We start from the raw sequence: 52,926 nt of genomic DNA, 5'->3' as shown, positions 1-52,926 counted from the left end.
TGGTGTAAAAAATCCATGGATCACACAAAGTATTTTCGGTCTACATACGTTATATTTTATGTGACAAGTCTTTTCCGTATTCGGATCTGTACTTTTGAGAAAACTACATTTTAACATAAAATCAACCAAATCACACCAAATCAAGAACGATAACTCGTCCTTATTTTATGTACAATCTATATAATATTTATCTCAACCCCGAAATGAAAAATTAAGACTGGTTACATGATCTATAACGTTTCCTGAAGAAGAAATAAAACTGAATTTGGTGGGTTTTTGACATACATGAACCATCCCCTGTCTGATTTTCATAAAAAACTGCTACTTAAATATGCATATTTCGAAAAACAAAAATATAAAAAAAAAAACACGTTGTTTACAGAAGACGAAATAAAATCAAAATGAAAAGTTTGTTTTACCTACCAGTTCGTCAGTTTCCCGCACTGTCCGATACTGCAAAAGGATTTTAATTTATAACTTCATTGATTAGTTTTTTAAATAAATTATTCATTGACATTATAGGGAATTAACGTTTAGAATGTATATCAGCCGATCTAAGAATCAGGCTTCATAAAAACATATGAACAAATTTAGATGCAAACGTTTTTAGTTCTTTGAATTCTTTTCCACAACAGCTGTAATTGTACCGGGAGTTGAAAATACTACCTGCGTTTTTATTTGGTGCTTTTCGATAACAAAAAGTCTTAATTCGACAAGGTTCTTTTGTTATTTGTTTGGGTTTGTTTGTTTGTTTGTGAGTTTGTTATTTTTGTTTTTTGTTTTGTTTTTTGTTTTGTTTTGTTTTTGTTTGTTTTGTTTTTGTTTGTTTTTTGTTTTGTTTTGCTTTTTGTTTTTGTTTTGTTTCTTTCTTTACTTATGTTTTGTTGTTTTCTTTTGCTTCATCAGTTCCCTTTATAAAACATGGGGCAATGAAAATGTAACTACTCTGATATATATTTTGTTTATCTTTAACATCCTACGTACATCGTATTTGGTTCTAATACTAATGATTGTAATTTTGAATTAAATAGCGATGCGGATAAAAATTCAATTTTTTCTATTTCCCATTGTTCGAATTCCAATAAACTATACCCCATACATCATTTCCCATTACAGAAGTTTTCATCACGTTCCACGTGCAAGTAGGACTTGTTAATGAAATACCATAAAAATATTGCAAATTTTGGTATGCTGTACACATATTCCCAGGAGTAACCTATCATCATCTGCATTAGAAACAAACATAAAAAAAGGTCGTGATTCAAAATGATGTCTTCAAAATCAAATATATCGAAACAGAGAGCCTAATCCTGAATTGATTCCTTTCTACAAAAGTATGTCAAGAGAGATACAAAAGGGTAGTCCGTTCTTGACACAAAGAATAATTTAACATTGTTTCAGGGGTTTCCAATTTGTGCTACGGAAAATTTTGGTAAATAATTAGTGATAAATGTACATAGTTCTGGTAAAACAAGTCAACAATAATTGATAATCGTAACAAAATTAATTAACTATAATTCTATTTAGTTTGATATCTTACATTATTCCATAAGCAAATGATTGTTTACAATTTGTGCTTTTTTTTACTTCGGACACAAATATCCCAAGCAAAATGCATGTTTACATTATTGTTTGTACGCCCATAAAATCGGATTCCCCCCATTTATGCTCTGTATGTATTTTACATATTTACAAAAATAAACAATAATATTTCAAGCAACGACTTCTTATATTTTTACTTTCTTAGACATTTTATTTTCTTTTTCGACCAATTGAACTATATGGACCAGTTGGAATTTAATCGATCTCAGCTATGAATCGATACATATAATTGTGTGGATGACCATCTGATCCATATATGTGTATTGAACTATTTCACACAAAGACATCTTAAACTTCAACTTTTTAGACACACATTGTGTGTATTACGGATCACATTACGTTATATAAACAGCTAGAAGAAACTATATGGACCATTCTGCTTTCAAATAAAAAACGTGAAGTCGTGCTCTTTAGTTTCTTATAAATGAATACTTCTGTGAAAAATATTCTAAAAAACATAAAGCATCAAATAGATAATATTTTTTCAACCAATTGAACTATATGGGCCAATTGGAATGCAATTGATCTCGTTTCGGCTACAAATCGATACATAAAATTGTATGGATTACCAACTGATCCCTTTACATATATTGAAACACCGAGGATCATTAACTGTAGTTAAAGCGCTAGGATTAGGTAAATACTTATTCACTCAATGTAAATCCTGCCGTATTCTTAGTAAGCTTAATGGTACTATGAATTGGCATTATTTCTTGATCTTTTCTCAAGATATCTGATTAGATCCGAGGGTATTTGTTATTACAGAAAATAAAACAACGAATCAAAAAAGAATATTGAAAATTCAGGAAGCAACACTGCCCTGATGTATTGTAATTTATTTAAAAAATGAAAAACAATGTATACTAGTTTTCTTAGGAAGTCTGAATATTTAATTGATATTTAGATGAAAAGGTTTCTTAATAATAGAATTGACTTCTAAGAACAAGCTTATATTACATAGTTACTGAATAAAATAACTTGTTTCTTAATCTTATGATTGTATTAAAGGGCTTCAAACCTTTTTTGAATATATCAGAAAGTCATTGTTCCAGTAACTCAAAGTGCTTGCAGATATTAATCTTAGATTATTAACATTAACACAGGATAAAACATATTTTCAAGGATTATATATTGCATTGAAATATGCGTTGTATTAAATTATTGAATAATATGATAAATAAGAATGAAAAAAATGTGGGTTTACAAGTCAAATGTCATAATGGTTAAGTTTCGAAATAATCAAAATCACTTTTGGCCATGGTGTTTTCTTTATTCTTCTTTCTCCTCTCTCTCTCTCTCTCTCTCTCTCTCTCTCTCTCTCTCTCTCTCTCTCTCTCTCTCTCTCTCTCTCTCTCTCTCTGTGTGTGTATGTGTGTGTGTGCGCTGCCTCTATATATTCATCTAATATTCTTAGAGTTCAATTGAGTTATGTCGTTTACCATGTATAAACAACAATACACTCCCATCAGAAATATTATGATATACTTTACACTCTTTTTGCTATCTTAAGTTTCGTCCGGATTTGAACCTCTGTGTCGTTAAAAAATCGAAAAAAAAAATTAAAAACTAATCACGAATCCATTTGTTACAAGAGCTTTGTTTAGGTAATTACATAATTTGAAGTGCTGGAAAATATGATACATTACGAACATTTGAGGTAGTACGATACCGTAGCAGATAGCTTTAATGTACCTTGTCGAATACAGCTTGCTGAATTTTGTCTTTAGTAACAGCCAATACAAAATATCAATGTATGTATCTAATAACAAAATAGAAGAAAAAAACACCTAAGTACAGTTCATGAATCGAATAAACTTTCCATTTCCCGCAATATTAATCCCACAATATAATGTCCATTGCATTTTTCTTTATCAAATATTTACATTATCAGATTTAATTTTATATTTTTAAATTCTTATTTAAAAAACTCTTATTTTAACATGTTGATAACTAGCGGAATCAAATCCCGTTAGTGCGCCACTACTAAACAGGACCTATTCGTACACCATCTGTTGAAATATAAACTACACTTCCTGAACGGACCAGCGCAACTCTTTGACGGATCGATGGCCGCGGAATGATTATTCGATGACGGATCGATAAACGATGCCCGGTGACCGATTTTACCACAGTTATGTTAAATGACTGATGAAAAGTTCATGTAAATTTAAGAAATTTATGAACGAATCCAATATATTTCCATATTGAGTTTATCCTAATTTTAAGGTATCAAATGTTTATATTTTTTGTCAAAAAAAAAGAAATGTAAAAAAATTAATTAATTGATGTTTATATCTATTGTATTTTGTAAATAAGTGTACAAGTGACAAACGAAACAACGGAATCCGTACATTACATAGACCGCTCAGTGGTCACATGATGCAATCAGCGGATTAATCATCGGTTTGACGAATCGATGACTGATCGGAAACCGATCGTTGATCGGTGACCGCTCGTAATTGTAGTTGCACGGATCGCGTCAGGTACTGAAGTTCATAGAAAGAATAACATGCCAATATTTTAATATTTACCAATCAATTTAATGCACGTGCTTTTGCTTACGTAATGTCGGACACTTTTTTTTAGCATTATCGCTAAAGGATTTCCACACTGCTTATTGACTGGTCCTTGACTAGCCATATTTGCTTGAGACGTAGCCGAAATTCAATATGGCTGACCGAAGACCAATAACTCAGCCAATATGGAACACTTACTGAATTATTAATCAAATACATAGGTATGTTATATTAGCCTGGGTCAGTAAGGATATTTACCAAGTCAATATGGATTTAAACCAGGCCAATATGGATAAAAGACGTGTTGAAAGGCTAAATTCCGTATTGGCACTTTAGTATTTTGTATTGTATTAATACAGTTTTAATCATATTTATGTTAATATTCGAATATAAGTCAACAATTGTGTTTATGAAATGATAAACAACTTTGCTTATTTCTGATTGATCTCGACGGTAGAATATTAAAATGTACTTCAGAGTAAGAAGACCACGCGTGAGCATAACATGGACTACGCGTGCAGTTTCTGCTGTTATCCTAACAGCGCTACAATGCTAATCGACGATCAGCCAATCTGGTTATGTATATCAACAGACTTTTGGAATCATAATATCTCTTGGTAATGTAAACACATAATGCAGGGAGAAGGTTTGCAAATGTTAATGAAGAGGAGTTAAACAAGATTCTTGTCGAAAAAGGGTAGTAGTGTTGCTTAAAACCTATTTAGCCAATAATTCGGCAATCGATACTTTTGAAATATGGACGTAACAACAATGAATTTGCAATGAATGAAAATTCTGAATTGTTAGAAAAAGTATTTGTGGACCTAATGTTTACTTCGTTTGACTAAGTACGCCTTAAGAATCTACCGTAGAGACCAATGAGAAATAAGCAAAGTTTTCTTTTTTTATCATTCAATAACAAGTATTATAATATTGTAAAAAGTACTCATTACACTGAATCTGATTTCAGGCAACATACCCTCTTCAAAGACATGAACATTTTGTGTGTGGTCAGACCAAAAAGAAGTTTGTTTTGTATTGTTTAATAATAAGTATTATAATATTGTCAAAAGTACTGAAAGACACACACCCCCCCCCCCCCAAAAAAAAAAAAAAAAAAAAAAAAAAATTATAATAATAAAATAAATAAAATAAATAAATAATAAAAAAAACTGGTTTTGACATGTTTATACTCACTACACCGAATCTGATTTCAGACAAATTACCCTTTTCAATAACATGACCATTCTGTGTGTGGTCAGACCATATGTAGTAAAATTTTAATTTCTTTATATTTGTTGCAGACGATCATGTGTACCAATGAAGACTTTCCTCGGGCATAAGAAACACAGAAATCCTCATTGTTCGGCATTTTCTGACGTTCAAGGAAAGTTTTATTTGTATGATGATTCTGGAGTGTGGTACGACAAAATGGTCCTTGGACACAATACATAAAGCTCCGTAATGGATACAATAACCATTTTTTTAGAGCCATAGCAATAAACATTCTTGATAAGGAACAGTTTGCTAGCAGGCACAAAATGTCCGTCACTGGTTATAAAGCAGAATCCAGTCTCAAGAGTTATTCAGATAATTTGAAAATATTTCCGAATCATCATAATAAAAACCAGGGGTGGGATTTCGAAGCTATTTTAGGGATAAGACGTGTCCTAAGACTATCTTAGGATTCGTCGCTGTCCTAAGTCATGTTCTCGAAGCCATCATAAGTTAAGACGAGTCGCAATTTTCATCCTAACTTTTGGACGACTAAATATGTGTCGTAGGATCATCTTATCGAAAGAAAATTACCACAGAATGACAGGCACGCGTCGGTTCATATTTTAAAGGAATGTGCATGATTTTAAACTTTTACCTGAATGTTTAACAAATCGGTGACACTTCCTGTAACAATCGTAAAATAATCACTTCATTCGGTTTTTTAATTTCATTTACATTCATATAATTAGGAAGCAATCATTTGATTTTATTTTGTTCACCAAATATGTGAAACAAAACTTTTCTTGGGAAAAAATCCATAGGATGATCCTAACTCCATGCTAAAGTTGGTCTTAGGACGTGACATACGACTTATCTTAGGATAGTTTCGAGAACCCCACCCCTGTCAACCGAAAACAACAATACCGTACATGAACCAACATGAACATTTGTCATTTTGTGCACATACACATTTAAATATTAATACCTTTATATACCTTTATATTACATCTGCACCACAAAATACTGACCCCTTATACATTTAATATATTATTGCATCAAAGAGTAAACAAGGGAACCAAGGTTATAGCGGTAATCAAAAGAATGTAATCCAGGGTCAAAGACCAGACATGGAAAACAGACATACACAACAAAGAACATAAAGTAACTAAAATCATACATACAAAGTAACAAAAGCATATGAGCAACACGGACTCCACTAAAAACTTGGAGCATGGACCAGGTTGCACGTCAAGTCCGGGGTAGACAAACGAGGGAAGGAAAACTATGATCCGTTAAAATGACTTCAACAAAAAGAATTAATCAAGTACTGAATGCACAGATAAAGGAATAAAATTTTAAATTGATGACATAAATGAATATAAATTAGCAGGTTTTACTTAGAATTAAAAATGTGGAGTTAAATGGAAATGAAATTTATATTAACCTTGTTTTGCAGTATCATTTTATATGTTTTAATTTTATCAATATCTTATAGGTGCAACTGATCCGAATACCAAAACAACTGATGTCGGATGTCGTAAGTACAATTATTTAATCGGAAAGCCAGCCCCACTTGGGAGGCTCCTGAAGTACTGTCTGTTGATGTGTTACCTGAAAACATAGACTTCCTTTCAGATGAAGGTTTTGTTGACAATTATCATTAATTTATAATTTTCTTTCTGATAAACTACATTTTCGGTAAAGAAAATCGTGATCAAATATTATATCAACCAAAATGAACAATGTTCAACTTCAAAATATAACATCCAAATAAGTAACTGCCAAATATTACACACTATGGAAATATCACGATTAATATAATCTAATATGATGAATTTTATTGGGAAAATTGTATAACTGATATAATATGATTAGACTGAAATCAAAGTATAAAATTGTATAATATATCTTACCTGTAAAATCATAAACTGACCGATGCCGTGATTTATTGACATTTTTTATCTGGCACGTGAGCACGAAATAATAATAATGATAAAAATATTAATAAAGTTTGATTAAAAAAATTGCGAGGTTCTTTAAAATAAGGCATATATAAGACGAAAACACATTTTATCATTTAATGATGTAAAATACCCCTATCCTATTCCCCGTGTTGTTTCTACTTAAAAATACATTCAGTTGATAAGATTGTATTTTGGGATATAATCCATAATAAATGTCGAAAATTATCATAAAATAATAATAATAGTAAATACAAAACACTTTATAAACAATGCAAGATTATTGAAGAAACACACACATTAAAATATGGAAGCAGACAATACATCTTGTCATTTGATTGTGTATAAAATGCCAGTGCGGTTATTTTACCTTCCTTTTAAACTTGCTATGAAAAAAAAAGGTTTTAAGAACACGAGCACTGCGTTAATTGTACAAAATCGATTCAGCACTTCGTAAACTATTTTAAAACATCACAAAAGTATTGTCTCTGTCACGTTTTCAAGATATTTTTTTATTTTAATTTTAACGTCGGCTTCCTCAATCAATAATTTCATATATATTTTTTTTAATTTTGCTCACACTGTATAAATAAGAACCGGATACAAAATCATCATTTCGCTAGTCAATCTTGTCTTTTTTTTTTATTCTGTTAAATTGTACACCTCATTTCAAATCACTTGCATTGATTGTTTCAGGTTAAAAGTATGGATAGCTCAGTGAAATAGAAAAACGGCTTCCCTGCATTTGTAAGCACACAAAGAATATCATATACGTTTTACTACACAATGAGGTTTCAAACCTGTGAATTTGGCGAACGTTTTGGCGCTGAATTTGGCTTCCTATGTCATATATATGATTTTAAGCAGTACTCCAGATAAGAATCATGCAAGATAAAATCATGGATCGAAAGCCTATACATATTTGTATTTTTGATTTTTTTTTTTAAATTGTTATTGTAAAAAGAAAGTAACATCTGGTTTTTCACATAACACATGCTCTTAGGCGATAAAATTTATATAGAATGTGCTGTAGAATTCAAATAGAGGAAGATAACTCTGTAAATGACACTAAGATACAACAGAATGTATTGGATTGTCAATGTAAATTATCTCTTAAGAGCAGACAGAATGAATGAATAATAATATATTTCATAATATAGACCTATAATGTGTAGAACTTTTGGGATGTATCACATATTACAGAATTTGCATGATACTTACAAAGTACAATCCTTTTTTTTTAAGGATTTTGGTAGACTTCTTACAATTTGGCTTCTAGTACAGGGTTATGCTGCTACAAAATTTAAGTTCTATGGTCGTCATTATTAACTCATGAATCGTTACTATGTGATGTGTTCAACGTGACATAGTTTTCCTTTCCTCTTTCATATACCCTGGACGACTTTTTATGAGCAACTTGGTTGTGTTTCTTTCTAGAAAAGCAGAGGCCTACCAGTACACCTGGTCCATGCTCCCAGTTTTTAGTGGAGTGTGAGTTGCTCATTTACTTTGCTACATTTTACGTATCTTATATTGGTTCTATCCTCATTATCATGTTCTTTGCTGTGTCTGTGTGTCTGTTTTCTATGTTTGTTCTTAGTCCCTGGATTACGTTCTTTTGATTTCCGCTAGAATCTTGGTTTCCTTGAAAACTCTTAGATCTTTCCATATTTTTTGGTATTGTGATAGTGTCGTTTATGACTACTCACACTTGATTGCATTTACTTGGATATTTAGATAATATTTGCATTTAGACCTCGAATTTCATGAATTTGTCTGGAAATGAATCCCCTTAAAATTTGATTTAAATAGAATTTTTGATTTGTTGGTTATCTTCGAAAAAAAAACGCAGTTATTTTGTATAAATTGATCATGTACTGTGACGATTGGTCTGCAAAACCGGGTTATTTTATATAACCTGTTTAAAGTAGAATAATTCTTTAAATAATCCTAAGTAATATATAGATATGATCATATTTATTAGAAATTTTTTTAACAAAAAAGTTGGTATTACGAAGATGCACAATGCTATATTAAACAAAGCTCATTATTAAACCATACATTTGCCAATTAGTAGATTTTCATTCGCGACATTCAGATTTTGATTTGATGACATGAATTACATAAAACATTTAACAGCCGTAACAATTCGATTGACGATAGATTCGGTTATTATTTACATGATTAAAAGACAAAATTCAAAACTTTATAGCATATTACCACTTTATTGGTTCTTCTGCATTTTAGTTCCTGTGTTTTTTTATGTTTGTGCATTAAACCCTAATGTTGAGCGAATTGAGATACTACGTATTCGACGTAAATTTATTCGACCGTTGCAATAATTTCAAATGATGTTAATGTAGAAAATGCTTGGATTACATTCTTTTGATTACCGCTATAACCTTGGTTCCCTTGATTACTCTTAAAAACCTTATATTACATTCAACACACCAATCATTCAGATATGTCAAAATTCTAGTGTTGCAAAGGCAAGATGAATTTTTTTATGGAACATTTTACCGTTACAATAATTTCATATTTATAAACGATGTGGTGTGTTATCTTTTTGTGTTTTTTTTTATTTGTGTGTGTGTGACTTTCGACTGAACCCTTCTAGACTTTCGAATTTGTGCTCAGTTCAGATCAAGTACTGTAAACGTAATATATATTTTTTTAATTTTCGTGGTTTCTATCCGATGATCATATTCTCTGTTAAATTTCGCGGTTTCAAAAAAATTATTAGCTTGATCTAGTCTTAAAAATTAATTTCGTGGATACTATTTTTCGCGCTTATACCGCAAAAAAGTGTCGAAAATTAGTACATCGCAAAATCTAATACGTTTACAATTTTCGGTTTATCCTGGTTCAAAATACGTTCCATACTTATCAAATAGACCGATTTCATATTCCCGACGTTGTCTGCGTTTCTTTTTAATTTTGAGCGAAAGGAAGTAACCTTCCGACCCGACAGACTGGTTTACTGTCTCATTGGAGCTATGGACTGCAGCAGACTTCAAATTCAAATATTTGACTTACTGTAGTCTATTGTATGGATAAGATGGATTTCTGCTTTATTCAGCGTGTTTGTGAAAATGTTTCACTGTTATACGAATAAGATAGAAAAAAAACGAATAATACAAAGGTATGAAGCATAAGGGTAGTTTACCTTACCGGTGCACCTGGTCCATGCTACCAGTTTTTAGAGGACTCCGAGTGGCTCATTTACTTTTATTACTTTATATGTATTATTTTAGCTATTTTATGTTATTTGTTGTGTTTGTTTTCTATGTCTAGTCCTTGTCCCTGGAATGCATTCTTTTGATTTCCGCTAGAATCTTTAATTCTTTATCATTTTATATTGAAAAGAATACCATGCCTCATTTTTTTTACAATTTATAATTAATGCTTTCCTTTCTCTTTCCTCAATCAATGTAGACCATAAATTTATATTTATTTCTGTAAGCGTCTAAAGCACAACAAAATAATGAGCTTTGTAAGCAGTATTGAATCACAATTACGATATATTTATTGTGTTTCCTGAAAGCGATCGTTGCATTTCCGGGTGCAGCCGTATGTAACAATAAGACATTTTCTAAATACAATACTATGAGCTGTTTGGAAAGAAAATCATTCAAAAACAAATGCTTTTTTTTTTCATTTTCATTTTTTTTTTAATATGAGGAAGGCCCAAAGTTAACAAAATAAATATAACTGAATTTTAGGTACATAAATGTATGTAGTGCATTGAATACGCGTGTATTGTATAGAAACATGAAAATGGGTTTCATACGAACATGTCGACGAAAATATAAATTTAACTTGACGTAGACTAGTCCGACCTCCAAACCACATAAACTTTTGTTTTCGGAACATTGATGTCGTATGTTTCGTGTAAATTTCGTTTTCTCTCTTGTAATTAAAATGAAGATTCGGAGTTCGCCGAATTCAGCCTATGGAAGAGTAATCAAGGGAACCAAGATTATAGTGGTAATCAAACGAATGTAATCCAGGGACAAAGACCAGAAATGGAAAACATACACAACAAAGAACCTAGAGTAACTAAAATCATACATACAAAGTAACAAAAGCTAATGAGCAACTCTCACTCCACTAAAAACTATGAAGACATACATAGATTCAAGTGTGCACATTGTTCGATCAGCCAAATCAATAGCCTGTACCTCACAAACACATCGACTTTTACGTGTAGTTATTTGTAGTTAAAATTGTAGTTATTCGAGATAACCACAAAATCTTCTCTACAACTTTATAGCAGTTCGATAAAGGTGGATGATCAATCCCAAATGCATTTTAATAAATTTCTTTTTTTCAAAATGATGGAAAAATTATTTTCTAGGTAGTAGAGAAATATTACTAAATATGGTGTACGTTTTATGATATTCTAATCAATTACAGGTCTCTATAAGATTTAAGCAGCGGGTGATTTATGACCCCCCTTAAATTTCAATAATATGATACAAGTGGATAAGAGTGGTGTTGTCTCAATGGAAAACAAGCACCTCCTGTTTATTATTGAATGTGGTTGCAATAGAAACGAGTACAGCAATACTCTAATAGTAAAAGTCTATTTTTCTATTTAAATAAACTAGTTTTACTTTAAACACATACAATCCAAAAACATGACATCAAGTACAAGCTCAAACCAAATTAATCGATATGCTGTCATAAAAAAACAATATCGCGAATTCAGTTGAAGTTGGGCAGAAAGTATGCGACGAATTGCACAAAAAAGCCTGAATTTAAAATATACCAGTTGGAATCTTTTACACAATACGCATTACTTCTGCAATTTAAAAAATGTCAAAATGATCATTGTACTCAATACAAAACGTCGATGCGTGCTTATCATCTTGTCATATTTCCTGTTGCCTACATACATTATCAATAGCATGCTCTGAAAAGCATATAGATGACTTTTGAGAAAATTCATGTTAAAAATATAGATAAATTATAAAGAAAATCTACATATTAAATAGGATTATTAAATGCTTATCGTAAATAACTAAAATATGATCTCTCGGTGCAAGTTCAGTACAGTCGTTAAATCTAATCGTTCTTCAGCATTCGTGATCAAATTTGGATGATCACTTTTTCCAATTAGTTATCCCATTGGCATTTAGATTTATTTGAACCATTAAAACTCTATCTTTAACCATATTTAGAGGTACGAGAGACTATTGCTATTTATTATACAATAGAAAAGAATTAGGATTTAAAAGTATAAACACGAAATCTTGCAACATATCTTATCTTGCGTTTTGGAAAAAAGGTATATTGGCCTTCTAATTGTCTGGCAACTTAATTAGAGAACAAACAAGTGAGTAAAACAGAGGCTAGACAGGGAGCCGTGAGTATATAAGGTACAACAGGAAGTGTTAAATCTAAAAAGTGTTGAAAAGAAGGATTTGAACATTATTTCCAAATTAAGGTGTAGGAGAAAATGAGAAGTTAGTATATGTACAATTCTGGGATAGACGCAAACAATTATCCGGGGAATAATAAATGAGCAATTATACAAATATCTAAAGAAAAAGTTCGCTTTTTTAAGTTCTTGAAACTTATTTTAGTCTTTTTTAATTTATTTTGTAAAAAAATATTTTACATGTAAGTCTTTATTCATCAATTTTCTTCAACTTATCTTAATATCAAATGTAAATGTTACATTGTCAATTATTTGGCCATTGTATCCACTTCTTTGACGGGTTATGTAGAAAAATGTTTTCTAATAATCTTGTGGCCTACTTGCAGACCCTGGTCTCCATGACAATGCTGCACTCATTTTATTATATATATATATATATATATATAATATATATATATATATATATATATAATGTCTCAGAATGTGACGACTCCATTTGCTACACTGCTCCATCGGATGAAATTGATAAAGGGAAGATATATAAACGTATAGAAAGGTCTGAAAAATTCCCAACGATGTTAGAACTGTCAAATTTGCAATGCAAATTTTTGGTCGTTCCCTCCGCGGGACTTGAACTCGTACTGCTGTGACATCTATGGCAACACCGCCTGCACAAAGTCCAGCTCCCTAGACCACTCGGCCAGCTAGGCTATATATAAATATAGCTTTCGCTGGCCGGGTCATTCCTCCTCATAGAATTAATCTAGGGCTGTAACTTAGTACACGATGTATGGTGGTACGGGACAGTTCATTTAGATGTTAATATGTAGGATAGAGGATCAAATTAATGATGCATGTCACAACAAATCAATATTATACAACGTCTCAGAATGTGACGACTCTATTTGCTACACAGCTCCATCGAATCAAATTGATACAGGGAAGATATATAAACGTATAGAAAGGTCTGAAAAATTCCCAATGATGTTAGAACTGTCAAATTTGCGATGCAAATTTTTGGTCGTTCCCTCCGCGGGACTCGAACTCGTACTGCTGTAACATCTATATGTATATATGTATATATATATATATATATATATATATTTGGCAAACAGCGGAATTTATGTTTCTGATATACAAATCTATCATTATAGGTCTGCAAAAATCCCTCGGGGTGTCGTTGTCTGGCTCATGTATTAAGATATTTACTAAGAAATCTTGGTCGTTGAAATTGGTTGATGTGTAATTATTTTGTATCAATTTCTATATAATCTGATTGGTCATGGTGAAGTTTTTAACGTTCTCCCAACACCATTTATGACGTCATAGAAAGTCAATGTCGTATGTCGTATGTCAAGCGGAAAATATTCAAAAGCAATCAGAGAAAAAAAAAGTTTTTTAGACTCGTAAAGGTTGGATATCCTAAAACAATAATGTCTGAAATTGTGTTCGTTGTGATTGGTTGTTGTATGATTGTGTATCACTTTCTATATAATCTGATTTTTCGTTGTGAAGTTTATAACGTTCTCTCAACACTATTGATGACGTCATAGAAAGTCAATGTCGTATGTCAAGCGGAAAATATTTCAAAGCAATCAAAGAGAAAAAAAGTATTTTTAACTCGTAAAGGTTGAATATCGTAAAACAATCTATAAGTTATGTAGCAGTCTTAGTAAGAATCATGTAAGTTATGTAATACACCCTAAAAAGGCTACATATTTTTATTTTTGTCATCAAGTTGCTTTATAGGTCTATATGATGAACTTTTTAATTATTCATTTCAATCTGCCTGCACTTAAGTGACAATACACATTGAACATACAATAATTTCTTTTATATTTTAGCGTCATTTACAGATTAATCTGCCTTAGTTTTGAAATCTACAGTACATTTTACATAAATTTTATCTCCTCATAGCACGGATTAGAGGAAACGCCACATGTTGATATCTGTTAACTATAACATTTTAAACAAAATATAAATAATAAAAATATGTACGCTTTCCAGTCATGAATCACATTTTGCATGATTCTTACTTAATTTTTATGATATTCAACTTTTACTCATAATGAAACATATAAATATACAAGTAAATATTTGGTTACACAATGTTCGAATATTTGCGGAACTGTTATACATTTGATTTGCAACAGAATTTATTACTAAAATTGTACAAAAATAAAATTCGAATGACTTATTGACAATGATTGAGTCTATCTAATTATCAGAGATTAGTTTATCATTACTGATTGCAAGATAAACCTTTAATGCCTTTTTTCGCGTGATTACGTTTAGACCATGTTTTGGGACTTTGACGTATTGGAATCCACATGTACTGCTGACGCTTTGGCATTTATTGTAGATAAGTCAAGGCAACTTTCCCTATACCTACGTATAATGTTTTTTTGGGTCTAGGAGCAGCCTGTCTTGTGGTGTGAAGATGTCATCATAGTTTATTGAAGACCAATAATGCCAATAATGGCCCTGATGTGATATCTTTCATCTCGGTGGATTTTTTGTCTCTTTAAAATTATCGCTATTTCCATTCTTGTACTGTATTTGCTTTCCCTCATTGAGGAGCAGATATTATCAGAAATATATTTGTACGAATCAAAGTAGTAAATCCAATTAAGTAAAAATGACGGTTTAAAGTACTACGCTGTAAGCTGTAAAGATTGATGAAATAAACCACATATTGGTTTTCTACTTTGTAATTCAGTCTTTGAAAGCATAATTATACAAAACTAAAGTACCTACGCATATTCCTTTCATATTCATTATAAATGTGATTTCATTAATGAGTTTAAGACTTTTGGCACTACATGTATACAACCATATTGCAAGGGAATGAATAAAATGAGATAAGATTTGAACGATAATGTCAAGTACGTTAAGGAATAAGGGCCAGACAATGAAAATAGATACATAAAATCAATTATAACTATGATAACACGAACATTGAAAGAAAAGTGAATGCAAGGACCATACTCCACTAACTAACTGGACACGTGGACAATATATATTTAAGTGTCACTCTGTAAAATTAAGGAAACAAAATTTGCTCAAAATATCCCAGTTATCGGTGGAACAATCACGAATTTTAATGGAACAGTAAAAGTAGTACAAATGTGAATCAGCGCAAACTCAACAAAAATATGTACTATAGGCAAATCTCAAATTTGATCACAGCGTAGAAGCATCATCCTATTTGAACAGTACGTGCAGTTTTTAACTTCAAAGGAAAATTTTGTGATACCCCTGTGTTATTTGGACTGTCTTTTATTTTCAGTGCTTTTATTTCAAACACCGGATAGTAATAAAATTTGGTCATTTTACATTTCCGAAGTTTTCTAAAAAAAAAATCATTAAAGAAACCTATTCAATTTCAATACATCGCATCTACCCCAAAGAACTTGAGATAAAGGATACTACAGACACTGATAAGTCAGCCTTATATCTTGACCTACATTTAGAAATCGATGGTAAAGGAAAACTATTGACCACACTATGCGACAAACGTGATGACTTTTCATTCAGGATTGTGAACGTTCCTTTCATCTGTTGCAATATCCCTGCAGCACTTGTGTATGGCGTGTTCATATCACAGATCATACATAATGCCAGAGCTTGTCGAAACAACGCAGACATTTGTATCGCGCTAGAATTCTAACAAATAGGCTTCTGGAACAGGGTTATGTTGTTGCAAAATTGAAATCATCACTACAGAAGTTTTATGGTCGTCATCATGAACTCGTGAATCATTACGGTGTATTCATCTGCGCCATGAAAACTGATTTGGTCAACGTGTCATAGTTTGCCTTTTCTCTTTATCTACCCCGGACTTGACTTTGTATGAGCAACTCAGTGGGTGTTTCTAGAAAAGCAGAGGACGCCTCCCCTACCAGTGCACCTGGTGCATGCTCCCAGTTTTAGTGGAGTCCGAGTTGCTCATTTGCTTTTGTTACTTAATTTGTGTATTATTTTAGTTACTTTTTGTTCTTTGTTTTGTATATCTGTTTTCCATGTCTGGTCTTTGGTCCTGAATTATATTCTTTAGGTTACTGCCATAATCTAGGTTCCCTTGATTATTCTTAAACAAAGTCTTGATATTAACTGTTTTTCTTCTCTCTATGATAAATGCTCATGCATTTGTTGAAAATTGTATTTTCACCATCTCAAGTGGAAGAATAATTTGACCCTTTCATTAATGAATGAAAAACTTTCAATATTTCAATTATCATACCTAAAAATTTACTAAGCTATCTAGCAAGACATTTCACACCATAAAATAGCAAAATGTATCAGGCAAGTTCACTTGGATTTTCGGGTTTTACCAAACACACATGCACATTATAAAAACAAACGTGCATTATCAAAAGAAACACGATCTTAGAAATTACATGCAGATTGATAGTAATTTGAAATCAATATCTTTGTAATACGAGAACATATTTTCCAAGAAAAGATGATAGCAATGTGACTTTTAAAGTATTTCCCTTCATTCTTCTAATTATAATAATGTTCACCGATTCATTAAAATGATTGCCGATCTTCAATTACAGAATTATACTGCTGCCTTTGTTTAAATGAAAAACAACGATAAAAAATCTATCAAATCCCTCACAAAAATACAACAAATTGGTGTAGTATCTTGTTTGATTCCAAATGTTACAAACCTGCTTTAAAAGTCTATACTACTTTGATAAATACAAGTTGAATTTTAATGACGCAAAAATGATTGATTGATATCTAAAGATTAAGGCACTAATAATTACTTTAATTGCAATTCATTTCTTTGAATTTTCTGACTATAGAGAGATTCAAGATGTTTTAACAATATTATCAATATGCAATTGTTTTCTTTTTGACTTTCAATTTAAAATTGAAGGATTACTAATACAAAACATAATATGACTTGTTTTTTTCCATAATTATTTCTTCGACTCGATTTTGAAAAAAAATACATTGCTAAGTTACAATAGCAAAGATGAATCGTAATGGGTTGTAAGAGGTGACAATAGAATTTTCACGTGTATTTTACCCATTTGTACTGTGCTTGTACCTCGGATCGAATTTATGAACATACAATGCGTGCAAGATGGAGGTTTTCTGGTAAATGGCTTTGAATACGTTTATATATCGTCATTTTGGCACATATTAAAGCTTTGATACTATAAAAAATGTTTTTAAATGAAAAAAGCTCGCTTTAAGTACAGTATTTTAAAAACAAATGCCAACTACAGGTAAAATGGAAGAAAAATTAAATTTCAAAATTCCCCTTTTCAAAATAGGTTCCTTATTGTCACTTTAAACCGGGATATAATGTGCCTGATATTTCGATTCTAGAAAATCAATAGTGCTGAACTTTTTTTAGTACATCGTTTCTGTTGTATATATTAGCAGTTTGGTTGATCATTTATAAGTCATCACCTGAAATGACTTGAAACAGTTCAAATATTCATTACATGGCTTCATAAATGTACTGCATCAAATAAAAGCTTGTTTGAACTACGGTATTTTAACAAAAATAAAAAGACAAGGTGTAATGAAAGAAAATCCAAAATTATGAATTGTTTTCTTGTTATAACGATAAATGTCTACATTTAGAAGATATTTCAATAATTTGTTCTATTTTTATTTTAAAGGCTGAGACACTGGACTGTCTGATGAAACTATAAATGGGAATTTATTTCTTACCTCAGAACATACATTGTACAAGGTTTAAAACAGAGCAAACACTTAGAATGTTTGACTCTACGTAGTATAAAAAGTAGCCAAAATACAAAGAAATGCATCAGCCCACGTACTATCTTTCCAAAAAGCTACTTGTACTTAAATGGACAAGCAACGCTCTGAATGTCTTGTAAATTTACATAATATGGTGGTTTGTTTCCTCTGATCAAAATTGATTAGCATGATATGAGAAATGCAGAAAAAAATTTACTCATTTGAAATATTACGAGTGCCGCTAGTATAGCAGCACAGGCCTGCTCTTCTGGATGTATCACATGATGTCACTCGTTTTTACATTGAATTGCTTTGTTCTGCTGTCTTGATTTTCCTATCTTTAGTTTTGCAACTGAATTAATGCTGTTGTCTCCCTTGTGTGTGAAGATCGTCTTTTTGGTCCTGTTCTTGGATTTCGATTTTGATCTCTTTGAATTTCTTATTTTAAATACCTCAATATTTTTACACGAAGGACGCAATGGATTGATAATTCAAGTTTCTCACAAGGTATTTTAATCCACTGAAAATATATTGGTAAGATAAATAAGACAAATAATAATACGCTCATGAAGGGATCGTAAATGGTTGTATTATCAACTGAGTCCTGTATACTAATGGGTAGAATCCTCAATATCCGGTTTGTACATGTAAAATCGGAAGCTTAAAAAAGAATAATGGCAGTTTCATTTTCGTATACTTGGTAAATGCGATTGAGGACCACACAGTCAAGGAAACATAATCTTCGATGATTAAATAAACTCCTTGAGACGTTTAGATTTCCCGCACGCATGATACCTAAACGCTCAACAAACGCACGATAAACGAACGCTTCTGCTGTCCATTTAAACGAATGCTCCCAGAGTGCGTTTAATCGCACGATAGACGATGAAAAATTATAATATTAACAAATAATGACGAAAGAAAAAAATAGAAAATAGAATTAGTGAAAATATTTAGATTAATAAAAAATATATATAAATAAACCAAGTACAAAAATAAACGAACGCTCCTATCGTGTGTTTAAGCGAAAGCTCCTATCGTGTGTTTAACCGAAAGCTCCCAGTGTACGTTTAAAAAAAACGCTCCTAATGTGCGTTAAAAAAAAAACGCTTCTATCGTGCGTTTATCGTGCGTTTAAACAAACACAAAACGATGTGTAAACGCACGATAAACGATAAAGGAACGCTAAAATGGGAAACCTGAACGTTTCAAGTAGTGTCTAAATCGAACCTGAGTTTTTCTAATTGTTTTCTAATTGTTCACGAAAATCACGTTATCAATACCGGATAATTCGACCCAAACACATTTCGGACCATGGTAACCCAAAGTTTCTTACCTATGCTGCACATTTTAGCCCATACATATTTCAGACCATAACAAAAGATGAAGTCATAAGGACAATAAAAACTGTATATCATGACACATTACTCTAATTTTGAAGTTAATAATAACATGGCTCAAAAAATTATGTACGGATTTAGGCGTTTGAATTCATATGTTTCAACGGGAGCGTTTAAGGTTTTACTGTCTTCATATAAAAAAAAATAATAAAAAGTACATATCATTTGTTATATATCGTTATAACTAACAACAACATATCAGCAAATGCAGGCACATTGATACATGTAGACGCAAAATAGAAGAGTTTAAACAAAGGACGTTTATCCGTCCGATACACCTGGTCTATGCCCCCAATTTTTATTGGAGTCCGGATTGCTTATTTTCATTTGTCACTTAGGGTGTGTGCGTGTTTTTTGTTTTTTTTTTTGTGTGTGTGTGGTTTGTTTTGTATTTTGTCATTGTTTCCGCTAGCATCTCAGTTCTCTTGAATACTTTTTTAAAAGTGATTAAGGACGTCTTTAATATCACTTTATCGACATTAAAAAATTAAGGTGTTTGAACAAGTTTGTTATAAAACGTTCCTGTTTGTTTTACCTGTAACACAATAAAACACGCGAATGTCAATTAATCTATTGCCATAATGACTTCTTACACTTCAGTCACCTGAAATTTGTAGTATACATAGCGTAGATTTGAACGTATGAAGCTGGTCTGTAAAGTATCACAAAATTAATTAATGCAACATTTATATAGTATTTAAATTGGTAAATATTGACTTATCGGAAGTAAATTACCGGACTTCATAATTTCCTTTTCATAAAATTTAAGACAAAAGGTTAAATTGACATATAATGTGTTTCTATTCTTGCTTCCGTACGTTAATTTTTCATTTTAGAAAATAAAGTGACGACGACATAATTTTAGTCCATCTTTATCATGCGTACTCGGTATGACATCCGCTTCGTAAAAGTAATGATCGCAACATCAATATGGAAACCCAAAAAAAAAGTACGTCTTGACGAGAATAAAAAAAAAACACTTTCACTTCAATAAACTCGAGAATCGGTTTTTGACTTTACTTAGCATTGCCTCATTTTGAAACCATATATCTGAGGAAGCCCTTAATTTCGCAATACAGTGACCGTTTCATTTTAAGTTGTTAAATTCCATACCTTGGCGTCTGTCGTCGTCGTCTGTAAACTTTTTTTTTCAAACATCATCTTCTTTGGAACTAGACAATTTTGTTTAATGCTCCGTAGGATCCTGCAAAAAAAAAATGGCGTTTGGATTTTCGATCCGTTAAAAATGTCGCAGTGGCTACTTATATAACATTTGAGTAGGACCACATATTTCAAGTATTATTCCTTGAAACTATGAAAAAGATAAAGAAACAACGCGACTCTTTTTCTTTGATATGAAAAAGCCCTAAACAGTCTTCATTGTTTCAAATATTTTGGATGACTTAGTGTTAGAGGTATTGTCCTTGAAAGGCAAAATATAATAAGCATTATCATTATTATCAGTTTTCAGCCAATGTCTCGACTGGATTTTTACGATATGGCCTCTTTTAGGTTAAGATTGTAAAAATAGTCCTTGTTAATCTAATGGTCCTTGAAAGGCAAACCAATGACGATTTTTGCAGTTTTAAGCTGATAAAAGATAGAAAAAACTTTCAATTGATGCAATGATCATGATAATAGGACTTTTAACGTTTTTTCGGGTCGAAGTTGTGGACGACTTCTTGTTTATATTAATTGCTCTTGAAATACGAAAAATGAAACAGGTGAGCAATGTAGGCTCAAATTAGAAAAAAAAATAATCTAGATGTCTGCAATTGGTGAATTTTTCCATGTATTTTCAATAGTGTTTGATATTTTGTTACGTTTGTTTACCATGTGCTGAACGCTAAATATGCTTCTTTTCGCGATTAATATTATATATTGCATTGTTTTGAAAATAAGTACACCGCCACAAAAAAAATTACTATACAACAGTTCCTGGAAACGTACACATTTTCCATTAAATACTCGGATATCGTGCAGTACAGTACATTCGTAAGATTCTCAATGCAACTTGCTGCGTTGAAAATCGTTTTCATCGATTTATGAAATGACGTATTAGTTTTGTTATAAAATGAAAATTGATTGATCGAACAATAGATATATATATAGCAAGACATCAGATGATAAACAAGTCATTGTTTTCTCCATTAGAGATTAATAATAATTAATGGTAAGTCTCCTCTATCATTTTTATCAATGGCTGCTCGTCACATTTAACTTTTAATTCCATGTTAATAAAATTAAGTGATAAACAAAAAGGAAAATGACACTTTCAAATAAACGTTAATTATAGTTTTGTTATGAAAATGAATTGTTTTGTTTAAATACATAAGAATTTCAAAACTGTCTTTGATCCGATTTCTTATAAACTGCTTAAATATTTTAATTAATGATTACATAATTCGTTTGCTCTATAATGTATTAATATATGTTTTTACTTGGAGTTGTAAGTATATTGGTGCATGAAATACATCATGGCAATTGTTAGTGCATGTGAATAATTAACATTTTTAGACTGGTATACGTACTAGTTAATGAGTCGGATAATTTGAAAAGATGGTATTATCTTACGTGATTACCTAAACATAATTTTTATTGATACGTGTAAAATGTATTTTTGTATCCGGATGCTTTTCGTTCTGAAAAATATTTGGAGGTAATGCATCATAAAGGATAATTGTTCTGGAACTACTGATATGTTGAAATTTAAACTGATGTGTTCCTATACACAGGAAATCTATAACATCAGTTTTTCATTTGTTTTTAAAGTTCTAAAGTTTAAGGATCAGGCTTGTTATATGTGTGTCATATTACGGGTCAACATAAAAAAACAAAAAAAACGCATGTTGGAAAGTTTTAAGTAACATTATAAAAACAAAAAATAAAATCCATCATATTGTAATGATGTATTTGCTATTTAAAGAGTAGCGGTCTAATATAAATAATAAAAATAAATGTGTTTTTAAATGCAGAAAATCTAAATAAATCCTTTCAAATCGTTTCTCAAGTAATGTCTTACATACATGTATGAAAACATATGTTGCGATTGTTTTGTTATTGTTTTATATTAATACATTTGTAATGCAATAATCATTTAGGGATCTTTACCTTACAAAAAAAAACATCTAAATGTTTCCCTGGATATTCGTTAAACGAAATTCAATTTCTTTTACCGCATTGCCAGGTGATCATGCCCTACGACTCAAAAAGTGTATGAATATAGTAAACTAGCAATGGAATGGGTTTGGGCAATTGAGTATGGATTTTGGTCAATGACGAATGGCACAATTTGATCGTGATAGGGCACACAATGGCAAAAAAAAACCGGATTAATTGAAACAATTTCAATAGCATATTAAATAGATACAAAAAAAAGTATATTTTTTTAAATCAGTAATAGGTCTTCTACATGTGTAAACACGCACTCTGGATAAACTCTAAATATTTTCGACAACGGCATAGATGACATTTCTTCAAAATGTAAAAAAGTAAAATAATGACACAAACATAGTGTAATGACCAACATCTCGGACTCTAGTCATGTTTTTTTTTTTTTTTGGTCTGCAATGGGGGTTGAATTACATTTATTTTTATTAGACTTTACCAATATTTAACAAAAATGTAAATTTGAAAAGAACTAAAACAAACAAACACATTTTTAAATCCGTTCATTAATATATCCATGATTTTTTTTTATTTATTTTTTATTTTAATTATTTAATTATTTATCGAAATATATCTGTTTTATTTATTTATTTATTTATTTATTTATTTATTTATTTATTTATTTATTCATTTATTCATAAACTTACGTTTATAACTGTTAAATCTTAGACAAAATTGATATGAAAATAAAGGAATAACTACGAAACATGCAACAGCTGTTTTTTTTTTTATCACGTATGTGGCTATTTGAATATGATTACAGCAGTAGATAAGGGAGATTACTCTATGGGGAAAGAGAAAGGATATATTTAGAAATTTACCTATGATTCAAAGATATCAACAAATGTACCGTTCAACCTTCTATTCTTTGGAACCAAAATGACAGAAAAAAAACGTTCATCACCTATCTTTGTTTTAGAAGAAGCCACGATCCAACCGTCTTGAAATTGTTCCCAGACTTTCGCTAGAATATGCCTATCCAGGTCCAAATCAGAGTGGGATTTCTTTTTTATTTTTAGTCATTGATATCTACATTTCTCTTGTTATGTATTTAAATTCGTTTATAATTGTGCAGTTTATATACAAAACTTTTAATGTTATACATTGACAGGGGTTTTTGAAAATTGTAAGATGTGAAAACGAAAGATAACGAATTAGAAACGCTACCAGGAATTGGATGTTCATCAAATATGATACTACTCCAAATTATATCGTATCGTTGTAAATGTCTACAATGCAATACCCTAGTGTTTGCAAATGAAGACTTCATTTATACATATTTATAGATAGCTTTTTCATGCCTTATTCGATTTACCTCTAATAAAATCCTCCTGATAACACACAAGCAGATTATTTCATTACTTCAAATGAACAAGCGCGATTAGAAAGAATTTGTAGATGGGGATGTAGGAATAAAGGAAAAAGACCTAATTAGTATAATATTAATTGCTACAGAATGTTTTCTATTTGAAAAAAAAATCGTTGTAAGTAGTTTCTAAGCACTATAGAAAACTAGGCTTATTTACAAGAGACAACTTTGTTTACGTATGACATCACTTTTTTCACTTACTTAACTTATCCCAAACAATACTCAGAAAAAGACCTAGAGGTATGCATTTATTTGTGAAAGAGTAATCAAGGGAACCAATGTTATAGCGGTAGTCAAAAGAATGTAATCAAGGGACAAAGACCAGACATGGAAAACAGACATACAGAACAAAGAACATAAAGTAACTAAAATCATACATTTAAAGTCACAAAAGCAAATGAGCAACTCGGACTCCACTAAAAACTGGGAGCATGGACCAAGTGCACCGGTAAGGTAAGCGTCCTCTTCTTTTCTGGAATAAAAGTAATCAGGATATAAACAATATATCATATATCTCAGACAGACCGTTAAGGTATCATTTTGCACGATATCAGATATTTGTTTTAAAATGCATGTTGAAAATAAAAACGTTCATTCAAATGAAAATTCACCAATTTTATCTCAACTAGAAATGATTGATTCGAATAAAATATGTAGAAACTAAATACGGGATGCTGTTGATTTTTCTGTGCTCGTTTCTTTGTGAAGCATATCAAATTATATTTAAATAATAGCAAACTTTATGGGGTTTTTTTTAAAAAAGATCCACATTTTCGATTGGTTCCAGAAACAGTTTACATCTTTATCACACATTTGGAAGAAATGTGAACATCCCGTTTTAATAACAACGGAACCTGTTAGGTGATATCAGCTCCGGGTTGATAAATGTTTGTCAATGTCAACATCATAAATATCAACCGGTCATACATGATAACGTTCGATTCATAATTCCAATAATTTGTTTATATATAAAGGCATTACGCTCAAATATGACTTAAAATATATTTTTTGTAAAAATTTCAATGTGTGATAAAATAAATGATTGCATTGCAGTGTTACAAATAATCCCTAGCATCAACCCTCGTTCCATATAACATAGCAGTCTCGTGTTAATAATGTAATTTAAATGTAATTATCTTTTACCTATAATTATCGTCAGCATCACTAAAAACGTCATATCTTATGTGATCGTCTTGAATAAACATTCAATTGTGCATAATAACATACTAATTGTATTCAGGCGCTGAAAAGCAGATCGTGTATATCATGAATATTGTCCCTTTGTCACGTAAATACAAGTTTAAGCCATTGTTCGCGTTTGTATTTTCAAACTCAAAGCAGCAACGACATTCGTTTCCATTCTAATGATGAAAAATACTTACTGTCAAATAACAGCTATAGACAGTCCGTTTGATTAAAATCGCGGTATTCTTCTAATTAATTGAAATACTTCTTGCTAAAAAAGTGTGTTTCTAACAGTAGAAGATGGAGTTTGTAGAGTATAAATTTTATATGTTTGATTATTATAAAGAACTTGTGCGACATTGCGTAAGTCTTGGTCGACCCCCATCCCCATTCCAGATATCGCAAAGGGGACAGTTGATTTATGGTATAGAAAACAAAACTCATAACAATGTTTTATCAGTCAATATATACTATATTCTTTGTAAAGATAGCCCTTTCTATATGCAGATCAATCATCTATTTCCAACTAAAATCGACTAACCCAAATAAAATCAAAAACGATAACTCTTGCAATGTGCCAATCTTTTACACAATCTATATACATGCATTTTTTATTTCAAAAGGGCAACAACCTAATGACAAACTGAGACCAGTTATGTGGTTTGCTACTGTTTTTGAATTGGAATTAAAAGTGAAATTGATGTGTTTTTGTCATGCATGAATCATTTCCTGTCAGATATCAAAAGACTTGTGCTTAAATGCATAAATATGACTCTTGTAAGCATCATGTTTTAGATTCGTGTTTCGTCAATTCCTACGTGCATATTTGTCGTGAATAGAAACAGATTTACAATAACACTCAAATTATTTCATTAATTCTGGTCCAAATCATAATAGTGTATTAATCCAACGATATCATACAAAGTCGGTTTGACATTCAGTTTTGTTCGTTTTTTTACCTTTCCTATAAAAAAATAATTTGAAAAAAGTAGTAATACTAATTATTTGTCTAATTTAAAATTTATCACATAGTTCTTCTGTTCTTTTAGCTCATCAGTGCGGCAATGGTTACTTTGCAAACAATTGTTGTGATGATTCTCATAATGTCAAGACCACAGCTAGCAGAATATCATAACAACACATTTACAATAGGAAGTGGAATCGTACAGACAACATATAAAGCAAATCTTGAAGGCAAAGATTTTGCAAACAATACGACTGTACCTTATATTGGACGTTCAAGCATAGAAACAACAACGGAAGCAAGCGATCAATCAAAACAAGATTACCTGAAGCATATTTATGAAACAGTGGAATATGTGCAAGACATATACGTTCTTCCGTTTGTTTGTACTATCGGCATAATCGGGAATGGTATTGTTGCCTACTTCCTATTCGCACGTCGACGATCAAGTTCATCATTTATTTACATGCTAGCAATATTCGTGACTGATATTTTAAGTCTCGTATCAGACCTGTTTCTGCCCTTTTCAACTTTGCTCAAAGAAAGCGATTCATTAGCAGTACGCGAGGTAGCTGTGTATTTATACAACTGGAACAAAGTTTTCATAACCTACGTATTGAGAATTACTTCTTTCAATATTTTCTGCGTCCTCTCTGCAGAACGATTGATGGCAATCCAGTTTCCGCTGAAACTGAAGTCTTCACTGACTGTCAAACGACCCCAAATATTCTTATTGCTTTCACTCATTTCTGGTACTGGATTGACTATCCCGCGCATGATATACACAAAAATTACAGAAAACGTTAATCCATCGACAAACGAGACAATATTCAAACGAGTTTATTCTGACCTCTATCTTTCAAACGAAGAACTAAATAACAGGATTTTGATAATATTACATTTTTTCGCAGGTCCAGTACAAATCGTTTTCTTCTGTGTTATGAATGTCCTTATTGTTCACGGTATATTCAAAAGTAAGAAAATGCTTCTTAATATGAATGCAAATAATAATGTTCGGATTAAAACTATCAAGAATCTTCAAGTCAAATTATGTAAAATTTTTATGGTTTTGTGTTTCACTAATGTTTTGGCATTTCTACCGAATTCTGTCGCCACAATCACTATCAAATTGTCTCCAGGGCTTGGGTTAAGCTTACGGGATTATTTAACTCAACTTATTTTACACGGTGGTAATTTTCTACGGATCCTGAATAGCGCAAGCGACTTTATCGTTATGCTGGTTATGTCAAAGGAAATACGCAGGGATCTGAAGCACAAAATGTTTCATTTAGGTACCTCTGAAGATAAATACCAATCATCAAGAACATTGAATAGTGACTTACAAAGTATCAGTGGGAACATTTGACATGGCCAAATGGAGAGGAAAGGAAGCTGTTAAAAGGAAAATATTAACCGAAAAACATATCAATGCAGATATCAATTATACTATGTAAGATATAATCAATGATACGTACATGCACCTTTGAATAAATTATCATATAGGCATATAAAATATATGTTGTGACTTTGAGTGCAAACAAATTTTGTGAGAATAAATTTCCGTCGACAACAAAGGGGTATGTTCAGTTTAAATCAAATTTGACCAGGAAATAATTATCGTCATATTACATAAATATAAGTAATATGTGCGCTTACTTGATTTTGCTAACAAACAAACATTAAAATGTGCAAACTGAAGCCAAAAACTGTAAATTCTGCAAAAAGGAAGAGAAGCACTTGATTTCATTTTTATTTGCATGAACATTTGGCTACGTGTTTCAATAACTTAAATATTCTAAACATGAAGGCCATTTTTATCACGACAACTTTTGATTAAATTTATATTTATGCAATGGTTCACATGTATGTAACATCAAAACACACCCTAACCTCTTACTTTCGTAAGAAGCAAACGAAAGATGCATAGAATCGATGTTCATTGACATCTTTCTGATACTGAAATATTGAAACGGCTCGTACTTTTTTGTTTTTGGAGCGAGGGTCATCATTTGGACACTATTATATGTCAAAGGTCTTTTAATGATTTCCTAATAGTTTCTGAAAATAACAGCAACTGGTATAAACAAATATACTCCTTTAAAGGTAAATAATATCATTCTAATACTTACAATGCCTTAAAAATTTGCAAGTTTAAATTGCAGAAAAAAGGCTACTATTCCCAAGTAAAATTGGAACCATCATACTGAAATGTGATCTAGAAATGGTCTGTGCCAAATTTTGATTCGTACAGGATAAGTTCAGGGAAACATTAAAACCATGTTCATAACTTTTTTCGTAGCAAGTTGGTTACTAGTGGGCCAATATTGCAATATTGGACAACTCTCGACATATGGTGGCGGGTCATCAATATTTGATCAAGGACACGGCAACATTATATAATATAGCTTATGCTGTTCAAAAATACACTTTTCGGATAAACAATACATAATAATTTTCACAATCTCAATCATGCATGGGCTAAAAGATATCAGTATTGTAAAAGTGGAATCAAGAGAACCAAGGTCATAGCGGTAATCAAAAGAATGCAATCCAGGGACAAAGACTAGACAGGAAAACAGACATACACAGCAAATAACATAAACTAAAATCGTACATACAAAGTAACAAAAGCAAATGAGCAACTCGGACTCCACTAAAAACTGACAATAATGAATTCTCGAAAATTCAGAAATTATACCCCAGTTTCTCTTCAAACTTGAAATTTGATATACATTCTACAGAGTAGTTTGCCTTAGAGTAAATAACAAACGCGTAATTGAACATTTTACTCTAAAAACATAGCATTTACTGGGATCGATCACAATTGCAATTGAAAATATTATATTTTTGAAGTATTAGTTGTAGGTAAGAATTTCCATCATAATTAATGAAATTTTAATACAATTTTACACGTTTCTGTTATTTAGACGGATTGTGTGCCATTTGTGATTATGGTATCTAACTTTGTGATGTGTTATAAACGATTTCAAAGCATAATATTGTGCAAGTTCAAATATATTCAAGTTCAAATCTTTATCTCATATAAGACAAATTTAATATTACATTGTTTCAATACAAGCTACAAAGTGTGTCTAAAACAATTATAACTTCATGATATTGGGTTATATTGGTGAATATTATCTTATGCAAGCTATTTTATTGGAGTCACAGGCTCATGCTACTGAAAAATGTCTGCTAAGGACAGTTTTTCATTAATGTAAATCAATTAAGACTATTTTTCACCTCAAATGGGTATTTCCCTATTCCATTTCTAATAATTAAGATTTTAATGAAATAACCATTTAGAATGATTTTGAAACCTTTATTCACAATTTGCATTATTGTTTCAATAAATCGAAAGATTGGTTTCTGAGAGGAAAATTTGACGGCACGGTATCACATTTGAAACAACGTCTCACAATATAATGAGGCGTTTTGTGGATAAGGCAATTACAATATGTACTACAGACAAGGATCGACGGCCGTCAAGACCCACTGCAGCTTAACATTAATGAATAAAAACAAAGCGAATAAAGAAAGCCAATATCTGTTTCAAACGACCAATGGGTATTGAATGTATTTTTTTGTAAAAGCGAAACAACGTAAATTTTTGGATTAAGGTTCTCTTGTGTTTCACTATGTCCGTTCTGTTTTTCCGATGCAGAATCTCTATAGGGGTCATCCAAAAAAACAGGATTTTTTATTGTTTGAGTCTTCATATCGTGGTCGACCACATGACTAGAAAACTAATATACAGAGGAAGGTCGAATAAAATCTACAGCAATTTGTTTCCAGAACAATTTTGGTTTTCGTGTGCTATTCTGGTGTTTCTCTTTTTTTAAAAGTACCTGTCTACATGAATTCAGACACTGCCGATACTAAAGTGATTCATGGTGTAGAGAAAGCCACCGAACAAGCTATGATTTTTTTCAATCTACATATGCTATATATTTACATAACAATTTTTTGTTTCTGTATTCAGATCTGCACTTTTGAGACAATCTTACAATTATCTCCAACTACAATCAACCAAATTAATTAAAACCAAGGACGATAACTGTTGTAATGATCCAATATCACGTACAATCTATATAAATTCTTATCTCAAAAGAAAACAACCAAATGAAGAACTAAGACTTGTTATGTGGTCAGTAACTAAGTCTGAACAGGAAATAAAAACTGAATTTGGTGGTTTTTTGACATTCACCAATCACCCTCTGTCTGATTTTTTGAAAGACTGCTACTTAAGTGCAGGCCAGCTTGTCTGTTACGAATTCAGTTCCAAATTTAACTATCTTCTGTTTGCATATAGTTTCGTAATAATTATATCTTCTCAATTTGCTGATATCAAGTTTTCTTCCACTGATTTGAATATATGTAACTCATCATTCGAAATCACATTCTAGAAAATGAACTTAGTTTAACAATTTGACATTTAATAAATATGATTTAGTTACATGACAAAATCCGAGGCAAACAGCAGCTTTAAGGGCAAAAAAAGCAAAATGAATGAGTTATTCGTTTCAATTAAAGAAAATTTAGTTTATGTTTATGTCGAATACCTTAGTGTAGAGTCGGCATTACGATGGTCAGAACACATGTAATTAAAGTGCAAGTTTTGGTAAGAAGCAGGCAAAATGAGAAAAATCAGACACATGCATTTTAAAGCACTAATTATTGCACAAAGCATGCTAAAGGATTCTTTCTCCATTTCGAACGATTATTATTTGATCCCTGCATTACTCGATTTGCTCAGCTATTTTCAATAGAATGAAAGAAAAAAAAAAGATTTTTGACAGATTTACTTGCACTTGGCCTGCTTATTTTCATTGAAATTAAAACTTCATTTTACCAAAGTGATATATGAATGAATTCTAGTTTTTGTCCTTGATTTTGATCGTTAGAATAGTCAAATTGAACTTTCAAAATGGTGTATTTTTTGTACCATGTTCCATCCACTGTCTAGATTATACAGAGACTTACACTTAATTCGTTAGGTGCTTTGATATCCTCAATGACTCTGTCTCTATGTCTGTAAACATATGCTTTTACAAACGTTTTTGAATTGACCAATTTCGTCGCATACACCTATACAAAATTTGCGATCCCCTGTGCATAGTAACATTCCCATGTTTTTATCCCCTCTGCCACATTCATTACCTAATCTCGCCTCTTTATGTAAAATTAGTAAACCGGAAACTGATTTCTTAATTATTATGATGTAGTTTTCATCTGCCTTGTCATGTCTTCACATATTGTGTAAGTCTCCTGCGTAGAAGGTATATTCGCTATTTTAAACTTTTACACACTCTTTACTTAACATTAACACATTAATGCAAATAGATACAATAATACAAAAACAGATCTGCAGATCTATAATATTTAACAGGTATTTTACATGGTACTAAGTACATGTAGCGCAAAAAGTAAGAGACGCCAACTCAATGACTCAAAAATTGGATCGTTGTCAAAAAAAAAAATGCATGGCTGTGCTTCCATGAACTACCACAACAAAAATCCGGCTCAGTGTGTAAAGAGCAGGGTTTCCTAGATCGGTCAACCGTTCTCGTCCTAAAATGCATGAAACATGTGCCGCAGTATCGATAAACAAAAAGCAGACAACAAATCCACATAACATACAAAGACAAACCAAATTTCTTTTACATTGAAATAAACGTCTTTACTTGTATATAAAACAAAAGTGAGATCATTCTTGTACATGTAATACTGAATTCATTGAGTAAACAGCAAACGTCATTTTTTATACATGTGCATATGAAAGGATGTATTCAAGCCTAGTGATAAGATTAATTCGAATGCTAGACACTCGTAAAAGGAGAGCTTCGAGAACTTACGAACTTGCGAACCACAAAGCCCAACGTAATTTTAGCAATAGAGAGATATAATTATTGAAGGTGATTGTGTACTTTTTTATTCTATACGAAAGGATGGGTTGCAATAACCTATGTATACGAAGATCGATGGTAAAGAAAATTATTGACCAAACTATACGACAAACGCGATGACTTTTCATTCCGTATTTTTAACTTAACTTTCATCTGTTGCAACATCCCTTCAGCACCTGCGTATGGAGTTTCCATGTCATAACTCATACGTTATGCCAGAACTTAACGTAACTACAGACTTTTTTGTATAGCCCAAGACTTCTTACAAATAGCCTTCTGGAACAGGTTTTTTTTGCTACAAGAATGAAGTCATCACTACAGGAATGGTCGTCACAACATTTGTCTGCGAGGTCTTACATGCTTTGGATTTCATGTGACCACATCAAAAAGGATCCACTAGCTGGATGGTCATGTCAGCTTTTAAAGCTCTGTCAGTGCAAAGCTGGAGCTCACACACTTGATTGTTGTTCTCATATAGCTCCAGTTATTTGTTTTACCAAAGTCATTGCGCTCACAAACTCTCTTTGCCTTTGAGTTCATCGGGGGGGTGGGGGGGAATATTTTTAGTGAAGCAGATGATGACTGGAATTCAGATTTTAAGATCACTTTTGATGACGAATTGTAGCGACGCATGTAATGCCTAAGTAGAGAATAATGGCATTGTTTTCCATAACTATTTGTTTATGAATTGATATGTTTTTACAAGTTTTATATCACTTTATATATTTATAACAATGTCAGATTCTTCTATCAATGATTAAGAAATGTATGATGAGATTTTAAATATGTTTTGTTTCTATTTATTGCTCACAATTAAAGCCTGATACTTTTTTTCTAATTTCATATACCTTATATAATGCATTTCTTATTTTTAAAATATCTATTTCTGTCATCAATGGCATTTGTTTCCCCGATTTTTAATGTAAAAGATATTTTTAAAGTTGCACATTTATCTTACAATCATATTATGTTATGAAACCAAATTTTTGAGCTAAAATTTAGTAATTTGTTATATTGCTCTCGATTTTAACCTAAAATTACCCCTCACGTGACCAGAAGTGACCAGAAGGTTAAATTGAACATTCTTATCATGAGCAAACATTATCTTTCAATTTTGAGTATTCATATCAATGTATTGTAAAGGGCCAAAAAGTGTCTTTACCACAATTCGTCCTTCTGGATCGTATTTCTTTAATAAAAATAAATAAACACAACTATATGAAAACAGACACTCAGACTTAGCTAACTTCTACGTATCATGTTCGTTTCCCTATTATCACTGTTTCATTACTCTAGCTTCTATTTTTGTTTTTTTTTCTGAGTTCTGAATTCTTTATTTTAGTTCCGAATTCTATTTCCAAAACTATAATTTAGAAAGTATAACTTCAATCTTTTAAATGTATAAAAGAATTCAAGATGAAGAAATCACAAGAACAAATTATACTTTACTTAAAATAAAATAGTGGAGCGTTTATGAACGACTTCTGAACTACTCTCTGTCATGGTACTTTCTGATTTCTTGCATTAACAACAATAAATACGATTATATCAGACTGTTTCTTTTTCTCAAGTTTGAAAGATATAATTCCTTGTTTTAGTCCTACAATGTACTGTTTCAAAAGTTTCAAAAGAAGAACAAGACCTAGCATTATCATATCATGTGGAATCAGTGATTTTATAACAAAGCGCCTTAACTCAAATTGCTAAGTTGGACAGTCGATGAACATGAGACTGGGTGACACTTTCAGTCGTGAAGAAGGAATTTGGTTAGTACAGAATATTTTTTTTCTCGCTCCAGTGCACAAATGTTTAATGATCATGTTCATCGACTCTCCTGCAGTTAACACAAAGAACTATTGATCAATAATGTCCATTTGCTATTATCTAACTAGATATGTTAGCCATGTCTCTTAATATATAACTACTTTGTAGTAATAATTGGAAAAACCGATATTTAGGAAAACTTGGGCAAAACTTGCAAACGGTAATTAAGCATTCTAAAATTCCATGTATATTATACAAACTTGGGAAAAGTCTGGTTATAATAACCTTAGTTTAGTTCTTTATGTTAGAAAATCTAAAACTAATGTGGTTCTCTAAATACTCGGGAAACAGAAACTTTTTTTAAATAATGAATGGCTAAAATGTGCTATCAAACAGAAACTAATTGATCAATTTGTTCAAAAATGGCAATCTTTGAAGAATTATTCGCAAAAGGTATTAAACTATTTGAATTATCACAACGATATTGAATAAATTCGACAAAATAGGCCATTTGAAAGTAACTCTAAATCGTTTTTATGGTGAAATTTCGAAAATTTGTGTTTTTGTATTTTCGTATTGTAGCATAAAAAAGGAGTTGAAATGTTACATATAAGTTACCTATAAAGAGAATATCTGGGTCTGTATCGCGGAGTTTCTCAGGTGAGTCTTACGACAACTGAAGAAATCCTTAAAGAGCCCTACTGGATTTTGAAAAAAAAATCATTGTATTGTACTACATTTACATGTACTTTCAGTTGGCGGTTGTTTCATGAACACTTTTCCTGTATGATTAACTCTAAATCTCAAAATACTCCTCATTTCTTCAACAAAACATATCTCTTTGGGGTCGTCTCTTTGATATATTTACCATATCTGTTCGTCTTATGTTATTTTGTTTCATTTATTGATTTATGTTTTAGTGTTTTAATTATGTTTTTTTCTAATATATATTCTATCATTATTTTGTCCTTTATCTATTTATTTTTTTATAATTTGTTTTGTTTTTGTTTTGTATCAGTCGGATTTCATTTGCCAACTTTTCATTGAAAAGAAAGACTCTCATTTAAAAATAATCAAGCCAATAAAACATCATACACATTGTAACTTTTCCGAAGGTATTGTTTAATAAGAATATTCGCCCAGTAAACTTGCCTGAAAAAAAAGTGATAATTACTTGGATAAATTATATAGAATAAAAGTTACTTTAGTTTTGGACACTGGTTTTATAATGTGAATAACTTACATGAGCCGAAAGGATGAATTCAAGATATTTATATGATTTAAAAAGTATCCAAAATGAAAGTAAATGTAAAATGATTATAATTAATATGTTTTTCGTATTCATATCTTGTCTATAAACTTTTCTAATACGCACTTTTTTTCTGGCGCAAGTATTTTGTAGTGCAGTTCAGAGCCTTTCCATGTTGAGTCATTTGCCATAGAATATTAGAAGTAGATGGAAGACGACTTTAATGCATTCTGAATAGACCACGCCTCACAGTAAACTTCGTTTGAAATAAAAGGACAATCGATTGAATATGAATTATTGTCGCTTACATCATATTGTTTGTGATACAATCCCTACGAAATATAAAAAAAATTGACAAATTGCCGATAAATTGTTTGATGTTGTACTTCCTTCGTTAGCCAAGACAATGTTAAGGGCAAATTACACTGATAACAAGAGCAACCCTACTACTTAAATATTGTAAAAACAACGAGCAATATTATGTCGAGGTAGGAAATCCCTCACTATTTGAACGGAAGTGTACAACAATTGATAATAATTGCGACGGTGTTTTATAAAAGTTTTTTTTATTTCTTCGTCTATCCCGTGACATTTTATAAGCAACTGGGATTGTGTTTCTTCAAAAGCAGAGGACGCTTACAATATCCTACCGGTAGATCTTCTCTATGTTCTAAGTTTTTTAATGGAGTCCTGGTTGTTCATTTACTTTTGTTTCTTTTGGTTAATTCATGTTCTTTGCTGTGCATCTGTTTTCCTCGGTTGGTTTTACATGTACTTTCATAATTTAGCACATTAATTTTCAAGAGTTAAAACAGTCAAAAAATTGTCATATGTGTCAATGCAAAAAGAAGTCAGCAGTACAGTACACAGATCTTCATGTATGTAGTCGCTCCTGAGGTGTTTTTGTAATATGTCGATTGTGATTAGTTCGCATCTAACTTTGCTTGTTGTTTTTTTTTATATTATACTGTCGATTGTTTAGTGTGTCGAGTGTTCCATCACTTGTTACGCATTGTTAATAAACAGTCACTTGTGTGCTGTTTGAAATATACTGTAACTTGAAGGATGTTTAGAGTGTTCTGTTATCGTTGGGAGTTTCGGGTTTTCTGCTATTGTTGAGGGCTTGTTGGATGTTTCGGTTGTACCACCAATTGTTTGATATTTCCGTTGTACCATCGCTTTTTAGATGATTCTGTTTTACCACTGCTTGTAGTGTGTTTTGGTTGAACCGCCGCTTGTTGTGTTTTTCGATTGTATCTCCACTTGTTTGATGTTTTGTTGTACCGCCGCTTGTTGGATTTTTCGGGTGTACGACCGCTTATTGTTGTGTTTCGGTTGTACCGCCGCCTGTTGGATGTTCAGGTTGTATCGCCGCTTGTTGGGTGTTTTGGTTGTACCGGAAATTGTTTAGTATTTCATGTTTACTTATTTAGTGTTTGGAGTTAACCGTCGATTTTAAAGTTTGTGAATAGACATTTGGCGTGATTAAAGGAGAATACCATGTTATTATGCAAGTCATAAATATCGAAACTAATCTGTTAAACATTTATGAAAATTAAATTTAAACAAAATAATTTCCTTTTCTTAATTAATTAACCGAGATTTATAGTTAGGAAATTTGAATTTCCCGCGCCTATGAGCACAACCATGATAGCTTTAGCTGTGACGTCACGAAGTCGGTTTGAAAAGTGAAAGTAAATAGGTAATTGATTACGATGTCCGCAAATTTAGGACTTTTTTCCCTATAATTTCAACCCAAAATGAATAGAGGAAGAGATTGAGGCACAACATGTAAGCAAATGTCAGACATCATAGATCGGGATTTGCAGACAGATGACTAGTATTTGTAAAGAAAATCTTAAGCCGGTTTTGGCTACTTCCGAAGAAGACTTTCTAGGAATATTTAGAACATTCCTCTTTTAGCCCCGTGCAGGTCCGGGTGTTAAAAGAATAGGCCTGCAGCAGCGCTAAGCTTGTCGTAAAAGGCGACTAAATAGTGCTCAGAACCCTAGCCAGGGGCTAGGGCGCTCTGCCCACAGAGCAACTGGGATGTGTGCCTCAGGTGGTGGAATGGGATACCCCTGCCGTGTAACATGCTGGGGTTGTCAGGCTATAATATGGAAAACCTGACCGCCAACCATAGTGGTGCACCGTGTTGGGAAAGATGCCACGTTCCTCGCACGTTAAAGAACCGTACTGTGGTATTCTCCCGGAGTAGGAACCATAGGGCTCCGCCACAGGAGGCTAAATTGCCCGACCCTACCCACCTCTCCCTATTTCCAGTGGCAATCAAAATTTGTCTACCCCATTGTCCTTGTGTCCCATCCCTTTTCATTTCATCATCATTTCATGTTCATTTTATCATCAATTTCATGTTCATTGTCTGAATATAGCTGAAATATTGCTGCTCGGACGTTAAACCCCAACAAACAAACAAACAATTTAGTCTTTTATCATTCGTGCAATCGTAAGTTTGACATGTCATCATGTTTTGGTGATTAGATATACATGATCATAGAAATATTAACGGAATATTCCTTGTTTACATATATTTGCAGTACTTGTATCAGTACCATACCGAAGCTATCGGTAAAAATCAATAAAGTCTGACTATGACCTTTCTTCAGATAGGAGAGTTCTGCAAGATGACTATTCACTTATATTTCAAGGATTTCGAACTTTGCATAGCCTTGAGCATTTTGCATTAAAGGTTATTTATTTTTGTTTACGTGTGTATGATTTATCACAAGAGGCAAACTTAATACAAAGGTGGTATTTCCCTTTAATGGATCATAGTCGCATTTAAGACGAAAATAGACCAGTTAATTTTAGGAAATGTTAAAGAATGGTGCAGAAACATTTAAAACACTTTTTAAGCTTTTCTACAAGTGTTCCATTACCAAAATGTACGTTCTGATTCGTTATTTTTTCAGACCTAGTGTGTTTGTGATTCGCCTGAGGAAATGACTATATAATGAAGCATCCTACAAATGCACTTTAATTTTTAACAAATACTGTATATAAAGGAGAGATTTATGCAAGATTAACGTCAACACGGAGTTCAAATATTTGTATAAATTAAACAAATTGTAAAGATACATAACGAGAGATAAAATCTTTCATTTAATAAAATATGAGATTTTAAATATCCATGGTTGATCTTAAAATTGAATTTAAAAAAATAAGCTTTATCAAAGAACAAAGAATTAATTCTTTAGTGTGTGAAGCAAAAACAAGCTACGATGTGGTGACCTGCTACGATGTTTAACTCTTATTTCGTGCGCTGACTATAAGCCATGTATGACAACTTTTTTTAAACGTCTAGTGATGTAAGCGAATTTGTCAGAAAATATCCAATAATTAACCTTTTCTGTAGTAACTGTACCTTCGCTTGTTACAGTTTATCTGTTTCAAATATATCGTCGCTTGCTAGGTCCTTCGAGTGAACCGTTACTTGTAGGGTGTTTCGAGTGTTCCGTCACTTGTTCTTTGTTTTGATTTTTGAATATTTTGCATTTATAATTGGTGTAATTATACTGAAATCTGTTCATTCTATTAGCCAGGACTTCTTGCTCTTATTCACCGTTTTCTCAATACAAATGGAGGACAGGAACTTTTGCCTATCAAGCATAAGGAAGTGAATTGGGTTTTTTTGGGGGTTTTTTTTGTTTTTTTTTGTTTTTTTTTGTTTTGTTTCTTTTTTTTTTTTTTTATTCATAAAAGAAGAGCTCTGATTCTGATATTCTGTATTCTGGAATACGTGTACAGTTGCGATTACTTATAACCTCTCTTAAATTCTGTCATAATCTGTCAGGAAAACTGTTCTTCGAAAGTAGATAGAACCAAAATCCTGACAGATGCTGAGAGTGTCTGACAGAGACTCGCGTGGGTCAGGACAGGTTTTGCCCTATTCTATGACAGATCCTGACAGAAACTGTCTTAGGTCGTGACAAAGAATTACGAAAAGCTATTCTAAACTGTCATATTCTGGACATTTTCTGACACTACATCGTTCTATTCTGTGTGACGTAATTTAGAACAGGAAGTCCGTGATTAAAAATTGAAACAGTGTGACCAATGTAAATAAGCAAATCCGGTTCGGAAAGAAAAATCTTGATTTCAAACTTTACATTGAATTTCCAATTATATAGAGCTTGTCGTGATTATCATCCCACACTCACTCGATGGCTCATGACCCAGTCACTCATCGTTCAAAAATTATTATCATTTACATGTATGATTTTTCACATACTGTCCCATTCCTTTTCATTTCATCATCATTTCATGTTCATTTTATCATCAATTTCATGTTCATCGTCTGAATATAGCTGAAATATTGCTGCTCGGACGTTAAACCCCAACAAACAAACAAACATAAAAATATAACTATCATGTGTGTGTCTGCAACACATACATTTCAGTCAAAGTTTTTCAAATATGTCATATCCCAGCTGCAAACTGTATGAGTGTGAGCACTTTTAATTTCCATTGAAGTGTAAATATTAACTAAAATGCTATTTTGTTCTTCAATATAACTATCATGTTGATGTCTGTGACATATTTATTTAAGTCAAAATTCTCCAGAAATGTCATATTCTTGCACACTTTATGAGTGCTAGCATTTTCAATTTCCATGAGGGTCTAAAATTAATGACTAAAATACTTTTTTTTTCATACAACAATTATGTGGGTGGTGGGCCACATATATTTCAATCAAAATTCTTCAAAAATATAATATTCTTGCAAAATGTATGAATGGAAACACATTAAGTTTCATAAAAGTCTAAAATTTATATATACAATATTCAAAATTGTCAATATATTAGGTATTTTGTATCATACTGTTGACTGCGACAAACAAAATCAGCCCAATTCTTAAAAGTTATGGACGTAACACCTGGTACGGTAGGCAATAATTTTTGTTGGTACTACATGCAATATATAAAAGTCCTGTCAAAAATTGAAAAAAAAACAGATTCAAACATAGCAAGGCTTCCATTCCGTCATACGAATCGGGATTCGGGTATTTTGACTATTTTTCGGAATCACGTACACTTATTTTATGTAATTAGCCAGAGAGGTATTTTCTGGCTTGGCCGCTTAGTGACTGTCAGAATCTGTCAGGAACTCTTCTAATCCACGTCTCAGTTCTACCCAGATCAGGTCCTGCTAGGAGAGTGTCACGATTCATGACATTTTATGATCGACGGAGCATGTCTAAAGTCTTGACAGGTCTTGACAAGGCGTGTCGCTGTTCAGAACAATTTCTGTCAGTTTAAAACTGTTCTATGACAGCGAATCCTGAGAGAATCAAAGAGGTGTTTGAATTGATCGCAACTGTAATTCTGAGTAGACGTTTTTTAATTTAAAATAATTTTACAAGGTTTTAGATTAACCTTTTCATAGAAATAGTTTTTTTCCAATTATTACTATTAAAGTAGTTCCATATGAAGAGGCGTGGCAAAAATATCAAGTTAGAAAATAGTAAATTGACATTATTGCTTGATAGTTCTTCGTTTTAACTGCGGGCACGTGACTACGGGAAAGTCGATGAGCATGCTTATCAACATTTTCATACTACCGCGAGGAAAAATTGTTATGTTCTAACCTAAACCCTACTTCACGGCTGAAGATGTCACTCATCGACTGTCCAACTTCGGAACTTCATAATTTGAGTTATGGGGCTTTTGTTATAAAAGTAATGATTCCACAAGATATGAAAATTTCAAGTCTTGTTCTTCAGAGAGTAATCAAGGGAACCAAGGTTATAGCGGTAATCAAAAGAATGTAATCCAGGGACAAATACTAGAATGGAAAACAGACAAACACGACAAAAAAATAAAGTAACTAAAATCATACATACAAAGTAACAAACGCAAATGAGCAAATCGGACTCCCAAAACATGGGAGCATGGACCAGGTGCACCGGTAGGGTAAGCATCCCCTGCTTTTCTAAAAACACCCGCCGAGTTGCTCATAAAAAGTCAAGTCCGGGGTAGACGAAAGAGAAAAAAAGCTATAACTTCTTGAACAAATCAAATTTTTATGATGCAGATGGATACAACGTAACAATCCACGAGTTCATGATGACGACCATAAAACTTCTGTAGTGATGACTTCAATCTTGTAGCAACATAAGCCTGTTCCGGAAGCCTATTTGTTAGAATTCTAGTGCAATACAATAAGTCCGCGTAGTTTTGGCAAATTCTGGCATAACGTATGAGTTTTGATATGGAAACTTCATGCATAGGTGCTGAAGGAATGTTGCAATATATGAAAGCAAAGTTGACAATTCTGAATGAAAAGTCATCACTTTTGTCGTATAGTTTGGTCAATAGTTTTCCTTTACCACCGATATCAACGTGTAGGTCAAGATATGAGACTGACTTCACAGTGTCTGTATTATCCTTTATTTCATTTTCTTTGGAGTAGATGCTATGTATCAAATCTCCGAAACTAGCATTGTTTAGCGATAATACGTCAACTATATAGCGGAAGCTGAGATTAAAGTAACTAGATAATCAATGTTCCTTCTTTTGGATCGGATCAACTATAAATTCTGCCTCATAAGAGTAAAGGAATGGGTCAGCAAGTAGAGGATGCCGGTCGTTTGCTAAAAACGCGTCCACCACACTGGACATATATGTTGTCGATAAGACATTTCAGCATATCTTGAAAACATCTTCTACTGTTTGTTTGGATGATGATTTGGATTTTTTTAACAAAGTATGAGGACTCTTTACCATGAACTATATATATGTATATATGTGAACCGTATTTTTTGGAGTAACAACGATTGTGTAATGTTTTTGAGTCAGGGTTATGGGGGATAGAAGTACAAATAATTCAAAAATCATAGTTTTAATGCTATTGTACTCTAATAATAATCCTAAATTGAGGGTTTCCAGGAGATCATTCAATTTTTCAGGATCCAGATTAAATTAATACCACTACAAGACTAACATATGTCGTGGTAGGACTGGAGACATTAAAATGAAAGTATCAATTCAATTAATGTCAATCAAGCATTGAAATAACTGCTTTTTTTATTTTTGAACATCGCGCACAGTTGTAACTACTTCGATATTTATGTGGACTAAATTAATATAAACTGAAACTAATGTAGAAAAATAGTTTTGCTTATAGATATGCGCTACTTTAAATTTTGCTTGACCATGGTCTGTTGACAAGGTTTCTTTTTGCCCCTACAACGCATTTTTATGTCATAGGAGGTCTATACAATGTAAATAACAGAATATTTCTTAGGTGTAAGTATTTGTAAGGATCAGGAAAAATGGAAAAAATCAGAAATACGCATATCAAAACCCTACTGATCTGACAATGTAATATCACTCAAGTATGCTTTCTCTATTTGAAAAGACCATAATTTGATCTCTGCATCATTTGATTTGCATCATTTGGAATTTGCAATAGAATCGTAGAAAATTTTTTTTTTACAGAAATATCTGCCCTTGAAATGTTCAGTGTAGTGCATCTCAATGTGAAACTGTAACTCAATGGTCCAGCATGATATGGAAAATACTGTTTGTTTCCTTGGTTTGGATGGTATAAATAGTTAAATTACACTATCAAATTATGGGTTTTTTAAACCATGTTTCACCTACTGCCTGATTCTTACACGGACTAACAATTAAACATGGAATTCTTTCTGGTAAAGCAAATAAATTATAATAGCAGACTAGTAGATTTATCATATATAGATATTACATGAAATATACTTTGTTTTTGAAATTTAAGTATAAAATAGGCCGTATACATAGGTTATTGCAACCCATCCTTTCGAATAGATTTTTAAAAAAGGACACAGTCACCTTCAATAACGCCACCTGTCTTTTTGGATTCGTTAGTTCTTGTAGCTCTACTTTTAAAATTGTCTTTCATTCGAATAATTATTATCATGAGGCTTGAATATTTCATTGAATATGTACATGAACATGTATAAATGACGTTTGCTGTTTATTGAATGAATTCAGTGTTATATGTAAAAGAAGATCTCACTATTGTTTTATTACACATGTAAAGACGTTGGTTTTATTGCAAAAGAAATTTGGTTTGTCTTTGTATGTTACGTGGATTGATTGACTTTTTTTTTTTTTTTTTTTTTTTTTTTTTTTTGGTATATCGATTCTATGGCATATATTTCAAGTATTTCAGAACAAAAACGGTTGACCGATCAAATAAACGCTGTTTTGTTCTAGTCCAGCACACTGAGCCGGATTTTTGTTGTGGTAGCTCACGGTAGCAACAACATTAAATATTTTGGCAACGATCCTAATATTTGAGTCATTGAGTTGGCGTCTCTTACTTTTTTGCGCTACATGTATTTAGAACCATGTAAAATACCCGTTAATTATTATAGATCTGCAGATCTGTTTTCGTATTATTGTATCTATTTGCATTAATGTGTTAATGTTAAGTAAAGAGTGTATAAAAGTTTAAAATAGCGAATATGCCTTCTACGCAGGAGACTTACACAATATGTGTAGACATGACAAGGCTGATGAAAACTACCTTATACAAATTAACGAATCGGTTTTTGTTTTACTGATTATACATAAAGAGGTTAGATTAAGTAATGAGGGTGGCAGAGGTGTAAAAACTTGGGAATGTTACTATGCACAGGAGATTGTCAATGTTTTATAGGTATATGCGACGACAATTGATCAATTCAAGAACGTTTGTTTAGGCATATGTTTACAGAAAGAGAGACGGAATCATCGAGGATATCAAACCCCTAATGACTTTAATGTCAGTTCCTGTATGAATTAGGCAGTGGGTGGAACATGGTAGGAAAAAACACCATTTTGAAAGTTAAATTTGGATATTTTGACCATCAGAATCAAGGCAAAAAAAACAAAAATTCGCATATCACTTTGGTGAATTGAGTTTTAATTTCATTGAAAATGAGCATTCTAAGAGCAAATAAATCTGTCAAAAGACTTTTTTTTCATTCTATTGCACAATTTGTGAGCAAATCAAGTGATGCAGGGATCAAATAATGATCTTTCAAAGTAGAGAAAGCATCCTTTAGCACGTTTAATAAAATTATATTGTCAGATCAGTGGTGTTTTAACATGCATGTTTCTGATTTTACTCATTTCGCCTGGTTCTTACAAAAACTTACACTTTAATTGCATCTTTTCTGGTCATCATGATATCGACTTAAAAATATATATTACAATTACATAAATTGCATATATTTCTTTAATTGAAAAAAATACCTCATTTTTTTTCTCCCATAAAACTGCTGCTTACCTTGGTTTTGGTCATGTAATTAAATCAAATCTATTAAATATTAAAATTGTTAAACTAAGTTCATTTTTTAGAATGTGATTTCGAATGATGAGTTGCATGCATTCAAATCCGTGGGAAAAAAAAATTGATAGCAGCAAGTTCAGAAGATATAATTATTACGAAAATATGTGCAAACAGAACATAGTTTAACTTAGAACTGAACTCGTAACAGACAAGCTGGGTTGCACTTAAGTAGCAGTCTTTTCTAAAATCAGACAGAAGGTGATTCGTACATGTCAAAAACAACCAAATTCTGTTTTATTTCCTGCTCAAACTTAGTTACTGATCACAAAACCAGTCTTAGTTTTTCATTTGTCTGTTGCGTTTTTGAGATAAAATTTATGTAGATTGTACTTGAAATTGGATCATTGAAAGAGTTACCGTTCTTAATTTTGTTTGGTTTGGTTGATTGCAATGGGAGATAAATATAAGATTGTTTTAAAAGTGCAGATCTGAATACAGAAATAAAAATTGTTATGTATATATATATACATTATGTAGATTGAAAAAACATTGTTTGTTTGATGGGTTTTTCTACACCATGAATCACTTTAAAATTGGCAGTGTCTGAATTTTATGTGGAATCAGTCTGGTACTTTAAAAAAAGAAACACCGAAATAACACACGAGAAAATGTATTAGAAACAAAGTTCTGTAAGATTTGAATCGACCTACCTCTGTATATTATTCTTCTAGTCAAGTTGTGTACCACGAGTTAAGGATTAAAAAAATCATGAATTTTTGGTGACTCCAATACAGATTCTGCATTGGAAAAAACAGAACGGATATGGTAAAACACATCAAAACCAATATCCAAAATAACAAATTACGTTGTTTCGCTTTACAAAATACATTCAATACACATGGGTCGTTTACTAAAGATATTGGCTTCCTTTATTCGCTTTGTTTAATTTAAAGAATAAATGTTAAGCTGCTATGGGCCTTAACGGCCTAAGACCGATGCCTGTAGTATATATTGTAACTGTCTTACGTTGTATCACTTTTGACCCCATGTCGTTAAACTTTCCTTTGAGAAAGCAATCATTCCATAATTGTTTGAAAAATAATACAAATTGATAATAAAGGTTTCAAAATCATTTTAATGAATATTTCATTAAAATCTTAATTATTAGAAAAAAATAGGAAAAAAACAAATTTGAAGAAAAATATGGCCTTAATTGATTTTTATTATTGAAAATTGTCCTGTAGCAGAAAGCACTAGTTTGCGACTGCAATATGAAAGCCAACAAAAGAAAATTTTCTCCAATATAACTCAATATCATGAAATAATAATTGATTGAGACATCATTGTATGCTTGTTTTAATACAAAGTATTATTTTACAAAATTATGTAATAATAAATTTATCTTATATGAGATATAGATTTGAACTTGAATAATTTTGAACTCGCACAATACTTTGAAATCGTTTATTACACATCTAATAGTAAGAAACATGTACCATAATCACAAATGGTACAAACCCCGTCTAAATAACAGAAAATCGTGTTGAATTGTATTAAAATTTCATTTATTATAATGGAAATTCCTATCTACATTCGATACTTAAAAAATAACGTTTTCAATTGCAATTGCGATCGACCTCAGTAATTGCTATGTTTTTAGTAAAATGTTAAATTAAGCCTTTGTTATTTATTCAATGGCAAAATATTCTGTAGAGTATTTATTAGTTTGTGAGTTTGAAGAGAAAATGGGATATAATTACACACTTTTCGAGAATTCATTATTTTACAAAATTGATATATTTTAGCCCATTAATGATTGAGATTGTGAATATAATTATGTATTAGTTATTTAAGGTTAGCTCGTTCCCGGAAAATTATGGCCTTTGCTTTATGTGGTTAATGCACATACATGAAAACAAATTACAACATGAAAAGTTTCACAAAACAAAAGGAAAACCTACAGCTACAGTCCCATAACCGATCCGAGCAACGATTTGACGGATCAATGACCGCTGACTGATTGATTGCTGACGGATCGACAACCGATGACCGATGACCGACCTGACGGTAGTTTTAATTTGTTATGTAAAATGACGAATTATCTGATAAAAATAAAACAAAAGTAAAATAAACGTATTAACTAATGTTTAAATATACTGCATTATATTCATATGTGTAAAATTGACAAATAAAACAACGGATTTTTTTAAGATATGTTGACCGCTTTGTGGTCACGTGATGCGATCACCGGTTTAATGGATCGGCTAGACGGATCGATGACTGATCGCAATTTCTGTTGTACGGACAGGTTCAGGTACTGTATAAGCTATAGTGTATGATTTTGCTGTGTTCTTGGTTAAATATTGATGACCCGTTCCGACATGTCGAGTTTTGTCTTAATTGGTCCAATATTGCATACGGTCCACTGGTAACCAGCTTGCTACAAAGAAACGTTATGAACATGGTTTTAATTTGCCCCTTGGTTCCTCTGCTTTTCTAGAAATACCCGCTGAGTTGCTCATAAAATGTCAAGTCCGGAGTAGACAAACAAGGAAAAGAAAACTATGACACATTGAATAAATCAATTTTCATAGTGCAGATGGATACACCATAACGATCCATAAAGTATTTGTTAAAACTACATATAATTCATATGTTTAAAACCTTTCCTGTACGAATCGAAAATTGACACAACCCATTTCTCCATTATATGACAGTATGATAATTCCAATGCTATATAAGCGAAATAAGCCTTTTTTGTTATTAAAACTTTCAAATTTACAAGGCATTGTACGTATTAGACTGGTATTATTTGTCTTTAAAGGGGTATATTTGTTTATACCAGTTCCTGATATTTTCAGAACTATTAGCATACCATTTAATATCAATGCTCTGTAAATGTCAAAATGGAATGGCCATGCTAGTTCACCAATTTGATTGAAAAACTTCACAATTTTTGAGTATAGTTGAAATATGATATGTTTTGCATGTAAAAATTGGGCCCTATTTGATCTGCTGTAGATGTGTATCTATACAAGATAATTTATCTTTTGACATTCGTGCAAAATCTTAAAATAATGGTTTGAAATATGCCACTTTTTTACTTTCAATATGAGTAAGAGTTATCTTTCTTACAAAGTTACATCCCGACACAGAACTCTCCATTCATAGAAACAAAGCAAAAAGTAAACAACAATTTGAATTCTGAATGATGTCTTGCAAGTTTTCAAATTCAGGAACAGAAGATTGACCTTCATTGAGTTAAAATAATGACACTCCCCCCTCCCCCCCAAAAAAAAAGGAAAGAACTAAAATAAAAATACGAGCAGTTTCAACATTTTAGTATCTGAATGATGTCACTAAACATCGATTCTGTGCAACTTTTATTTACTTCTTAAGAGTTAACATGTGTTTTGATGATACAAACATATGGTACATATGCATAAATAAACATTGAATCAAAAGTCGCCTTTTAAGAATGAAACAGTGTATATGTATCACACATGTACAATTTACATGTAGTTGTCTATTTGCTACACACTGTGGAAAACATTGGTTCTTTTAAGTACAAGAATTGAGTTTCAAGATTAAAAATATTTTCGGTTTACGAGTATTACTTGGTTAATTTGTTTTTGTTTGTTTGTTTGTTTGTTTTTGTTTTTGTTTTTTTATTATTATTTTTTTGTTTTGTTTTTTGTTTTAATTCACAACGAAATGTAGTTTTTAATTTCCTTCTAATGCTACCGCTGTCACGCAGAAACGACTTAATTATCTAGAACCGTACTGTAGTTATTGTTGGTGTCATTTGTTTCATTTTACAATACAGATTAGGAATTGGAGGACAACAATGCATGAATTTGTTTATGTCTTTTCTCATCAGCTCGTGCTTTTATCATACATATCAAATCTTTAAACGTATTGAGTACACGTATTTCATAACTTCTTAATATGATGTTTGATAATCGTGACTCGCTGTTGATAACTTTTTTGTGTCTGTTGTGCGTGTTTTGGCAGACGTTTCCTTTTCTAAGTAAGCAGATGATGGTCGAAGTCGGAGTAGCTTATTCTTTACGTCTAGTCGTATCTCATTAGACATTGCTAACATTACTATAAAATCGCTTGCACTGTTCAAAATACGCAGGAAGTTTCCGCCATGGAGCAAGATCTGGGTCGAATAGTCTCGGATGCTCATGCCAAGGTCGGGAAACAGCTTTGCAATGATTGTCGTCAAGGAGTTCGGCAGGAAAGCAAACACGTTCGTAAAACACAACACCAGGAATATTTTACAGAGTTTTACCTGAAGGTTTTTGATTGTCTTCGCACGATCAGAGCTGCTCATTTTCAATGACAGGAGATTTTTCCGGTTTTGGTATAACCCTTGAACAATAAGAACGTTTATAATGCTGAAGAAGATAATTTGGATCGGTCCGGCAAAGAAGTGAAGAATGAGCACTATAGTGTCATGTTTCGGTTTGTCTTCCCAATAAAGATCGGAGTACACTCTTTTGTACTGTGTTTCATTCTTAGCTGGATCGTAAACTGGACCAATTTTCGTAAAGAGTGGTATTTGGATATTAGTTACCACACCAAGAATGAACGATAGGAAAAGAAATACTTGCGGTTTTTTAACGGTCATTGACGACCTTAGTCTAAGTGGATATTTGATCGCCATGAGTCTTTCGGCTGATAAAACACAGAGAGTGTTGAAAGCCGTTCCACGCAAAACGTAGGTTATGAAGTTTTTGTTCCAAAAGTACATATTAGCGGCGGCTTCCCGCACGGCAGCCGATGAGCTCATTCCGAGGAGAGTGGCAAAAAGTAAAAACAAATCCGATACCAAACTCAAGGTATCCGCCAGCAACACGGCAAACATGTAAATAAAGGACGAGTTAGATCTCCTACCTTCAAATAGAAATGAGGCTACGATACTGTTTCCTATGATCCCAATAGTGCAAACAAACGGTAGTACATACAAGTCTTGGACGTATTCTAGAGTATCGTACACTTTCTTAAGATTGTTTTGGTTCAAGCTAGGGGAGTTAACTTTCATCGTTGTTGGTGGTTCGTTGGTAAAAGTTGAATTCGTGAAATCTTCATCTGTTGTGACAGAAACGGAGTCGAAGGTATTCGTTGGCGTTTCTGTGCATTGTGTGACAGGGAGAACTAACAAGGCTGTGAAGAATCCAAGTAAGGCCAAATATTTTATTTGCTTCATCTGAAATATAAAAACATTATAAAAATATTGTATCCAAACAATTGTGCCTTAACATCTTGTCATGAGTACAATTATTAAAACATGTTTCGAAATATCAAACGCTGTCATTACATAGAATTTTCGAATAGAATATTTATGTAATACATGTATATACAGAGCAATATTTTATGTAGTACATTTATAACAGTATCAAACATGTTTCCTGGCGTTGTCGAAAAACGATGACTCACACGACTAGATTTAATCATGAATATACATGTATGCTTATCGATACAAATGTAGTTGCCTTAGTTATCTGGTAAAAAAGTATCGAATAGTAAACTGATGAACAGTCAAATGCATTCAAACTGTAGGACGCACATTGATGCCTGGATCATTACCTTGTGTACGTGGTAATACCCCTTTCAGATACTTTAATAAAAAAATGCTTAATGTGTTATCATTTGGAAAATAATACTGGTACAATGTACAATGTAATACCGTATCTTATACCAGTCGAAATGAACTTGTTGATCGTTACGATGTGCATGTATCCATCTACACCATGAAATCTGATATGTTCAATGTATTACAATTTCCCTTTCCTTTTTCGTCTACCCTGGATTTGACGTTTTAATTATGAGCAGCGGCGGATGTTTTTAAAAAACAAGAGGACGCTTACCCTATCGGTGCATCTGGTCCATGTTCTGAGTTTTAAGTGGAGTCCGAGTTGCTCATTTACTTTTGTTGCTTTTTACGAACTATTCTGTTTTTTTTTGGTTTTTTTTTTTCATGTTCTTTGTTGTATGTGTCTGTTTTCCATGTTTGGTCTTTGTCCCTGGATTACATTCTTTTTTATTTCTGTTAGAATCTTGCTTCTCTTGATTTTTCTTTAACATTGAAAATGCCCTAACCTGCAGCAAATAATGCTACTCTTGGTTTACATAAAGTATATAATAGACCCTTTTGTGGTAAGTTGGTGAGCATGCTCAATAGACACTTCCGCGAGGTAGAGCTTGGGTAGAACAAAAAAAATTTCCTCGCGGAAGTGTATATTGAGCATGCTCTACGCATGCACATCGACTACCCCAACATTAGCACAAAAGGGTCTATAATTGTCCTTTCTGTATTCAGATCTGTATTTTTGAGAAAACGATACATTTATTTCTTACCAAATTAAAACAAAACAAGAACTATAAATTCTGCAAATTCCATACAGAATATATAATATTTTTTGTCGAGAATGTACAGTAATCGAATGACTAAGACAGCTCTACTTATGATTTGCTATTGTCACTTGATTCAGAAATTAAAATGAATTTACTGGGCTTTGACATGCATGAATGATTTCCCGTCTGATTTTTACATGTATAATAACTACAGTAACTACTTTAATCATTAATACATCATTGATACATATATAATGTCCTATACATTCGCGCATTTTGTGCAGTTAATATACGTAGTAAGTACATACCGTTGCAAAAAAAGGCACAAGGGCGTATCAGAAAAGTCGTAAGGGCAGAAGGGCGCGTGTGAGGGCACCAAGGGCGCGGCGCCCTTCTATTTCGGGCTACCGAGACCATTGCTTACCATCCCCTCTATATAATCCGTTATACTTTCACGGTATCAAACCTTAGTATCTTTCAACCTATATAAAAATTTTTAAAATATCAAATTATGTTCGTAAATATTTTTTTTATTTACATAACAATCTCCTTTCTTTTTAGTAGTGATTTTTGTAAAGATTTGTGCGAGCATTAAACTCATTTTGTCTGTTATAAACAAGATTTCCTTCACCTTTCTACTAACAACTCAGAGCTCAAGTTATATTTGTTAAGTTCCGTTTTTCATTTTTACCGACGTTCTGCACGATATTGTAATAAAATCTTCTAACAAATGGGGGTAGAGTTACAAACCCCGCAAACCCCTACCTTGACTGCTATTGTAATAGGTACTTTACTTAAATTCTTGAAACTACCATAACGTTTGTGCTACATGACTTTCAAGTTGAAAGGAATTTAAAAAAAGCGGATAATTAAAAGCCAAACTTCATGAAAGCATCTGGGGCGCCTGCAACGCGGCAAACATGTAGGTGTACAAGTTATTTCCCTTGTCTTTAAATAGAAACGAGGCTACGATCAATCATTACAAATTATCATGACGTACAGAAAGTCTCTAAATCAATTTATACTTTCTACAAGGACTCGATCCTTGTCATAAAAAAGAACATATATAGCTTTTAGTTACCCTACTTAAATGTTTTCGTTGCATGCAATCTACGATTAATGTTTAATTGGTAATGGTGACTAAAATTTGGCCGCATTTGATTTCTATTTGTTTTCGCAATTTAACGGTTCTTAATTGCATGATAATGCAATTTTCTTTTCCTGAGTAAATTTCAAATACAGCATATAAGGTCTGTTTTTCCTTTTGATGACATCAATTGATCTGTAGTCCTCAGGCTCTAATTGATTGGGATATCATCGGGGAGTAAATTTAAATAAGACCGGAAGCTGATGGAATTCCCCAACGACCATTCATTCATTAGAGGATGTTTACACGTTGTATTTGAACATTTGAAATGAAGGCTTACACTTTATGAAGAATAATTAGGTAGTTTAAAAGGGTTCCTTAGTGAAGCCCATATAAAACTAAGATGTAATTTCGTTCAGTCGGCGATCTTTAATTGTTAATGATTAAGTAGGTCACATTTAGATGAATCGATTGATTGAAGATAACCATAATCTCTACCATCTGTTTTGACAGAAGGGTGAAGGATTTTACGACTAACCGAATTAAGTGAATGAATTGTTTACGAAAACAGATCTAAATATCGGGAAACAAATACGGAGCGTCAATAATAGAATAATTTGGATACATTGTAATCCAAGTATATGGCTTATAAACGTGGTAACAAAAACATACACAATTAAGAGAAGGGGAAAAAATAAAATTTAAAGGTTATGCATATCCTGTTCCAAAAGGACACCTTATAATTACATATTGCAAGTTAGTAAAATCCGCACAATCGGAACTCA

General features: G+C 32.1%; 2 protein-coding genes across 2 annotated transcripts; one reads left to right on the top strand and one right to left on the bottom strand.

Annotated features, from left to right (window-relative positions):
• Positions 1 to 26,632: 26,632 nt before the first annotated feature.
• Positions 26,633 to 27,980, top strand: LOC148605342 (uncharacterized). The gene has a single exon (XM_088550766.1). The coding sequence runs from the start codon at positions 26,633 to 26,635 to the stop codon at positions 27,857 to 27,859; it is 1,227 nt and encodes a 408-aa protein (XP_088406892.1). The 3' UTR covers positions 27,860 to 27,980.
• A 19,780-nt stretch (positions 27,981 to 47,760) lies between these two features.
• LOC148605341 (putative G protein-coupled receptor B0563.6) lies at positions 47,761 to 50,041 on the bottom strand. Its single transcript, XM_088550640.1, has one exon. It carries the CDS (start codon positions 49,904 to 49,906, stop codon positions 48,635 to 48,637), a length of 1,272 nt encoding a protein of 423 aa, XP_088406766.1. The 5' UTR covers positions 49,907 to 50,041; the 3' UTR covers positions 47,761 to 48,634.
• Positions 50,042 to 52,926: the final 2,885 nt, after the last annotated feature.

The sequence above is a fragment of the Perna viridis genome, chromosome 10, assembly GCF_037379345.1.
Source record: "Perna viridis isolate PV_CMFRI_1.1 ecotype Kerala chromosome 10, ASM3737934v1, whole genome shotgun sequence".
Lineage (NCBI taxonomy): Eukaryota > Metazoa > Mollusca > Bivalvia > Mytilida > Mytilidae > Perna > Perna viridis.
Note: the sequence above shows the minus strand (reverse complement) of the source record. Positions and strands in the feature narration are given on the sequence as shown.

Coding starts and splice junctions, on each gene's coding strand:
- LOC148605342 (XM_088550766.1), top strand. CDS start 26,633: ATGTCAAGACCACAGCTAGCAGAATATCATAACAACACATTTACAATA.
- LOC148605341 (XM_088550640.1), bottom strand. CDS start 49,906: ATGAAGCAAATAAAATATTTGGCCTTACTTGGATTCTTCACAGCCTTG.